Source organism: Eleutherodactylus coqui, chromosome 9 (assembly GCF_035609145.1).
Source record: "Eleutherodactylus coqui strain aEleCoq1 chromosome 9, aEleCoq1.hap1, whole genome shotgun sequence".
Taxonomy (NCBI): domain Eukaryota; kingdom Metazoa; phylum Chordata; class Amphibia; order Anura; family Eleutherodactylidae; genus Eleutherodactylus; species Eleutherodactylus coqui.
In genome coordinates, this window is record NC_089845.1 from 128,539,579 (window position 1) to 128,611,667 (window position 72,089).

The 72,089-nt window shown below is 43.9% G+C and overlaps 1 pseudogene; it reads right to left on the reverse strand.

The window, feature by feature from the left end:
• Nucleotides 1–18,450: 18,450 nt before the first annotated feature.
• On the reverse strand, nucleotides 18,451–53,195 carry LOC136578695 (craniofacial development protein 2-like; annotated as a pseudogene).
• Between the last annotated feature and the right edge of the window lie 18,894 nt (nucleotides 53,196–72,089).

Below are 72,089 nucleotides of genomic sequence, written 5' to 3' on the forward strand. Positions count from 1 at the left end.
GGAATATGTTGGCGCTATACAAATAAAGTTTATTATTATTATTAGTACGATGGTACAAAACTCCACAATGGCGCTTTGCATACAAACTCGCTCCGCATGACAGATGCTGGAGATGTAACGTCGGAGTAGGTCTTTTAAACATATTTGGTGGGAGTGTCCAGGAATTACCACATTCTGGAAAGAGATTGAGAAAGTGATACAACAATTAAAACCTGGTTTCTCTATAACAGCAGAGATGATGTTTCAATGGAAACTGTCATCCAATAAAAAATTGGGTGTCAGCACCTTATATTATTCATGGGTTCAAACATCAGTGAATATTATGCAAAACTCACCTGGTGCTCAGCGGAACTCCCGGCCTGAGAGCCCACTGGCGCCCGATATCCACGATCGCCTGTAAACCAACCTGGGTTCCAAATCCAAATGCCGGAGAGCTGACCACGGGATACAGCCCACACTGGGCTGTGGTACAAAATCGCAAGCAAAAAATGTCAAAAAAGTTCCCTGCACTCGGGGACCCCAGGAATACACTATAGGACTCAACAGTCCATATAACACTACTTTTTATTACATACAACGCGTTTCGGCAAGTTAGCAGGCTTGCCCTCTTCAGGTATAACATCGAATAAAACAATGCTTACATTTATACTGTTAGGTAAATTACAAATTGTTACTCACATTTCGTGACGGACGCCGTTACCGGGGCCATCTTGGCATCACATGTGCCGAATGTCACTTCCTACCTACGTCATTCTAGACATCACTCATTTACTCAATGAAATTCTTCCATTCATAAAAAGCCTTTGTTTACTCTATTCACTATCAAGGGAGTTTCGTCTCATTAACTCTTTGCTTGTCGGTCTGCAGTCTTTTAGTATTACTTACATTCTCCCATACATTTATAACTACTATAAAAACCTACATAGATATTGTTCATATACCCATCAAATTCTTTTTGTCAAAATAAATAATTTATTAAAAAGTTTATATCTTAATTTATTGAAGAAAGTTTTTTTTAAAAAGGTTTTTTTGTATAAAAACCATCTTTACTAAAATTCCTTATATTAAATTGATATGTTGATAAAATGAATTTTAAAAAGAATTATTATATGTATAACAACCAACTCGTAATAGTCATATACATTTGCATAAATTAAATTTTCGTATAAAATCCATTATCAAATTGTCATTAATTTTTAAACGAAAATTTAATTTATGCAAATTTATATGACTATTACGAGTTGGTTATTATAAATATAATAATTATTTTTAAAATTCATTTTATCAACATATTAATTAAGAAAGAAAAGGTGTGCCTGCCCGGTACAACTACCAGTTCATGTGTTGTGATGAAAGCAGCACTCAAGGACTTGTCTTGAATAAATAAAAAGATCCTTTATTCCTCCATATGCAAGCTGCAACGTTTCGACGTTTGGAAGGTCGCAGCTTGCAAATGGAGGAATAAAGGATCTTTTTATTTATTCAAGAAAAATCATTGAGTGCTGATTTCACCACAACACATGAACTGGTAACTATACTAATTTGGGTCAGTAAGTCTGGACCTGGTACTGAAGTCTTGTACTATTCTGTATAAAGCTCCCCCACTTTGTGGCTTATTTGGGTTGTGCTGCTGCCTATCTATGTGTACCCGGTACAACTGACAGTACATAAGTTTGAGAGTTTGAGAGTTTTAGTGGTTTTGGTTGGGTAAGGAGAGAATCTTAATGCCCAACTTGCTACGGGGCACCTACATAGTTCTTCTCTCCAACGGCAAGCAGAATATGCATAACATTTTAATGCAATTGTAAAATGAAAGAAATTTACTGTATGACAGGCAACCTGTGAAGAAGGGAATTTTTGGTTAGGCAACAATCACAATACATTACTTTAGACTCCTGTGTAAAGGTTGAATGTGCATCCTGGAAGGAAACATGCAGCAGAAGCAACAGCTTGATTCTTGGCAAACCTGCTGTCGGTGGCAGAATGACCACGAAGAGGTGCAAGAGTCCATGACACACGTAAAGTCCACAATGCAATAGTGCAGTGCACTAATACAAACATCTCTGAAAAGAGGGTAGAGGAAAATGTGAGCAAAAAACAACAAACAAAAACGGGTAGCAAACTTCAAGTAGTCTCTTGAGGCACATGACTTAAACGTTGCAATAACTCATTAACTGGAACTTTAGAACTGTAGAAAACACTGAGTTCAGGTGGGCAACAGGATTATTATCTGTGTACGCAGTGAAAGTGGCAGCGGCCAAGTAGTCTTAAAATTTTTCGGTAAGAGCCCTGACTAAAGCAAGAAGTTCCAGTTTGAAGGAGCTGTAGTTGGGATCATTCCTCTCAGCACCTTTTAGGAAACAGTTTTCAGGGAGAGTGCCTTGCACATCGTTGAGAATGGGAGATGAATATAATGTAGATTCTACTCACCCGGTGCTAAGGAGGCCACCCAATAGTAGCCTGCTTGTACCATGAATCCAAGAATGCCTAAAGTAATCTCTTTTTAGAGGTCCTCCAATATCCGGATCACTGGAGAGCTGCAGTATAGGAATCCCCCGGATTCCAGTGGAAAAACGTGTCAAAATCAAAATAGAGTAAAGAAAAAAAATCATCTTCTGCACTTCTGATGAGGTCACCTCACTCCTCCAAAAGAATGGCTAGATAATCAACCAAGTCAAAATTGAAGATTTATTTCATAAAAAACCAATAGGTTACCCTGCTACCTTGTGTTCTGTGTTCTTCGTTCATGTATTCTGTAGTTTGTTGTTCCCATTGTCTGCTTCTCTGTTTATCCTTGTCCTCTTCTTCCTCTTTTGTTTCTTTACTTCCTGGTGTTGTTCTATCTTTGTCTTATAGGCCTTCTGGCCCGCCAGGGTAAATCAGCACCTAGGGGAAGACTATGGGATCATAATTATCGGGATAAGTGCTCCACTTGTAGGCAGGGGTCTCCCTTTCCTGGTCATCAGTTCAGGGCAAGATACCTTCCCTAGTTTCCATCTATATATGCAGCTGTTCATCTGGTATCTTACCTCCCATGCTGGGGTTGGCTGTCAGCCATGCTGGATCAGATATTCACCTACCTGGTAGGTTGACATAGTGGTTCCACATCCACAATCCTTCCAGTAAACTGCAGCCATGGATCCCGCTGACTCCAACCACGGAGGTCTTTCTGAATTATTCCGTGAGAGGCAAGTCCAAATCTTGGCTTATCTTTAAAATGTGAGTACCTATCTTTCAGATATTTCCCCTGCCATAGCAGTACCACAGTACCCCGCTGTTATGGGAACTGCTGCATCGCCTCCACTGGTAGCTGCCATTTCTGGTTCTGGACCTCGCCTGGCGGCACTGCCTTGCTATAATGGAAATCTCAGACAATGTTGTGGTTTTGTTAATCAATGTACCTTGCACTTTGAGCTTTTGTCACATTTTTTCACTTCAGATCGCACCAAAATCACATTTACAGTGTCCTACTCTATAGGTCAGGCTTTGGCGTGGGGCAATCTCCTCTGGGGATGCAATTATTCACTGTTTAATAACCTCGGTCTGTTCATTGAGTCCTTTCAGAAGGTGTTTGACGAGCCCACTTATTCATCCTCCGCTGCATCAGCCCTGTTCCGTCTCTGTCAAAATAACCACACTGTAGGCCAATATGCTATTCAGTTTTGAACTTTGCCCTCAGAGCGGGGTTGGAACAATGAAGCCCTGGAAGCTGCATTTTGGGAGGGACTAGCAGGTCACATTAAAATTGAGTTGGCAGGTCGCGAGTTTCCTACCTCGTTGGATGCCCTGATTTCACTGGCTGCGAGGATTGACCTGCAGTTCCAGGAGAGATCCAGGGAGGTTATGTAAGAGAGGAGATCAAGCAATCTGGCTTCCTACTTTCAGAGACCACTCTGCTCGCTGCCGACCACGATCCAGTCTAGCCTTCCTGAGTCAATGCAGGTGGATCGGCTTAGACTATCCGAGGAGGATCGTTCACACAGATGTTCTAGGAACCTTTGCATGTATTGTGGATCTCCAGGTCACCTAGTTTGCGCTTGTCCCCTCAAACCAGGAAACTCCTCTGCCTAGGGTCAGTTGGAGAGGCTACCCTAGGTGAGGATTGGTCCTCTCCCATGCTGAACTTGTCTGTAACCATGCTTCTTTCCAGTGCGCAGGTTTCAGTGGCAGCTTTTCAACTTCCTCCAACAGGTTTTGGTGAACCGCTAGCAAATTCCCATCCAGCATCTCGAGAAATCACTCGTGGTTACTACTGTTAATGGCAGTACCCTCTTTGAGATGATCCAGTTTGTCACAGAGCCGCTGGAGTTGAGGATTGGCGCTCTCAATTCTGAGAGGATTCCCCTGCTGGTGATGCCTGGGGCAATGAGCTTTCTACTTCTAGGTTTGCCGTGGCTCTGATTAGACAACCCCACCTTGGACTGGAGTACCGATGAGGTATTAAGTTGGAGTACTACCTGCTATATGAAGTGCTTGCGTCCTGTGCATCCTGTCCACTGGGTTATTTTACCATCTAACCTCCAGGGTCTACCGGAACCTTATCAGGGTTATGCAGACATGTTTGACAAGAAAGAGGCTGAATGTCTGCCAACGCATCATCCCGATTGCCCAATTGACCTTGTGCCTGGTTCCGTGCCCCCTCAAGGTAGAGTATACCCTCTTTCCCTGCCAGAAACACAGGCCACAGCCGAATATGTTACGGAGAAACTGGCCAGAGGGTTTATCTGTAAGTCCTCATATCCTGCTGGAGCAGATTTTTTCTTTGTCAAAAAGGATGGATCACTATGGCCCTGTATTGACTATCGTGGTCTGAATGTGATCACGATTAAAAATAAATACCCTTTAACCTTGATCCCTGAGTTATTTGATCACCTGTGGGGCACTCGGATTTTCACCAAGCTTGATCTGCATGGTGCTTATAACTTGATCCACATCCGCGAGGGAGATGAGTGGAAGACAGCTTTCAATACTCGAGATGGACACTACGAATACTTGGTGATGCCCTTTAGTCTGGTTAATGCTCCAGGCATCTTTCAGGAATTTGTTAATGACATTTTCATAGAACTCCTTCAGCAATGTGTTGTTGTGTATTTGGACGATATCTTGATTTTTTTCCCCAGCTATACCCTCGGACCAGAAGCAGGTTTGCACAGTGCTTCAGAGATTAAATGAGAATCGTTTGATTGCTAAATTGGAGTAGTGCGTTCAAACAGGGTTTGAAGATGGATCCTGGAAAAGACTCTGCAGTACTGAATTGGCCTCGTCCTTTCTGCCTTCGGGCGATCCAGCGATTCCTGGGCTTTGCAAACTACTATTAACAGTTTATCCCACACTTCTCCTCCCTGACTTCTCCCATCTCTGCTCTTACACATAGGGGGGTAATACCAAGCAGTGGTCCTTGGAGGCAGAATCTGCTTTTCAAGCTCTAATGGTAGCCTTCTAGTCTTTGCCAACCAGATGGTACAAAGCAGTTCTTTCTGGAGGTCGATGCTTCTTCCTCGGCTGCAGGGGCAGTCCTACTGCAAAAAGGGGCATCTGGCAAGAAGGTGACATGCATTTTTTTCTCAAAGTCATTTTCCAAGGCAGAGCGGAACCACAGAAGCTAAGACCTGCAGGGCTCTTGTGTCCATTACCCATACCTGAGGCTCCATGGCAGCATATTGTCATAGACTTTATTACAGATTTACCTCCATCTAGTGGCTGTACTGTTATATGGGTAGTAGTGGACCAATTCTCTAAAATGGCCCATTTTGTGCCTCTGCCTGGTTTACCATCCACCAGTCAACTTGGCAAGAGATTCATTGATCACATTTTCCACCTCCATGGCTTTCCTAATCATATTGTGTCAGATGGAGGTGTGCAATTTACATCTAAATTTTGGAGATCTCTTTGTAAATTGATAGATATATCATTAGACTTCTCTTCGGCTTATTACCCACAGTCCAACAGGCAGGTGGAGCGTACCAACCAGATTCTGACCAGATACCCCCGCCATTTTGCCAGTGCTTACCAGGATGATTGGGTCAGTCTTCTGTCCTGGGTGGAGTTTTCTCATAACCAGCACATCAGCAAGTCCACGAAGACTTCTTCCTTCTTCATAGTATATGGGCATCAACTCAGAGTCCCCCTGCCAGTCTCCATGACTTCCGAGGTTCCAGCAGCAGTTTCTTCAGCAGAGAATTTTTCAAAGATTTGGCAAGAGACTAAGGTTAATCTGGAGAAGTCAATTGCTTCCATGAAGAGGTTTGCTGATTGCAGGTGTCAGTTCTCCCCACAGTTTGTCCCAGGGAATAAACTGTGGCTTTTCTCCAAGCATATAAGGCTGAGAGTTCCATCTTATAAGATCGCCCCATGATCTCTGGGTCCGTTTGAAGTGTTGGAGAGAATTAATTCTGTTTGTTACAGGCTGCGACTCCCACCCTCCTTGCATATCCCCAACTCCTTCCCTGTCTCTCTCCTCAAACCACTTGTGCTCAATAGATTTTCTAAAAAACCCAGACTAGTTGCCACTCGGCATAGTTTGGGGAACATCTTCGAGGTGAAAAATATTCTTGATCTTAAAAAAAAGTCAGGAACAAAACCTTTTACCTAGTGGAGTGGAAGGGTTATGGACCAGAGGAGAGGTCATGAGAGCCATCTGAGAACATCAACGCTCCACATTGGATTCTTGGAATTTCTGCAGAAAACCAGCAGAAGAAAGAAGGAGGAAGGTTCTGTTAGGTGCGATGTTCAGACCCAATCTTCTGCTTCTGTGTCTGGCAAATATGGGCGTTGGACAATTCTATCTGTTCCCTAAGCTTATATTCACTCTCTTCTAGCACTCCTAAGGTTAATAGCTTCAGGCCTTCTGCTCAGCTAATGCACCTTTTCCAATTACTGCTCTATATAGCTGCCGTGGGCGTTTCAGACCTTCCTGCAGTGTTTATGAGAGTTTGTTCCCTTCACTTCATGTCCAGCCTCTGCTTCGGCAGTTACCTTGCTACCTTGTGTTCTGCTTGTGTTCTGTGTTCTTCATTCGTGTACTCTGTAGTCTGTTGTTCCCATTGTCTGCTTCTCTGTTTATCCTTGTCCCCTTCTTCCTCTTTTGTTTCTTTACTCCCCAGTGTTGTTCTATCTTTGTCTTATAGGTGTTCTGGCCTGCCAGTGTAAGTCAGCAACTAGAGGAAAACCTTGGGGTCATCATTATCTGGATGAGTGCTCCGCTTGTAGGCAGGGGTCTCCCTCTCCTGGTTATCAGTTCAGGGCAAGATACCTTCCCTAGTTTCAATATATATACAGGACTGTTCATCTGGTATCTTCTCCCTGATGAAGTGATTGTCCTTTATCTCCTGAATCATGTTTTTTTTTGTTAATAGGAGGAAGGTGGGATAGGGTGATACCTCTCCTCAATCGGTGCGTGACCATTGGTAGGGATGGAGTGGCAGATATCTTTCACCTATCCGAAGTTGAGGCTATGCTGACTGAAAGCATTTTTCATCTCCCTGGCTACGTCTCTTACTCCATGGGATTGTTCAGGAGACATCTGGGCATCTCCAATATTTAACTCAGAGAGCCATGAGGGAGTCTTGATTGGACCTGTCAGTATGGACTAAGTCTCTTGGTCTAAGGCCCGGTCAGTCACACCCTCTAGGATGTCGTCAGACGCAAGCAGAGACACCTGTGCCACTGCAGTATATTTCTTCAATTCGATCGGGACATTCCCAATGTTAATAAGACGTATCAGCACCCTTCCATCTGTGACAGTAGTCAGGCTCTGGGCAGCTATCAGGAATGGGTGGCCGTCTATGGGTATGGGCTCTACTATAGCCTCATATACACAACCATGTAGTCCTGGACGTGTCTGGCACCAAAAGACAAACTCTGATTCCGGGGGGACTAGAACCAGTCTGATGTCTTTCACGCGGGCTCTTTTCACATGACCCTGCGGATTAGCAAACCGCTGCTGAGCTGTTGGCCTGGCATGCTGCAGGCATGTTACTTTGCAGCGCCTCCAACATTTCTGCATAGCAGTTTTTGAGAATGTTTGATAATCGGTGCATTTTTGTCAAGTACATCCACTACCAGAATCCTTTGTTGGTGTAATTTTTCTCTCCCAGCTATAACAGATGGCTCCCAGTACCCCACTATAGGTACAGATAACCTGCTGCTTGCTATCACATTTATTTATTGTTTAGTGGGCAACTGAGGACTTCTGAGGAGCAGTATTTTTCATAATCACATTTTCTGATCATAGTGACTTGTGACCCAGTATCAATTAGCACTGGTAGGGGCATACCATGCACAAACAACATAATTTCCGGAAGGGGGCTTACATACCTAGAAATCCCTCTTTAGGTGTGTGGAACTATTGTCTGTCCTCCTGGGGTACGGTCCTTCTTCCCAAGGGTTGCCCGTTTAAATGGAAGTATGTGTTAATTTCATGTCCGTATTGCTGGCAATGTTCACAAAATGGTCACGAGGGGCGTGGATATCCTTTGAGCAGCCGAGGTGGCCCTGGTGGTAACTGGCACTTGGGTAGTAGCGGCTGAGCTACAGAATGTTGGCTTTCCAGCTCACTAACTTTCTGGAACAGCACGGCAACATTGCGCGTCAGTTCGGTCATTTGTTTCTGCATTTCCAGCTGTGGTGCTGACATATCATTGCTGGATTGCTTAGCCTGTCTGTAAACATCACACTTATGAGGGTAGGGTAAACTTTCATCACTTAAAACATCCCCTTTTTAAGCTCTTCCCCCTCAGCGGTTTGGGGCTCCGTACCAGAATAGTGATTGCCAGTTCTTTAAATTTCAAGAATGTACTATCAGGATGCTGTACTGACAACATCTTCAACTGGCTTCTGAGAGTTTCTGTTAATGCACCCGCAATAAATTGTTCCCTAAGAGCCTGGTCAACACCAGCGGCTTATTTAGGGTCGGCCCTTATTATGGCCTTCATGCCCTCCTGTAGGGACAGAGCGTATTCTCTCAATGTTTCCCCATTTTTCTGTTTCTTGTTAAAGAAACATTTTTTTTAAATTTCCGACGTAGTGTGAACCTCAGAAATAGTCTGTAATCTGTCTTTAATGTTCTCTATGGTCTTTCTGTGCTCACGCAACCATGTTTTGACTTCTCTAGCAGCGCGACCTTCTAGCTGACCCATGAGAATTTCCATCTTCCCCCTAAACTCTCTGAGGGTATGGCGCTCGCCACTATACTTAGACAGCCATGGCACTCCTAAGCAGTAAGGCATGGTTAGCGGTGCAAAGCTAGTGGTGCTAGTAGTTGTAGGGGACTACTGCAGGGTCTTCAATGACTGGTGAGTCACCAGCGGAGTTATCTCCAGTAACCGATATTTTGACTCTTGTAAATAGAGAACACAGAGGGAACTATACTGTTCGTAGGATGCCAAGATTTAAGATCCTGCAACAGCCCGCAGAACGTACCATATTCGGCGGGCAGGAAGACCTATTCCTGTCACGGTGACGCCAGCACTCCAATTGGACTCCAGTAGATGAAACAGTGATGAAATAATTAAGTTGAATCCTGTATGACTTTAGAAATCTGGGAGTGCGCAGATTTACTGATTTTGCATATGAAAAAATAACAGTATTTACAATCAACCACAAAGTTCTTGGAAATAGTACACGGAGATGCAGCACTATGCAGACAATTGAACACGATGAGAAACACAGCAGTATTTGACTTGATTAAGGCCTGATTTTAATGCTCTTTCCTTACTTTACTCTGGACTGAACTTGACAGACAATTCTCCCTTAAATATTCTAACCAAAGAGTTAATTTGAGTTTAGTAAAGTGTAGTTGAAGTAGAGTAGCAAGTGACTGAGAGACTAATCTTGACTTTGAATTCACTGGATAGCTATGGCGATGACTCACTGTTTGTAGAAGGGCAATTTTGGAAAGGCTCTGACTTCCTCTGCAGCAGAATGATAAGGGAGCAGGTTTTCACCATGCTCAACCTTGACAGGAAATGTGTTGAATTTCTGACTTGTTTCTGCATGTGAACCTCCTCCCTTCCGACACGGCTGACTGCAGCTTCTCCTCTCATTTCGACCTCAAGTTTTTCTCAAGTCTTTTATCAAGGCTTTAAAAAGACCTTTCAGTTGAAACATTGCCTGTTTTATCCTGTATATCATGGAGCAATAAAGATTTTTTTTAATTTTTGTAATAGACCATTGATGCTGCTACTTTCTTGCAATATAATGGATTATTCTTGGGACTGAAGGTTCGTGGTTCCTGTGGAGTGGCTGTGCCACCTCATCCATGGACATCAACTAGTGTGTGCTGCTGGATCAATTGCATTACTTTTGCTGATATCTGTATGTCATGCCAATGCCTACACATGAGAAAAACCTTACTTGTGGTAGTGAAATAACAAAACCAGTCCAATTGGATGCCAGTAAACTGAAGGCATGCAGTTTACTATGTAATGTTAGGTCATAGAGACAGTTCACTCTTGTGCATTTGGGAGCAATGATAACAGCAACAACAGTTACATTGACAGTGTCAGATTTCTTATAGTTCTTCTCTCAGGATGAAGGTTATTTGGATGCAATAAAGATTTTCCGTTTACTTTGTCCAGAGCTGTTCGCAACAGGCTGGAAGGGCTTGTGCAGGGTAGATTATATTCCACTGTTAGTTAACTGTGCAGTGGGATGTAACACTCACTATTATGTTGACCTCTCTTTCTGACTAGCTCTGATTTCCTTACTCAGAATGGAGGAAAAACTCCAGTACTCTTCCTTTTTCCTCCCTCTATCTCTTCTGATAACACACTTGCTGTCTCACCGCATTATATCCCTGTCTTGTTCTTGTCTTTGCATCTGCCCTCTTCTGCTCCCAATCTCAAACTCCCAACTGACAGTGTATGCACACTGAAAATTACCTTTTACATGCAGGCTCTGGGTTTGCTAAGTAACCAAAGCACCAATCAGTAGGCTGCAACTAAAGCACCTATCAGTAAGCTGTTGCTGGCATAGCTAATTCAGGAATAAAAGCCTCTATCTCCGATGAGGCACCTCCTATGTCCCCTTGAGGCTTGTTGCTGTGTTACACTGTCTCTCTAACATCCACAGAAGTCAAGAGAAGTTTGATATATAACACAGTACAGCGAGTTAAACTATTTTTGTAACTTCTGAGTTAACCAAATGGCTTAAATGTCCATTCATAGTTGTTTCTATAATCCCGATCACCCCTAGCCGTACAACTGGTTTGGGGGCGGGGGAGCCAGAATAAAAAAATACGTGCAGCTTCCAAAGGTGACTTTTATGGCAAATCCTGTGAATGTAGTAGTGGGATGGGAATACCCCTTTATGTATACATTTATGTTTGTTGCAATAAACACTCAGTTGCACATATACTATACAGCAAGCTATATTCCTACAATTATGTACAGTATTTAGTGCATGATACCTATCAATCACATACAATACAACTATGCTAAATATAACAGCAATAAATATCCTGGGCAATCATACAACTGACTGAAAAAGTTAAATTATAATAGAGGAAGTCCACTAAGTCAAAAGCTAACACAGAATACATGAAAATCTTACAAGACAACTCCCAATTCCACAATAATAATAAGTAAAAACTGTAATATGTGAGTGATATAGCAGAAGAAAAAAGACTTAAATGAGAAAAACTAGACAGCTAAAAGAAAAACCTATTAAAGAAATACCCAAATATCATGAAGTACTGCGCCAAAATAATTTTTTGACTTTTATTTATTTTTTTAGTGTGATCTTCATAGTATGTTCACCTCTAATACATGTTTATCTTCTCCATACAGAACATTAGAGATAAATGGAAAATCAAGATGATTCAGACATTGCAGACTGGTAATCTGTGCAGATGGATCATGTCTTAAAGAGTTATTGCCATTTTGGTGAGTCGCAGCCTCCGTACAGCGTATGTGGGAGTACATAAACATCTGAACGGGCTGTGGTATGCTATTGCAGCGAACGAGGAGTGGGCCTACAGCCGAGAAGACAGCGGGGAAGAGAAAGGCCTTGTCACAGGGCTCTACCATCTCCTCCCACTAAGGGTAGATTGGGACCCGACCATGTTAATGCTGGGGGAGAGATCACAAGGATAGTAACAGGGGGTTACCTGTCGTCCAATTGTCACTCGTGATGCTACCATTCCTTCTCCAGGGCTGGATCTTGTAGATTAATAAAGTAGTCCAACGCCAGAAGAGTATATTTTGGAACAAAACCGGGAACGGTTGTCCATTTACTTAAAAGTTTGCATAAAGTCAATAACAATTGCAGAACAGTTGCTGAACAGTGTTAGAAATCACAGTTTACAAGTATGATATCTCAGTGGAGCTCACGGGGTATTTGTACAATCCATAGTCCAAGTTATCTGTAGGTTTCATTACTCCCGGTACTCACTTTCTCTCTTTTCTCCGCAAACACTCACTCTTTCTCCTCTTCTCGCCATAAAACGGCTTTTCTCTCTCAGCACTCAGTAGAAGTACTGAGGATTCCTGGGTTGAATTGGCCCAGGCTGAGCATATGGAATTTGCTCAGTCTTCTCCGTGCTCCACACACAGACCGATCTGTCCGATGTCCATGTGGCTCACTCAATAATTCCAACTACCACCACAACCAACAACCACCACATCAACCGCTGTCTCTAACCCAATTTCCTCACATTACATTAGGCAAACACATATATACAACACCATAACGTGACCACAAATGAGACACACAAAAAGTTACATTTTCTAGAAAGCACAGAACATACCAGACATTAACTCTTTTAGTCGTGCAAACATCCAATCCAAATAAATCTAATGCACTCCAAAATAAGACACTGACAAGACAATGGCACAAAACAGATATAGAACATGCTGGAGGGGCCCCACTAACTCTTGGCCACTAAACTATGTGCATAGAAAAACAGAGATGGGCTGGCTGGACAATCAACCTCACAGCCCACCAAGTCAACTGGCACCTGCAGAGTTGTGCTGCTGTAAGTGCCAGCACCAATATGACAGCAGCACGTGCTACCATAACATTACACTACAGTTAATATCCCCCTCCATCCCTGGAAAAGAATTTTATCCTAAAACTAGAGGGTCGCTTTAATCAATATATCACAACATTACTGGTTGTCACCCGTGAAATATGAGCAATGGTTCAGTATCTCTTCCAGACTCTTTTCCAGTTTTTTTGTTCCCTTTATAAAAAAATAGGAAGAAAATATATGACTTACAGAAATTAGAAAGCCAAATAGGTTTGTCAAAATCTTTTCACCAAAAGCTAAAATGAATATAGAAGTGAATATAAGAATATTTGCAGCCAGTAAAGAGGTGATTGTTTTAATCGCACGAATATGAGCCTCCATGTTAGGAGATCCGGATCCCTCAGTATTCTCTTGGATTCTTTTCATGTGTTTGAGCAGAGAGATGAAGATGGTCAATGCTGATGCCGAACAGAGGAAGGTTCCCAAGATATATATTGCCAGAATGATCAATATTGCCCAAGAACATTTTGGATTAATCACCTGTATAACATTGGATGTTGTGTTTGATAGACAATCCTGATTTGTTTCCAGTGCAGAATGAAGATTCGGGAAGAAGCATCCTAGGAGAAAAGTGATAATAATCCAAGGAAACCATTTAGGAAAGCTTCTCTGAAGACAAATGTAGAATCTGTGGTTAATATTGACAATCTTCAGACAGAAATGTATACTAAGGAGGGTAGAAAACAAAAAGGTGCTCATGTCCAAGTATATTAAAACATGTACACCGATCTTATAATGCTCACGACTAATCCACTGAGATTGATAGTTTAGAAAGGCTTTCAGAAAATCAAATAGAAGGTTTGCAAAAGTAATGCCAGTTATGAGAAGATCACTTAATAGAAGTCTTCTGTTTTTGAAGAAATCTAGAATATTCACAGCAATAATAAAGAAGTTTGCTGGAAGTGAGATGAACAAAGTCAGAAAACTGAGAGAATTGAAAGTATCTTTCAGAATAGTCATCTCTCCCATAATCAGGTACAGGAACAGGTTTAGAAATGTTCCCCATACAGAACTCCATGCCTTTTATTAGCTATAGGAATACATGATGCTATTAATAGCTCAACTATATTAAATGCAAATTCAACGTGCACACAACAGGTGATACTTTTGTGTGTTTTGCAAATATATTCATATGCAAGTGATGACAGTGAGGGAAATTGTATAGCACGGTTTGAAGAAACATGCAAATTATTCGATGCAGAAAAGGGAGCAATTGTAATGTTGTAAAAATGATAAGCCACACTTAAAAATGATAGGCCAAAGCATGAAGAAAAGATGTAAGGAGGCCCAACTGATGTCACTTTTTTTTCGCTACTTACTGTCAAAATACATAAAATGCAGTGTGTGACGCAGCTCTGAGGGCAGCCACACATGAAGATAACAGCAAAAATGCTTGCTTTTGCACAAAGTATTTGCGCACCACTGGAGTTTTTTTGCGCTCATGTCTGTGAAAATACTGAGTGTATTTGTGTCGGCAAATCTCGGTATGACACATGCTGGGGAATTTCCTCTGCCTTGATTTAAAAGGGTAAATAGCCTTTCGAGGTGCCATTTTTGACAGGGATGCACAGTGTTCTGCGCATACAATTGCACACACTCATAGACTCCTACATGCAAATGTGCACTAAAATAGTACATTTTGCTTTTTTCAAGCTCAAGCGAATTGTGTGTGCATAAAAGAACAGTGAGAATGAAGCTATTGTAATCAATAGGTTCTATTTGCTGCGTATTGCATGTGCAAAAAGTGCCCACACAAATATACCTGTGTGCGGAGCCCTGAGGGTAGAAAAGTAACAAAACTAAAATAATGTGGCGGCATAAGTGTGAATGCCCTTCTATATTTGGGGATGTGGTTGTGTTCAGAATTAGCCAATCACATTTAATTTCCTGACAGTTTCTTAGTTGCATTTTTCAGATAAAGCCATGGTCAGTAAAGAGTTTACAGCATATCAGAGGGCTGTTGAAAGGTATTAGTCCAGAGAAGGGTACCAAAAAATATACAAGGTATTACATATACCATGGAGCATAGGGAGGACAGTCATCAAGAAGTGGATGGAATTGGGCTCAGCAGTGACATTACCAAGAATGGTATGGCCCTCAAAAAGTGATGAAAGATCAGAAGAAAATTAATCAGGAAGGCTGCCCAGAGGCCTACAGCAACATTGAAGGAGCTGCAGCAATGTCAGCACATGGCTGTGCTGTGGAGTAGTGTGGCAAGATGCAAGACTTTTCTAACCAGAAAAAACATACAAGCCCAGCTATGCTTTGACAAAACCTACATCAAGTCTGTCAAAAGTATTGGGAGAATGTTTTATGTTCTGATAAGACCATGGTTGAACTTTTTTGCCATAATACCAAAAGGTTTGTTTGGCACGAAGCTAACACTGTGCATCACTAAAAGAACACTATACTCACAGTCAAGCATGGTGGAGGCAGCATTATACTTTAGAGCTGTATCCCTGCTGCTGCAACTAAGACTTTAATAAAGGTGGACATAATTATGAACAGTTCCAAATATCAGTACATTTTGACACAAAACTTTCAGGTCTTCTACTAAAAAGCAGAAGATGAAGAAGAATTTCACCTTTCAGCAAGACGGAAACCCAAAGCAGACCTCCAAATCAACAAAAGAAAGGCTTCATCAGAAGAAGATCAAGGTTTTGGAATGGCCCAGACAAAGCCCAGACCTGAATCCCATTAATAATTTGTGAGATAATCTGAAGAGAGCAATGCAAGCTAGATGCCCTCACAATCTGACAGATTTGGAGCTCTTCTGCAAGGAAGATTGGGCAAAGATCGCCAAGTCTACATGTTATGGCAGCAAATATTTATCCATTTTGTAAATTGTATCCATCTTATACGAGCAGTTTGACATTTCATTAACTTGTAGTTCTCCATAAATAGAGCATTCCAGACATAATACATTAACTTTGCAGAAGTGATGGAATACATTCTTGATTACTAAGCAACTTATGACAAGAAATTCAGCCTGGTGACCCTGACGTTATCACAATATGAATGTGTTTGTTTTAACACTGTAATTTGAGATTTATCCATAATAAAGAGGGGAATTATCTTGATTACACCAAGATGAGTGTAATGTGTCTAAATTCATTGAATTACTTAATCTCATTCTGTTATAATTTGAAATACATAAACACACTGGAAGCGTAGGTATTGTGCTAGCAAATTTGGCAACCAACATGAGGCATGCTGGAGTCTCACTCCAGATCCCAACAAAGAAGTGAGTGATTTTCTCTTCTCCAGGAATGACAGACAGGGCACTCTAAAAACAAAAGGCAATAACCCATTTTTCTTACAAATACCTGTGCCTTTCTGAGGTTCTGATTGCCCATCTTCACTGGCCAAGCAGGGCACTACTGTTGTGCTTTCAGATCCATGTCAAAGAATCAGACAGAAATATATTTTGGGTGTGGTTGCATGATTGCTATGCACAAGGAGAATTAGTTACTGTTGGAATAGGATTCTGTTGGTTAATATATATAGATATAAGAAATTATTTTTCATCTCCAAATGCTCAACTAATGTAATTATTAAAGATGAGCGAACACCAAAATGTTCGGGTTCGCGTTATTCGAAACGAACTTCCCGCGATGTTCGGGTGTTCGTTTCGAATAACGAACCCCATTGAAGTCAATGGGCGACCGGAACATTTTTGTATTTCGCCGATGCTCGCTAAGGTTTTCATGTGTGAAAATCTTGGCAATTCAAGAAAATGATGGGAACAACACAGCAAGTTCTCCTCTGCCACAGTTGTAACAGCTGTGGCAGAGAAGAACGATGTTAGCCCATTGAATTCAATGGAGCCGTCAATACAGCCGACTCCACTGAATGCAATGGGCTGCCGGCGATCGCGGGATGAATTGTCGGAAAGGGGTTAAATATATAAGCCCTTTCCTGCAATTCATCCAGAAATGTGTAAAAATAAAAAATATATATATACTCACCTGGTGCCGACAGACGGAGTTCAGCGCGGCAGGCTGCAGTTCTCCTGAACTGCTCTGAACAGCTGTTAGTAGTATTCAGCAGCCGGGGATTTAAAATCCCCGCCTGCTGAATAAGATGCCTCTGAATGGTCACAGCCTGACCAATCAGAGGCCAGCCCTCACTCACACCCATTCATGAATTCATGAATGGGTGAGTGAGGGCTGCCTCTGATTGGCTCAGGGGCAGGAGAGCTGCCCCTGAGCCAATCAGAGGCAGCCCTCACTCACCCATTCATGAATTCATGAATGGGTGTGAGTGAGGGCTGGCCTCTGATTGGTCAGGCTGTGACCATTCAGAGGCATCTTATTCAGCAGGCGGGGATTTTAAATCCCCGGCTGCTGAATACTACTCACAGCTGTTCAGAGCAGTTCAGGAGAACTGCAGCCTGCCGCGCTGAACTCCGTCTGTCGGCACCAGGTGAGTATATATATATTTTTTATTTTTACACATTTCTGGATGAATTGCAGGAAAGGGCTTATATATTTAACCCCTTTCCGACAATTCATCCCGCGATCGCCGGCAGCCCATTGCATTCAGTGGAGTCGGCTGTATTGCCGGTTCCATTGAATTCAATGGGCAAACATCGTTCTTCTCTGTCACAGCTGTTACAGCTGTGGCAGAGAAGAAGGATTTGTCTTCTATATGTTCTCAATGGGGTTGGCGCTGCTGCCGCCGGCCCCATTGAGCGCATATAGAAATGATTTCTCAGGGAAGAAAGTTAAAGTAACCCGAACATCCGAACATCGTGTGGTGTTCGTTACGAATAACGAACATCCCGAACACCCTAATATTCGCCCGAGCATCAAGCTCGGACGAGTACGTTCGCTCATCTCTAGTAATTATGCGTAGGTTCTGTGATAGAGAGGAGCACAAACCATTGATATTTGAGAGATATTATTCCCTACGCTGCTGACCAGCCTATTTGGAGGGATTTACATTGGTGAGCAGACTATACAGTTCTTTAATAGTTGTTTATTGCCCGGGAAAAACAGTAACCCCCATAGATGATGGATATTGTTCTGACTGTTAAGAAATGAGATTGGAACTGAAGATGGCACTAATGATAACAATAGTATTGCTTTTTTGATTTTTGTAATCTGGGTAACTTTGAAAGTTATTGTCAGTCTTAGAAAAGGGCACCCAACTGCTAATTTCCTTGAATAAGTACGCCAGAATATACATGATTTTCTAAATGAGACCAGACAGAACTTTGGACCTTTGTCAAATATTGGGAGATAAGCCTAAGGTAAGTTACTGTGGGGAACTCACAAGGAAATGGCTGCAAGGGTGGTTCACTGATAAGTAGTAGGTTGAGGGAAGAAAATGTAAATATGCAGTGCAAGAATGTAAAGCAATGTTAAAAATAGACGTAACATGTGGTTATCTCTGAATGGAAGAATAAATCTTTGATAATGCTAGACTGAGATCAAAGGAAGGCAAGGATGCTGTGAAAGGGTGTCAGCGTGTTGAAAAAAGCTGGAATGACTTCCAAAGGATTTGGAAGTTGTGCAAGTGGCAATTGGGAATGTGTTGTGTTGAGTAAGACCTTTCTTATCTGTGTCTTGTTCACTATCGTCCACTTGGTCGATTCCAGTTTCTGAATATGAATACTTGCTATTTGTGTAATGTGGCTTTGCTGTTTGTAAGGGGAAAAATCTTGATTAAAGAGGATTAACGGTTTCTTGATTCTCTGAAAAGATAAGGTGAATTCTGAAGAGGTGGGCTGTTAGCTTCAGATAATTGCATGAAAATGTATGTTACTGCTGCCTAGAATTATGCACAATGAATCAGATGGACTATAGCACATTGTATAGGTGGATTGAGAAAATGGTGTCATTTTGGGTACATATAAGGAATTGTATAACTTTTTTTTGTTTTAGGGGAATTGAGGGAAAAATTATAGCATTTGTTTTTTTTTCGATTTCATGTTAACGTCGTTCAGTTTGCAAAATAAATAATGTGATATCATTATTCTCTGTCAGCACGATTCAAACTACCGATACCAAGTTTATACAGTTTTTCTATGTTTTGCTATTTTTGTACACAAAAACACTTTTTTTTTAAAGATTTGCTTTTGCGGTGCTGTATTCCAAAAGCCATAGCAAGCCAAGCCATTTATTTTTCCAACGACGGAGCTCTATGGGGACTTCTATTTGTGCAGCCTGAACTCTAGTCTCTATTTCTCCAATTTTTGGGAACACATAACATTTTTATTGGTTTTAATTACATTTTATTCTAGAGAGAAGTATAGAAAAATCTGCAATTCTGGCATGGTTTTTATTTTTAATGGCATTCATCATGCAGTATAAATCATATGCTAAATGAATTCTGATATTAGCCAACCCAAGTATAAGCCGAGTCAATAAGTTTTACCACAAAAAACTGGTAAAACTTATTGACTCAAGTTTAAGCCGAGCTATACTCGAGTATGTACTGGGAGAAAAAACCCTCCATACTCACCTCCCAGCCAGCGTCTGTGTTCCCGTCGGTGGTGCGGCAAGCTGCTGAAATCCTCTCTGCTGTCATCCCCGCGGTCTTCTCTGCTCATCTCTGTCATCCTCCGCTGTCAGGCTGTGATTGGCTGTGATTGGATCGAGCGCCGGCTGTGATTGGCCGGTGCTCGATCCAATCACAGTGCTTAGCGCTGACGGTGAGGGATTTAAAAGCTGAGCAGGGGGATGACAGCGGGAAGAATTCTAAAACATTCTACTGCTTGAGAATTCTCCCCGCTGTCATCTCCCTGCTCGACTTTCAAATCCCCCACTGTCAGCGCTGTGGAAGTAAGCACTGTAATTTGATCGAGCATCGGCCAATCACAGCCGGTGCTCAATCTAATCACAGCGCTGATGGCGGGGGATTTGAAAGCCAAGCAGGGAGAGGACAGTGGGGAAAATTCTAAAACAGCTTGTGTGTGGCAAGCCGCTTTAGAATTCTCCCCTCTGTTATCTCCCTGCTTAGCTTTAAAATCCCCCGCTGTCAGGGCTGTGGAAGTAGCACTATGATTAGATTGAGCGCCAGCCAATAACAGCCGGCACTTGATCCAATCACAGCCTGATGGTGGGGGATGACAGAGCCGAGCAGAGAGGACGGTGGGGGATAACAGCAGGGAGGATTCCAGCAGCTTGCCGCACCACCCCCGGGGACACAAAATCCAAAAATTAAATGAACAGTTCACTGATTGGTCCATCAAACTAATAATTCATAAAATATAACTTTTATTAAATTATTTAAAATATATCTATGAACAAACAAAGATATATAACTACAATATCCACCTATTATAAACTCGTGCTACTTAGTCCCATGGTATATATAACACCTTAGTAATGTTATATATATAATGAAATGTCTATTTCACTGCTGAGCCAGTAGAATGGGATGTGGCGGCACATCCTGTACTGCTAACCGTTATCAGAATATGCAGTTAGATAGAAACACACGCTCATATCCTCAGGGCACATTTTTTACCTGCACATAACCATCAGGCGTCATTTGACGACACATTGCTCGTTCTTGCCCCTGCCCCCTCCATCGAACTCGGAAAGATGGCGCTGAAGGTGCACCTGAAATCACGTGATGTCAGACGTCCATGACGACAGCAACTCATCGAGGACCGGATACAAAAAGACCATATTTGGACCACCCAATCCCATGCTTTGATTTCCAACCACGTATTGCTTCCTGCTGCCCATAAAGGGCAATTAACTTATCATGCTATATAAGATGCTATACGTCTACTAATAAACAGAGTCAAGGAAGACCTTTTACACTGACAGTCCATCTTGGTGTCAAGTTCTTCTGTGCATGCACAATCTCTGAACATAAATCCGGAAGGGTGCAAACATTCCTACTGATTACGCCGTGGACCCCAAAAATAAATCCACGTCACTCTCTTCCCTAATGTTAGCTATCCCTCCTAGCTTTGTGTCATCGGCAAATTTGATAAGTTTCCCATTAATTTTCTCCTACAGATCATTTATAAAAGACATCTTTTGAGCAATAATCGTTGTGTGAATCTACAGGGCAAGGTGATCGCTCAAACAGCAGTTTGATTGACAGTTTTGAGCGATCGCTTTGTGCTCCGAGCGGGGTATGCAGAAGACAAGCATGGCCGCTTGTCTTCTGCATCCAGTTGTTCTTTTCTTGGAACGCTTAGCTGTTATACAGCTGTACGATTCCGAGCGGTGTATGCAGAAGCCAAGCAGGGCCGCTTTTCTTCTGCATCCAGATGTTCTCTTCTCAGAGCACTCAGCTGTTATACAGCTGTGCACTCTGTGCAGAGTAAGGAGAACACAGCTGGATCGCTGTGTTCTTCATACCCAGGCTGTGTTCACGGAGTGGGATACCAGCTGAAACAATAGCATCAGAGGTATCCTGCTGTGAACGCCTAATAAGGCTAATTGTTCTTTTTCAGCATGCTGAAAGAGAATGATCAGCAACTTGTTAACAAAAACTGCACAATGTCAGTGCAGTTAGACCCAATGATTCTCACTCAAAAGACAGCTTTGAGCGATTTTTGAGTGAGAATCGTTGTGTCTAAACCAGCCTTAAGTGTTCCCTGGTGCATGTATCTACATTACACTCAAGTTCGGCACTATGGAGCTATTCCAGCAACCTCGTTGGTTCTGATTCACAATTCCAATGGTAGTTTTGCTTGTCTGATTCAACCTCATTGGTTGTTTGGGTTCCCTGATTGGTTGTTAGTGCCGAACTTGAGTGTAATATAGATATATGCTTCCCTAATAGATATCTACTAGCAGCATTCCACCAGCAGTACCAATTACCTCTCCTAATTCCATCTTTCTCCATAACTCGTAAATTTTTTTTTCTATATAAGTAAATGTCATTTTATGCAGTTTAACCCCTTAGTGACGGCCCCATTGCCTTTTTACATCCTCACTAAGTGGGCTTTAATCTTAGAGGAAGTAAATACATATATGCTCTTTGATTAATGCCCTCTTACCTGAAGACATGACAGCTCCATGCTGTCAGTGCCTGCAGGTAGCCGACAGCATGGAGCTGTCATCCTGGGCAGCGGGCAGTCCCGCCCCGGCAATGCGACCAGCGCTATCCAATGGATAGCGCCGATTGCAATAAAGTAAAAAAAAGGGAAAAAAGTTGAAGATTCAGCTGCCCTGATGGAACAGTTAATGGGTCCTCTGGGACCCGGCGCCGCTGTTCTGCGCATGTGCACCAGACGTATGACGTCACGCGCATGCGCAGAAGGCCGGGAGCCCAGGCAAATTCAAAATCTCCTGGCTCCTGAAGGTAGTTGGGAACCAGGAGATGTCACCGGGGAAATACTCACTTTGGGTCCTCCACGATGTCCCGGTCTTCCGGGACCCGATGTCCCCCTCTGTCAATCATCGGGCGCGTGCACAGAGGGGCTCGAGCCCCGGGAAATTCAAAATCCCTCTGCTCCTGGCTACCATGTGTAGCCAGGAGCAGAGGAATGTTACTGGGGACATGATCACTATTATCCAATGGATAACAGTGATCATTTAAAGTAAAAAAAAAGAGTGTAAAAAGTAAAAAAAAAAATTTTAAAAAGTTAAAAAAAAAGTTTAAAAACCTTACATTTCATCTCCTCCCATGGATCATATCCGTGAGGGAGGATGACATGACGTACCCAAGGCCCCCGGATTTATCCACAGACCTTACCCCAGCTTCTACGCACGCACCCGTCGCCAAGTTGGCAGACGCATGCGCAAAAGCCGTGGATTGCCAGGGTACTTTAAAATCTCCCTGCTCCTGGCTACAAAACTTAGCCGAGAGCCTGGAGATTTCATGGGTGAGGGGGGGCGCGGTGAGCGGTTCCTGATCACGTGTTTGCCGTTATTCAATGGGCGATCACGTAAAAGTTAAAAAAAAGGTAAAGCTTCATCTCCCCTCACCGATGCGATCGGTGAGAGGAGATGAAACTTTTTACCGGAGGCCTCCGTATTTGCACCCCAACGCGATCTTCCTCCGAGAACTTTCCCGGATTCTGCACATGTGACCACCGGCAAAACACCAGACACATGCACAGGAGGTGGCGAGCTCAGGAAATGTAAAATCTCCTTGCTCCCAATGGTCGCCGAGAGCCTGGAGCAGTGACCTTGTTGAGCGGTCGCCTGTCACGTGATAAAAAGGTAGCGATATACCTTAGGCCAGTCTCACACGACCGGATAGGAATTACAGATTCCGCATGCGTCTGATCCGTGGTAATACACAGATCAATCGCATTGGATTACACACACTTGTGGGTCAGAATTGCGTAATCCACTTGAAGAAAAGAGAACACAGCAGGTTCTATTTTACTGCGGATATTCGCAACATAGAGTCCATTGTGCTCCATGGTCGTGGATATACCCGCAGCCCATATGCAACTCCATTCCTCTGCTATGTCTGCTGAGAAGTTCGCTGCAAAGTATAAAGACTGACGCTTTGCGGTCGGAACAGGAGACGGGGAAGACAGCATGTCGCTTGATAGTCAGAGCACCCTCATGTCTATATCTCAGCACGTTTTGGAGGAGGAGGAGGAGGGGGAGGAGCAGGAGGAGGAGGGGGAAGAGACAGCTGGGCCCACTGCAGAGGGTACCTATGCTGCTTGCCTCCCATCTGTTCAGCGTGTATGGCCTGTGGAGGAGGAGGAGGATCCTGAAAGTGATCTTCCTATTGAGGACAGCCATGTGTTGCATACAGGTACCCTGGCACACATGGCTGACTTCATGTTAGGATGCCTTTCTCGTGACCCTCGCGTTAGACGTATTCTGGCCACTACGGATTACTGGGTGTACACACTGCTCGACCCACGGTATAAGGAGAACCTTTCCACTCTCATACCCGAAGAGGAAAGGGGTTCGAGAGTGATGCAATACCACAGGACCCTGGCGGACAAACTGATGGTAAAATTCCCATCCGACAGCGCTAGTGGCAGAAGGCGCAGTTCCGAGGGCCAGGTAGCAGGGGAGGCGCGGAGATCAGGCAGCATGTACAGCCAGGCAGGGGAACACTCTCTAAGGCCTTTGACAGCTTTCTGGCTCCGGCAACGCTGTGTCACCGCTCCCCAGTCAAGGCTGAGTCGGCGGGAGCACTGTAAAAGGATGGTGAGGGAGTATGTAGCCGATCGCACCACCGTCCTCCGTGACGCCTCTGCTCCGTACAACTACTGGGTGTCGAAGCTGGACACGTGGCCTGAACTCGCGCTGTATGCCCTGGAGGTGCTTGCTTGCCAGGCAGCTAGCATCTTGTCAGAGAGGGTGTTTAGTGCGGCTGGGGGAATCATCACGGATAAGCGTACCCGTCTGTCAACCGACAGTGCCGACAGGCTTACACTCATAAAGATGAACAAAGCCTGAATTTCCCCAGACTTCTCTTCTCCACCAGCGGACAGCAGCGGTACCTAAACAACACGTAGGCTGCACCCGCGGATGGAAGCATCTTTCTCTATCACCATAAAAAACGGGGACCTTTTAGCTTCATTAATCTGTGTATTATATTCATCCTCCTCCTCCTGAAACCTCACGTAATCACGCTGAACGGGCAATTGTTCTTAGGCCCACAAGGCTCAGTCATATTACTTTTGTAAACAATGTTTATGAGTTTCAATTCTCATTAAAGCGTTGAAACCTTCACCTGAACCAATTTTTATTTTAACTGGGCTGCCTCCAGGCCTAGTTACAAATTAAGCCACAGTAAGCTAAGCGATTAATGGGTTTCACCTACCCTCTTGATTGGGCATGGGCCATTTTTCTCAGGTACATTAGTACTGTTGGTACACCAATTTTTTGGGGCCCTCGCCTACAGTGTAATCCTAGTAATTTTTATGGGCTTCGCCTGCACTCATAGTACAGCAAGGTGTGTGGGGTTGGCCTACACTTTTGCTACATAAATGTAACTTGGGCCTTGTCTATACTGCAACTACTAAAATGTGAAAGAGATTGTTATCTCCCTAAACTGCTGCAACGGGAATGTTACTGTGGCCTGTCTTGACTGCTACTACTACTGAAATGGAACTAATACTGTGCTCCCCCTATACTGCTGCTTCGGAATTGTTACTGGGGCCTGTCTAGACTGCTACTATTACTGAAATGGAACTAAGACTGTGCTCCCCCTATACTGCTGCTTCGGAATTGTTACTGGGGCCTGTCTTGAGTGCTACTATTACTGAAATGGAACTAAGACTGTGCTCCCCCTATACTGCTGCTTCGGAATTGTTACTGGGGCCTGTCTTGAGTGCTACTATTACTGAAATGGAACTAAGACTGTGCTCCCCCTATACTACTGCTTCGGAATTGTTACTGGGGCCTGTCTGGACTGCTACTACTACTGAAATGGAACTAATACTGTGCTCCCCGTATAATGCTGCTAGTGATATGTTACTGGGGCCTGTCCCTAATGCTACCGCTGAAATGTTACTAATTCTGGGCTCTGCTTATACCGCTGCTAATGCTATGTCACTGGGGTGTGGAAACGGAGGCTTCCCAAAGACATGATGATGGCGAGGCCATTTCCCACCAACGCGGTTACTGTTAAGGTGCATATAACCACGGACACGTGGAGAGGACACGTAGTGCCTCAAAAACATCCCCCTCCTCCTCCAACAATGAAAACATTCTTGGCAAATACCTTTGCATTGGTCCATCTGGTGGCAGTCCAAGAATTTCACCTTTATCGACACAACAAGAGAGCCCCCCCACCATCCCCCCGCCACGGCCCACTTAATCCTGGCCACATTCCAAAAACTAACTAAATAAAACCGCGCTACTAGGTCCGCAGTCGCCACCACATTCCCACCAACGCGGTTACTGTTAAGGTACATATTACCAGTCTGACTGGGGCATGCGCTGTGGGCCGAAGCCCACCTGTATTGTATCTGACGTTAGCTCTGCTGTCCAGGGCACTGCAATGGGATTTGTTTATGTAGCGCCGGTGGGTTCCAGGGAGCCACCCATGCTTTGGGTCCACACGGACTTCACATTAGGGATTTGTACCTGCCTGTGTCTATGTATTAAAAACCCCGGTCAGACTGGGGCATGCAGTGTGGGCCGAAGCCCACCTGCATTTAATCTGACGTTACCTCAACTGTGCTGGGCAAGGCAATGGGATTTATTTATGTAACGCCGGTGGCTTCCTGGGACCCACCCATGCTGTCAGTCCACACGGAGTTGTACCTGCCTGTGTCTACTTATAAAGAACCCCAGTCTGACTGGGGCATGCAGTGTGGGCCAAAGCCCAGCTGTATTTAATCTGACATCAGCTTTACTATCCGGGGCACTGCATTGGGACAAACTACAGGATCAATACAGCGCTAGCATTGGAGTCCGCTGTAGGCATGCGATTGCTGAGGGTTTGTGCAGAGGCCTATGTCCTGGGCGCAGTGAAAGTCCGCTTCCAGCCTAGGATTGCTGAATCTGTGGGCCGAGGCCTATGCCGTGGGCGCGGTGCAAGTCTGCCATGTTTGGCCGCTCAGATCAATTTTTTGTTCATGTCTTGGGTTTCCTAGGACCCACCTATGCTGTTGGTGCAAACTTAGTTCCTATTGCGATGTTTGACGTGTCTGGCACAAAGGCACTGACTGACTTGGGTAGGGGGCAGAGCGCTGACGGCTTTCCCCTTGCAGTGTGGATTGAGCTATGCGACACCTTGATAGAATGAATACTGTGTGGCACATGGATTCCTCATTGCTATGCCCACGTTTGCAGCTCCTGACGGAGGTGGCACAGGATTGGAGTTCTCATTGCTTCTGTACAGCATTGTGGGCTATCGCCCTGCCCCTTTTAAAGAGGGTCGCTGCCTGGCCCTGCCAACCCTCTGCAGTGTGTGCCTCCGGTTCCTCCTCATGGCAGACGCACTTATAAATAGACATGAGGGTGGTGTGGCTATGAGGCCAGCGTGTGGCATGAGGGCAGCTGAAGGCTGCGAAGGGACACTTTGGTGTGCGCTGTGCACACTGGGTCGTGCAGGGGGGTTGGGCAGCAGGTAACCCAGGAGAAGTGGCAGCGGAGTGTCATGCAGGCAGTGATTGTGCTTGTTGGAGGTAGTGTGGTGCTTAGCTAAGGTATGCCTTGCTAATGAGGGTTTTTGTTGGGGGGGGCACTCTTACCGCTATTGTGGCTTAATAGTGGGACCTGGGAACTTGAGATGCAGCCCAACATGTAGCCCCTCGCCTGCCCTATCCGTTTCTGTGTCGTTCCCATCACTTTCTTGAATTTCCCAGATTTTCACAAATGAAAACCTTAGCAAACATCGGCGATATACAAAAATGCTCGAGTCGCCCACTGACTTCAATGGGGTTCGTTACTCGAAACAAACCCTCGAGCATCGCGGAAAGTTCGACTCGAGTAACGAGCACCCGAGCATTTTGGTGCTCGCTCATCTCTATACAGGTCATATGGCTCAGATGTGCCCACGTCGTAATGCTCAGTCGGAACTAGATGGCCTGGAGGTTAGAGGGAAGGTCCCTCTAGGCCATCAGATTGCTTGGGTATCCTCTTCCAGGCTGGTACTTCCCGCTGAAATTCGTTGTGGCAGTGTTGACAGTCCCATACGAGTCTTTTTGGATTGTGGAGCTAGTATTAATTTAATACATCAGGAGACTGTCAAACGTTTAGGCTTAGAGATGAGTGCTTTGGACTCTGCCATCCCTGTGTCCGCCATTGATGCTGCTCCTCTATCTCAGAGAAATCTGAGTTTTTGTGTTCCTAATGTCCATTTAAGGATTGGGCTGTTCCACACGGAATGTATAACACTATATGTCATGGAATCCCTTCCGACGCAAGTAGTCTTGGGATTACCCTGGCTGCGCTTACACAACCCAGTAGTGGACTGGGAAAAGGGGGACATTGTTAAATGGAGCCCTGGTTGTCTGTCCGGTTGCATTTCGGCTGATATAGCCTCCATTCAGGCAGAAGAGTTGCCTGAATTTATCGCTGACTTCTCTGATGTGTTTTCCCAAGAGGGGGCAGACAAATTACCAACACACAGAAAGGGGGATTGTGCCATTGAACTTCTCCCGGACTGCAAATTCCCCAAGAGTCGCATGTTCAAAATATCGTCCCCTGAGAGACTGGCGCTCAAAGATTATATCCAGGACAGCTTGAAAAGGAATCATATACGTCCATCTAATTCCCCACTAGCAGCGGGTTTCTTTTTTGTAAAGAAAAAAGATGACGGGTTACGTCCCTGTGTTGACTTTAGGGAATTAAACAAAATCACGAAGCGCAATCCATACCCTCTCCCCCTTATTCCGGATCTGTTTTCTCAGTTGAATGGCTCCAACTGGTTTTCCAAATTAGATTTACGCGAGGCATATAATTTAATCCAGATTAAGGAGGGGGACGAGTGGAAGACTGCGTTTAATACCCCAGAGGGGAATTTTGAGAGTCTGGTGATGCCTTTTGGTCTCACTAATGCCCCTGCGGTATTCCAGTCCTTGATCAATGAGGTTCTCTCTCAGTTTGTGGGCAGATTTGTACTAGTATACTTGGATGATATTTTGATCTTCTTTCCCGATTTTGAGTCCCATGTTTCTCATGTTCGCCAGGTCCTCCAAGCTTTGCGTGAGAATTGTTTGTTCGCCAAAAGAGAAAAGTGTGTGTTTGCTGTACAAGAGATCACATAATTACCCACGAAGGGTTCATGATGTATCCTGAGAAGGTCCGAGCAGTGCAGGATTGGGTCCTACCAGAAAATGTGAAAGCTTTACAAAAGTTCTTGGGGTTCGCCAGCTATTACCGCAGATTCATTAGGAATTTTTCGGTGATAGTTAAACCTTTTACTGATATGACAAAAAAAAGGGTGCTTTCCTACTAAATGGTCGACGGAAGCTATGCAGTCATTTCAGAGATTGAAGAGGTGTTTTGCGACTGCTCCAGTGCTGGTGCAGCCAGATTCTTCCAGGCCCTTTATTGTTGAGGTCGATGCTTCAGAGGTGGGGGTTGGAGCAGTTCTATCTCAGGGAACGGAGACATTACAAGATCTCCACCCGTGTGCATTCTTCTCCCGTAAATTTTCATCTTCGGAGCGAAATTATGACATTGGGGACAGGGAATTGCTGGCGATTAAATGGGCGTTCGAGGAGTGGCGTCATTTTCTAGAGGGGGCGCGACACAAAGTAACGTTTTTTACGGATCACAAAAACCTCATATATCTGGAATCTGCCAAGAGACTTAATTCCAGACAGGCACGCTGGTCGCTTTTCTTTTCCCGTTTCAATTTTTTAGTTACTTATCGTCCAGGCTGCAAGAATGTGAAGGCCGATGCTCTTTCCAGAAGTTTTCTTCCAGTAGTTTCTGAGGAACCTCCTGCCCCTATCCTGTCTGAAGGGGTAGTGGTGTCGGCAGTGTCATTAGAGTTAGAGGAGCAAGTCCGTAAAGCACAAAATGTGGCCCCGTCAAAGCTCCCGGCTGGGAAGCTTTTTGTTCCTGTTCATCTACGGTTACAGGTGCTGGCCGAGATTCACAGTTCGGTGTTGGCCGGGCATCCGGGGATTAATAATACCTGTAAGTTACTCTCTAGAACATATTGGTGGCCGTCATTACGACGGGATACGTTCAGTTTTGTTTCGTCATGTGAGGTGTGTGCCAGAACCAAGTCATCCCGCAGTCGGCCAGCCGGTATGTTATTGCCGCTGCCTATTCCTAAGAGACCATGGACGCTTTTGTCCATGGACTTCATTACGGATTTACCACCTTCCGATGGCAACACCGTTGTGTGGGTGGCAGTGGACCGGTTTAGTAAAATGTGCCATTTTGTGGCACTCCCGGTTTACCTAATGCCAAGACGTTGGCGAGTTTGTTCATTTGCCACATCGTTAGACTACATGGTTTGCCAGAGAATATAGTCTCCGATCGTGGCGTACAATTTGTTTCTAGCTTTTGGCGAGTAGTCTGCTCTCGTTTGGGTGTCCAGCTTTCGTTTTCTTCGGCATACCATCCTGAGACCAATGGGCAAACTGAGAGGTGTAATCAGAACCTGGAGCAGTATTTACGTTATTATGCCTCGGAAAATTAGGAGGACTGGTCGAAGTTCTTACCACTAGCAGAGTTTGCTCTAAACAATAGACCACTGGAGGCTACGGGGACTTCACCGTTCTTCTGTAACTACGGATTTCACCCTTGTTTTGGCCCCCTTTCCAAGAAGGTTTCGGAGGTACCAGGAGCTAATGAGTTTTGTTCCGATATGGAGGCCGGGTGGGCGGAGGTCCAGAAAAATTTACAGCGATCCGTTCGGCGCAGCAAGCGAGTTGCAGACAGTCACCGCTCTGAGGGGGCGGGATTCGGTGTTGGAGACTTGGTGTGGTTGTCTACCAGAAATATAAAGCTCAAACAACCATCCGCTAAACTGGGCCCGCGATTTATCGGTCCATTTAAAATAATTGAGAAGATTAACGCGGTGGCCTCCCGGTTAGAAATTCCCAGCACGATGAAGATTAACAATGTGTTCCATAAATGTCTGCTCAAAAGATTCATTGATTCGGGGAATGACTCACCACCCCCGGCTCCGGTGCTAGTGGATGGGGAGGAGCAGTTTGTTATAAGTCGCATTCTGGACTCCCGTCGAGTCAGGAATTCCCTGCAGTACCTAGTGCATTGGCGTAGTTATGGCCCAGAAGAGAGGTCATGGGTTCCTGCAGTGGATGTTCATGCAGATCGTCTGGTAAAAAATTTTAAAAGGTCAAACCCTGGTAGTCCTGGTCCTAAGGGTACTGTTGCAGCCGCTCTGAGGCCTGCACCCGGCTTCCAAGCGAGACCGGGTTTTGGGTGTGCCCTTGCTTCTCCTGGAGCTGAGGGGTGTGGTAGTGGCAGGAGTGATGTCATCCAGCACCTGGTACTAACTAGCTCAGCTCCTATTTAAGCTGTGCTAGCTTTGACCTCTGTGCTTGTCAATCACTTCAGTCCCATGTTGGACAGTGGAGGAGCAACACAGCGTGGTGGAAGCTCTCCAGTATCAGCTAAGTTCTTGCTGTTTGGTTTTGTTTTGTTTATCCTTTTGTTTTGTGCTAGGGTTCCCAGACAGGGACTGGTCAGTGGCCCAGGCATGAGTGCAGGCTCGCACTTATCAGCACGGACAGTCTGCAGAGCAGGCAGGGCTCCCTCCCGGGCTAGGGGAGTATAGGGAGAGTATTTCCCCATTTATTTTGTGTTTTCTTTGCACGGTTGTGGCTGAGGTTGCGCGTTCATAAGACGCAACAGGAACACTCTCCAAGGCGTTTGCCAGCTTTATGGCTCCCCAGCAAGACTGCGTTACCACTCCCCAGTCAAGGCTGAGTCGGAGGAAGCACTGTAAAAAGATGGTGAGGGCGTACGTAGCCAATCGTACCACCATCCTCTGTGATGCCTCTGCTCCATACAACTATTGGGTGTCAAAGCTGGACACGTGGCACGAACTTGCGCTGTACGCCCTGGAGGTGCTGGCTTGCCCTGCCGCTAGCATCTTGTCAGAGAGGGTGTTTAGTGCAGCTGGGGGAATCATCACAGACAAGCGTACCCACCTGTCAACTGCCAGTGCCGACATGCTTACACTCATAAAGGATTTCCCCAGACTTCTCTTCTCCACCAGCGGAGAGCAGCGGAACCTAAAGAATCTTTTCGCTGCAACTGCAGGTAAAAGCACTCTTCTGTATCACTGGAAAACGGGGCATTTCTCTTTTTTAATCTGTCTGTGACATTAGTCCTCCTCCTGCTACTCCTCCTCCAGAAACATGTCATTGCGCTGAACGGCCAATTTTTCTGCGGCCCAAAAGGCTCATCTACATCTATCAAAGTTTTTACAATTTTTCTAAGTTTCAAAAGTATTGAGACTGTTACGTGAACCAATTTTTTCAACAGGGTTGCCTCCAGGCTCTGTTACAAATTAAGCAACAGTGAGCTGCATTTTTTAAAAAAATGTTTATGGGCTTCACCTGCCCTCTCGGTTGATACATTTTTCAGAGGTACACTAATTTTTGGGGTCCACGCCTACACTCTTATCCAACTAATTTTTCCTGTCTTTGCCGACGCTCATGGTATCCCAATGTTTCTGAGGTTGGCCTATACTATTACTACAGAAATTTTACTGGGGACTGCCTGCCTATACTTTTGCTACGAGAAAGTTACAGGGGTCTGCCTATGCTGCTGCCACTTGAATGTTACAGGGGTCTGCCTATACTGCTGCCACTTGAATGTTACATGGGTCTGCCTATACTTCTGCTACAGAAATGTTACTGGGTCTGCCTATGCTGCTGCTACATAACTGTTACTGGAGTCTGCCTATACTTCTGCTACAATTATGTTACTGGGGTCTGCCTATACTTTTGCCACAATTATGTTACTAGGGTCTGCCTATACTTCTGCCACGTAAATGTTACAAGGGGTCTGCGTATACTTCTGCTACAAAAAAGGTACTGGGGTCTGTCTATACTTCTACTACAGACATGTTTCAGGGGTCTGCCTATGCTTCTGCTACATAAATGTTACTGGGGTCTGCTTACACTGCTGCTACAGAAATGCTACAGGGGTCTGCCTATACTGCTGCTACATAACTGTTACTGGGGTCTGCCTATACTTCTGCCACATAAATGTTACAGGGGGCTGCCTATGCTGCTGCCACTTAAATGGTACAGGAGTCTGCCTATAGTTCTGCTACAATTATGTTACTGGGGTCTGCCTATACTTCTGCCATGTAAATGTTACAGGGGGTCTGCGTATACTTCTGCTACAAAAATGGTACAGGGGCTTGCCTATGCTTCTGCTACAGAAATGTTACAGGGGTCTGCCTATACTGCGGCGACAGACATGTTACTGGGGTCTGCCTTTACTTTTACAGAAATGGTACTGGGGACTGCCTATACTGCTGCTACATAAATGTTTCAGGGGTCTGCTTATACTGCTGCTACAGAAACGTTACTGGGGTCTGTCTATACTGTTAAAACTGAAATGTTACAAATACTGGGCTCTGCCTGTACTACTGCTACTGAAATGTTACAGGGGTCTGCATATACTGCTGCTACTGAAATGTTACTGGGGTCTGCCAATACTGCTGCTACATAAATGTTACTGGGGTCTGCCTATACTGCTGCTACAGAAACGTTACTGGGGTCTGCCTATACTGCTGCTACAGAAACGTTACTGGGGTCTGCCTATACTGTTGCTACAGAAATGTTACTGGGGTCTGTCTATACTGTTACAACAGAAATGTTACTGGGGTCTGTCTGTACTGTTACTACTGAAATGCTACAAATACTGGGCTCTGCCTGTACTGCTGCTACTGAAATGTTACAGGGGTCTGCATATACTGCTGCTACATTAATGTTTCAGGGGTCTGCTTATACTGCTGCTACAGAAATGTTACGGGGGTCTGCCTATACTGCTGCTAGAGAAACGTTACTGGGGTCTGCCTATACTGTTACTACAGAATTGTTACTCGGCTCTATCTATACTGTTACAACAGAAATGTTACAGGGGTCTGCCTATACTTCTGCTAATGAAATGTTACTGGGGTCTGTCTATACTGTTACTACAGAAATGTTACTGGGGTCTCCCTAGACTTCTGCAACATAACTGTTACAGGGGTCAGCTTATACCTTTGCTACAGGAATGTTACAGGGGTCTGTGTATACTATGGGTGCACTAAGTCTTCCCGGCGTGGTGTTCTACCAATCTGGCCCGAAAAAAACCCAGACTGACTAGGGCATGGCTTGTGGGCTGCAGCTAACATGTATTTCCTGTCACGTAACCTCAGTTATCCAGGGCACTGCAGTGGGATTTGTTTCTTTACCGTCTCTGTGTTCCTGCTAGCCACCAATGCTGCAGGTGTACACAGACTTGCCATAGCGGAGTTGTACCTGTCTGTCCCCAAAACACTGACAGACTTTTGTAGGGTGCAGAGTGCAGATGGTTTACCCCTTGCATTGCCGATGAGGTATCCGACACCAAAACAGAATAAGTAGTGTGTGGACACATGGAGTCCCCATTGCTATGTCACTCGCAGCACCTTGGGCCACACAATGTGTTTGCTGGGACAGAGGCTGACCCAAGGCCCGCTCACATACTTCCCACACCGAGTATTGCTGCATTGTGGAGATGTGTAGAAGTACTGGGCTGGCAGCGGACTTCCCTTTATGCCCATGTTTGCAGCTCCTGACGGAGGTGGCAAAGGATTGGAATGAAGATGGAACGTCAATCTATTATCAATTCTCAACAGCATTGTGGGCTATCACCCCCCCCCCCCCTTTCAAAGAAGGCAGCTGAAGGCTGCGCAGAGGCACTTTTGTGTGCGCTGCGGATGCAGGGTCGTGCGGTGGGGGGGGGGGGGTTGGGCAGCATGTAACCCAGGAGAAGAGGCAGCGGTGTGCGGGGCAGTGATTGTGTTTGGTTGAAGGTAGTGTGGTGCTTAGCTAAGGTGTGCCTTGCTAATGAGGGTTTGTCCGAAGTAAAAATTGTTAGGGGGGGGCACTCTTGACGCTATTGTGGCTTAATAGTGAGACCTGGGAACCTGAGATGCAGCCCTGCAAGTTGCCCCTCGCCTGCCCTATCTGTTTCTGTGACGTTTCCATCACTTTCGCAGGTTTTGCAGATTTGCACAAATAAAAACCTTAGCGAGCATCAGTGATACACAAAAATGCTCGAGTCGCCCATTGACTTTAATGGGGTTCGTTACTCGAAACGAACTCTCGAGCATCGCGGAAAGCTCGACTCGAGCAACTAGCACCCGAGCATTTTGGTGCTCGCTCATTTCTAGTGTCAATCCTCATTTTCATGTGCACTATAGGAAAAAAATATGTCTTTAAAATGACATATTTGCAAAAATATGAAATTTTATTTTTTTCTCCTCTAAATTGAATTAATTTCTGAAAAAAAACTGTGGGGTCAAAATACTCATAGCACCCCTCAGTGGATACATTAAGGGGTGTAGTTTTTAAAATGGGGTCATCTGGGGGGTATCTATAATTCTGACACTCATGAGCCTTTGCAAACTTGGCTTGCTCTAAGAAAACAAAGTGTTCCTCAAAATGCTGAAAAGTAATGTTAAATTTGTACGTCATCTAAATGGTTAAAAAAAACAAAAAAGTTTTTCAAATGTGCATTTAGAATAAAGTAAACAGATGGAAATATATACCCTATCAAAAATTTGTACAGTATGTTTGCACATATTTGAGATATTACAGCTTAAAATGTGAACAAATGACAATTTTTTCAAAATGTTTCTAATATTGGTACTTTTAATAAATATACACAAATTATATCAGTCTATTTTTACCACCTCAATGAAGTGCAACATGTGGCGAAAAAACAATGTCAGAATCACTTGGATATGCAAAACCTTTACGGAGTTATGCTACGTTGAACGACACATGTCAGATTTCCAAAATTTGGCTTCGTTACTAAGGCGCAAACAGGCTTTGTCACCAAGGGGTTAAAGCTGATTTGCACAGTTATATTCAGTGAAGATTCAAGTAAAGCGTTTCTTTTCTCTACAACTACTCTCAGTCTCCTACTGATTGCTTCTCTCTCCAAAAAGTGTTCTGCTATTAAGTACCAGTGTCGAGTGACAAACAGCCCTTTTTCTCCTGTTGTCTTAGCCCTATGGAAAGTGGTGGTGAGTAGCACAGAAGCCACCGTGACAGGAGCCGCAACTACTACTCCCATCATCTCACCCCCCATAGCTCGAGCATGCTGCATGCACAGTACATTACAGGCAAATTTGTATCAGAATAGTTACTGGATTTGCAAAGGAAATTGAAGCAGATTTGTTTGCATATGTACTAGATGGGACTTCTATTTATGCTGCCAACAATTACAGTATCGAAATGGTCTGATCCATGTAAGCTGAGAAATATGATTTGACTGTCTTCAAAATAATTGAATAGCGCCAGGTGTAGGTTAGAAACCAATGCAGCAATTTCTGCAAAATAGAGATGAAGTCATTTAACTCTTTGAGATTGCATTATTTATATATTCACACAGTTATTGGTGTTTTTTAAATCCAGAAAAAAGTTTGGGAATGTGCATTAATGGTCCGGGGTCCATGGAACGGAACCCTCCTGAAGTTTAGGTCAGAGGGCTTTAACACTGTTTGCTTTTGACAGTTCAATGACTCTCATTTCTGTACCTGTAGCTGTCTCAGTGACTCTGTCGCGATCTCTCATAGTCGCTATGGCATAGATAGTTCCTACTTGAGACTAAATCTTTGCTTCCAGGGAATAGGCCTGGAACTGAATTAGGCCGCAGAGGCTGCATTGCAGGGTGAGGGTGAAGGAAGCAATCATGTTGAGAAACTGGAACTTGTTTTTCCAAAAGAACACACAATTGGAACAAGTCTCTATAAATGTGTTTGAGATGCAGGTTGTCTCAAAGGAGTCCCAGTTCCATTGTAACTTGGATATTTCCATGGCACTGCAACACAGTCCTCTACAGAACCTGATGCTTGGAAGATAGTATCCCACAGGGATGGACCAGTTGCAGTTGTGCACTTCTATGTAGGTTAAAAAGTTCAAATATGAATAGGCCTAATAACATAAGAGACCAGCGCCCAACTGTGCCACACCAAGATGACACTTTGCCAACTTTCTATTTTGGCCTCTTTCTTTGAGCCGCTAAGGAAACTCCATACACATTTTTCGTGAAGAAAAACCTGCCTATTAATAATAAGAAGTTGGAAGCTACAGGGTCATCTACATTGTATAGAAATGTGTAGTACATCTCGAGTTCTGTTGCTGTATCTGCTTTGGAGGTGGCGATATTGCCTTTAGCAGATATTATTTTGTAGATGTAAGCTTTTTCTTTTTTAATTAAATTTGACATGGCTTTGTCTCCATGTGAGTATATTTTATATTTAGAAGCGAAGACAGATTTTGCTGCTTTTATATTCAGTAAATTCTTTAGTTTGTTCCTAGCATTTCTCAAGTCATTTAGTTCTTTGGGATTTTGTGAATATTTATGTGCTGATCTAGGCTAGGTATTTGGGCCAATGAGGAGTTGATCTCTTTTTCTCTCTGCCTCTTAACTCTTGTGCCCCAGACAATAAATTCACCTCTAATAAACGCTTTATGTGTTTCCTAGAGTATTGGATGTGAAGTTGCTGGGATATCACTGAATTTGAAGAATTCTTCAAGTGTGCTAGATAAAGAGTTGAGGTGTTCTTCATGTTCAATTAGTGTGGGGTTCAATCGCCATGTCCACTCTCTGACTGGGAGATTGCCTAAGGTAAGTTTTATAGAGATCAGGGCATGGTCTGATATTAAAATAGGGCCCATATCAACTGTTTTAATAGCTTGAATGTGTTTCCCTGAGACAAAAAAAAGTAGTCTAATCTGTGATATGTAGAATGAACTTGGGAAAAATAAATGCAATCTCTTGTCTCTGGGTTTATGAATCTCCAGGAATCTTGTAGATTTTGATTAGAGAGGGTGCTTTTACATTTACAGTTTTAGAGGATAATTTGTGTTAGAGTCTGTTTTATTTTCCTGGACAAGAAGTGGCGGATGAGGGATGTAGTAGTAATTGAGTGAGCTGGAATGCTGTGCTGTGAATATTGTGTGTGTAGTGTGGTGATCAGTAGAGGATTGTATGGTTACTTTTACTTAAAGGAAGTTAATGAGCAAGTAGTTACTAATAAGACAGGCAGACAGAGAATTGGCACTAAAAATCTATCACTGGGAAGTTTTTTCTGTCCAGCACACACTCGTCTATTTATAAATTCAACATTTCCGTATGTAGGATCAGTGTACAAAGCAGATTTTGGAATTTATTCGAAAATAAGGTTTTATGCTAAAACAATAGAAGATAAGCCAACCTGGCACAACTGGGAAAATAGCATGGATATAAAATTCTTCCCTATTAATACAACATGTATGGCAACAATAAATGTTCTTGCAAGTGAAGAAAGGTCTCAGCAGCACATCAAGTTACCACAGCAGTGGGGGAGAAAAGCAACCAGGCAATAAGGGTGCACGCTCACCGTAGGGTCCGGACTTTAAAGATCCCAAGAGCCAGTACAAAGTAACCAGTGTACGCAGCACCACACAGTAATCATCAGATAAGAATTAGTAAAAATCCAAACTTCGCCTTTTATTCGTTAAAACTCCATTCATAAAGAACTTAAAACGTTTCGTCTGACACAGAATTTGAGAAAGACTTTGTGTCGAAACGTCATGTATTTGTGACTTGAGGAGGAATAAAGACCTTCATTGAACATTTTGCACCTGGTATGCTGCCACATCTTCTTTTGTATACTTGGATCGTCTGACACAGCAGACTTTGTCAAGCATGACAAAGCATGAATGGAGTTTTATGAATAAAAGACGAAGTTTGGATTTTTACTAATGCTTATCTAAAGATTCCTGTGTGGTGCTGTTTACACTGGTAATTTTGAACAATAAATCTTCTGAGATAAATGGAAGGCAACTGGGAGAAGGCTGAGGCATGTTGTACGCATGATATATTTAGTTCTACTATATCTCTTAAAAATGTATATACTCTTATATGTGTAAACAATACCCCTGTCTCCCTGTGGCATCTCATGTTTTTTATCACTATGATATCTGGAGAGCCCACAGTCAACACAATTTGGTAAGGATTCCTGCTACCTGTCCCAATGTATCCATCAAATCATAAACAATGGTGATACACTTTACTATTTCCTTCCCAGTAATAAACAAATGTACAAAAATTTAACAAGTGGTGTGACACTCTGCAGGGAGGTTAAAGTACAGAAATGAGTATATTAAATGCAATTGACATGGAAGTAATAAAGAACAAGGTAGAAAGTGCAGGTGTGGATGTCTTACAGCTAATTAAGCTCGAGACACAATGGATGCCATCCCTTTTTTGACCCAACACCTGATGTTGGAATATGATAGAATGTGGTTACGCTATGTAACCCAAGCTTTTCTGTACAATATGGTATATTTTGAAATGTTAGTGATTCTACCAATGTTATGCAATGTAGCTTACAATATATACAAAAATAAAAGTGTATATATATATATATATATATATATATATATATATATATATATATATATATATATATATATATATATACACTACCGTTCAAAAGTTTGGGGTCACCCAAACAATTTTGTGTTTTCCATGAAAAGTCACACTTATTCACCACCATGCGTTGTGAAATGAATAGAAAATAGTCAAGACATTGACAAGGTTAGAAATAATGATTTGTATTTGAAATAACATTGTTTTTACATCAAACTTTGCTTTCGTCAAAGAATCCTCCTTTTGCAGCAATTACAGCATTGCACACCTTTGACATTCTAGCTGTTAATTTGTTGAGGTAAGCTTGTGAAATTGCACCCCACGCTTCTAGAAGCATCTCCCACAAGTTGGATTGGTTGGATGGGCACTTCTGGCGTACCATACGGTCAAGCTGCTCCCACAACAGCTCAATGGGGTTCAGATCTAGTGACTGCGCTGGCCACTCCATTACCGATAGAATACCAGCTGCCTGCTTCTGCTGTAAATAGTTCTTGCACAATTTGGAAGTGTGTTTAGGGTCATTGTCCTGTTGTAGGATGAAATTGGTCCCAATCAAGCGCTGTCCACTGGGTATGGCATGGCGTTGCAAAATGGAGTGATAGCCTTCCTTATTCAGAATCCCTTTTACCCTGTACAAATCTCCCACCTTACCAGCACCAAAGCAACCCCAGACCATCACATTACCTCCACCATGCTTAACAGATGGCGTCAGGCATTCTTCCAGCATCTTCATTTGTTCTGCGTCTCACAAACGTTCTTCTTTGTGATCCAAACACCTCAAACTTGGATTCATCCGTCCACAACACTTTTTTCCAGTCTTCCTCTGTCCAATGTCTGTGTTCTTTTGCCCATCTTAATCTTTTTCTTTTATTGGCCAGTCTCAGATATGGCTTTTTCTTTGCCACTCTGCCCTGAAGCCCAAAATCCCGCAGCCGCCTCTTCACTGTAGATGTTGACACTGGTGTTTTGCGGGTACTATTTAATGAAGATGCCAGTTGGGTACCTGTGAGGCGTCTGTTTCTCAAACTAGAGACTCTAACGTGCTTATCTTCTTGCTTAGTTGTGCAACGCGGCCTCCCACTTCTTTTTCTACTCTGGTTAGAGCCTGTTTGTGCTGTCCTCTGAAGGGAGTAGTACACACCGTTGTAGGAAATTTTCAATTTCTTAGCAATTTCTCGCATGGAATAGCCTTCATTTCTAAGAACAAGAATAGACTGTCGAGTTTCAGATGAAAGTTCTCTTTTTCTGGCCATTTTGAGCGTTTAATTGACCCCACAAATGTGATGCTCCAGAAACTCAATCTGCTCACAGGAAGGTCAGTTTTGTAGCTTCTGTAACGAGCTAGACTGTTTTCAGATGTGTGAACATGATTGCACAAGGGTTTTCTAATCATCAATTAGCCTTCTGAGCCAATGAGCAAACACATTGTACCATTAGAACACTGGAGTGATAGTTGCTGGAAATGGGCCTCTATTCACCTTTGTAGATTTTGCACAAAAAACCAGGCATTTGCAGCTAGAATAGTCATTTACCACATTAGCAATGTATAGAGTGCATTTGTTTAAAGTTAGGACTAGTTTAAAGTTATCTTCATTGAAAAGTACAGTGCTTTTCCTTCAAAAATAAGGACATTTCAATGTGACCCCAAACTTTTGAACGGTAGTGTATATATATATATTGTGAGACGGTGACCGGCAAGGTGCTGGAGGGCAGGTATATTTCGCCTAGGATGCTCTCCTATGCTGCTTTGGGGAGCGCTTGGGCAGATACGTGCCACCGAGCAGCCTGGGCTCGGTGGAGGAAGCCGGCAGTATAGTGTTAGTAGCATTAAGCTACTAACACGTTGTAGTAAGTAAGTGGCTCCAAGCCGCATAATCCGGGCCGGATTTTCCTGGAGTGACCAAAGTGAAGGGTGGGATGGTCACTCCCACGTACCAGGTGGGGCTGGTACCAGGCCTTATAAAGCCTGGTCCTACAGGGCCTAGGAAGAGAGCTGAGACCTTTGCAGGTCTGAGAGTCCTGGCTGGCTGTGTGCAGGAGCCATTTGTTTACCAGTACGTAGACAGGGACGCTACATGTATAGTAAGTGCTCAGACGAGCAGGATTTACGTTATGTTTGCCTGATGTTAAGGCCTGTATTTTGCTTTTGTTTGCTTGGAAATAAACCCAGGCAAAGCCTGGACTAAAGACTTTATCCTATGTGTCACTGTCTCTGACTGCTTATGCCCAGGTTGCTACCGATCCTAAACGCTAATCCCTCACATATGGTGTTTGGATGCGGGCAGCGGTCTTAAAGAGACATACACCAATTAATGGACATTTTGCTGCAGCAGCTGGAGAACCGTTGCTAAGGGCAACCGCCCAAGAGAGATTGACTGGAGAGTGCTGTAACCCCCATGTCCTGGGTGAAAGCTGCAACGGCACAGCCATCAGATACTGCCAAGATGGAGGAACTGATAAAGCAGCTGGTACAAATGAACGTGCAGCAACAGCAAGCGTTGGCCCAGCAGCAACAAGTGGCGGCGACCCAGCAAAAGATCCATGAGGAGGCCATGAGAGCTCAGGCCGAGACTAATGCTCTCCTGGCGCAAAGTGTGCAGAGGTCGTCTGGTTCGCTCCCCACCACCCGTACCGCGGTACAGGCGGCCCTACAAAAGATGACGGCCACCGATGACATCGAGGCCTATCTCGCGGTCTTTGAGAGAGTGGCCGAGAGGGAGAAATTACCAGCGCCTCAGTGGGCGGAGGTAGTAGCGCCTTTCCTGACAGGAGAACCCCAAAAGGCCTATTTTGACCTCGGTGAGCAGGATGCCAAGGACTATATCAAGCTCAAAGGTGAGATCCTGGCACGCTTGGGCGTGGACACCCATGTGCGGGCCTGACGAGTACACGCCTGGACTTTCGCAGACGACCTACCAGCTCGCCCCCAGATGTACGACCTGTTCCACCTGGTGAGAAAGTGGCTGCAGCCGGAGGAGTCGTCCCCGGCAGAGATCGTACAAAGAGTGGTTCTGGACAAGTTCATCCGCTCGTTGCCCCCCGCGATCCAGCGCTGGGTGGGACAAGGGGGTCCCCAGGATGTGGGCCAACTCGTGAGCCTCGTCGAGAGGTATAAAGCCACGGAGGACTTACTGCAAGCCGTGCCTCCTCGACGTTCCAACCCCGGGAACAGCAAGTCGGCCGGAGCACCTGGTAAGACTGTTCCATATGTAAGGGGTGTCAAAAGTGTCCCCAGGGGAGGCGGCTCAGAGGGGGATCGTTTGGGGCAGAGGAGGAGCCCCAAATGGACATTTGGGTCCCGGGTAGAACCCCAAGGAGACCGGGCCTCCATACGATGTTGGCGCTGTCATGAGCCCGGGCATCTTGCTGCCAACTGTCCCCTCACTGTGGAAACCATGGACGGTGACTCTGCCCGGCGGAGGTCGATGTTCGCACGGCCAGTATGTTCTGCAGAGACTGTGTCAGAGACTGATCGACCATTATGTCACCTAAAGGTGAACGACTTTGCGGTGACAGCTCTACTGGACTCAGGGATCTTGGTTACGCTGGTGCACTCCAGCCTGGTCGATCCCACAACCTTCACCGGCCGTCGCATGGGGGTTGTGTGTGTGCATGGGGACACCAAGGAATATCCTATTGCCCTTGTAAGACTTGAGACTCCGTGTGGACTTGCCACCCATGAGGTGGGCGTCGTAAAATCCTTAATGCGCACCGTGATCCTCGGGAGAGACTTTCCCCTATTTTGTGACTTGTGGCGACACCGAGGGTCGTCTGCAAATAAGGTTCATGATAATGCAAATGTGTATGATGTGTGTCCAGAACCGTTTGACCCTGAGGGTACGGTTCCAGCAGTAGGGGTGACCCAAGAGAATGGGGATAACTTTCCCTTAACAGTATTAGCGGGTGAGACGGAGGTACAGGACGAAGTGGTTGCTATGCCTGACTTAGAGGTCTCACGTGCCAATTTCGGAACTGAGCAGCTCCGAGACCCCACCTTAGTAAAGGCCAGGGAAAATGTTAAAGTACTAAATGGGGAGCCTCAATTCCCAGGGGCTGATACTGTGTTTCCACACCTGGCAGTCAATCAAGAATTGTTGTATCAGGTTGACAAGGTCCGTGGGGAGGTTGTGGAACAGCTGGTGGTACCTCAGTCTTATCGTAGGATGGTCTTAGACCTGGCGCACAAGCATGTGCTGGGAGGTCATCTCGGGAGCGAAAAGACTAGGGAACGCATCCTTCAGCGTTTTTTCTGGCCGGGGGTATATGGTGATGTAAAACGTTACTGTGAGTCGTGCCCGGAGTGTCAAATAACAGCTCCTATGCCCCATTACCGGAGCCCCTTAGTGCCCTTGCCCATCATAGAGGTGCCGTTTGAGCGGATTGCTATGGACCTAGTTGGGCCCTTGGTAAAGTCTGCCCGGGGTCACCAACATATATTAGTGGTTGTAGACTATGCCACCCGTTACCCCGAAGCCGTTCCTTTACGCAATACGTCATCCAAGGGTATTGCAAAGGAACTACTTCACATGTTCTCCCGCACGGGCATACCCAAAGAGATCCTGACGGACCAAGGAACCCCCTTTATGTCAAAGGTCATGAAGGAATTGTGTAAGCTGCTGAATATTAAGCACTTACGGACGTCTGTGTACCACCCACAGACGGATGGTCTGGTTGAGAGATTTAATAAGACCCTAAAAAGCATGCTAAAAAAGGTATTCAATAAGGATGGGAAGGACTGGGACTGTCTGCTGCCATATTTAATGTTCTCTATCCGTGAAGTCCCACAATCCTCCACTGGGTTCTCTCCCTTTGAATTAGTTTATGGTAGACATCCCCGAGGGCTCCTTGATGTAGCTAAGGAGACCTGGGAGCACGAGTCCACCCCCTACAGGAGTGTTATTGAACACATTTCCCTCATGCAAGATCGCATTGCGGCGGTCATGCCCATTGTTAGAGAACACTTACAGCAGGCTCAAGAAGCCCAAAGCCGGGTATATAACAGGTCCGCCAAGGTGAGAACCTTCAACCCTGGGGATCGGGTACTAGTGTTGGTGTCCACCCTAGAAAGTAAATTCCTAGCAAAATGGCAAGGGCCCTATGAAATAATTGAGAAAGTCGGAGAGGTAAACTATAAGGTGTACCAGCCAGGTAGGCGGAAGCCAGAACAGTTGTACCATGTAAACCTAATTAAGCCATGGAAGGACAGAGAAGCCCTGACTGCAGTGAGCACCTACAATGGTGGGGTCCCAGAGGTGTGTATCAGGGTCCCTGTCCAAATCCCAACAACAAGAGTCGAGGGAATTTATACAACGTAACTCAGATGTGTTCTCGGATATACCAGGGCGTACTGGTGTCATAAAACACGACATTATAACTGAACCAGGGGTAAAGGTTCAGTTGAAACCGTACAGGGTTCCAGAAGCCCGCAGACGAGCCATCTCAGAGGAGGTCAAGAAAATGCTAGACCTCGGAGTAATTGAGGAGTCGAAAAGCGAATGGTCCAGCCCTATCATGCTGATACCAAAATCTGATGGCTCTCTGCGCTTCTGTAACGACTTCCGGAAGCTAAATGACGTGTCAAAATTTGACGCATACCCAATGCCGAGAGTGGACGAGTTAATTGAGAGACTGGGTCATGCCAGGTACTTTTCCACTCTCGACCTTACTAAAGGCTACTGGCAGGTTCCCCTTACAGAGAGCGCGAAAGAAAAGACTGCGTTTGCCACACCTGAAGGGTTGTTTCAGTACATCTGCCTACCCTTCGGTTTGCATGGAGCCCCAGCAACCTTCCAAAGATTGATGGATATCATACTCAAACCCCATCGTCAATATGCGTCAGCATATTTAGATGATATCATCATCTTTAGCGAAGACTGGGACAGCCATCTACCCAAGGTACAGGCAGTACTGAACTCCCTTAGAAAAGCAGGGCTCACAGCAAACCCAAAGAAGTGCGCCCTGGGTCTTGAAGAAGCACGATACCTGGGGTATATAATAGGTAGGGATATTATAAAACCCCAGGTCAATAAAGTTGAAGCCGTTCAGAACTGGCCACAACCCACAACTAAAAAGCAGGTGAGAGCCTTTTTAGGCATTGTAGGGTACTATAGGCGGTTCGTGCAAAACTTTGCTAGCATAGCAGCGCCCCTAACAGACTTGACCAAGAACAGTAAGTCAGTCATGGTCAAGTGGAACCCTGACGCAGAAAAGGCGTTCCAAGAGTTAAAACGGGCCCTCTGTAGACGTCCAGTGTTAGTCACACCCAATTTTAAAAGAGAATTTATTGTCCAAACAGACGCGTCCAATGTGGGACTGGGAGCAGTTCTGTCCCAGGAAGTAGAGGGAGAGGAACATCCCGCGATATATCTGAGCAGGAAGCTCACGCCACCGGAAAAAAATTATAGTATCGTTGAGCGGGAGTGCCTAGCCATCAAGTGGGCCCTGGAATCCCTAAAATACTACCTGCTAGGTCAGCACTTCAGGCTGATCACAGACCACTCCCCCTTAACCTGGATGTTACAGGCAAAAGAAAGAAATGCCAGAGTCACTAGATGGTTCCTGACCCTTCAAAATTTTAGTTTTTCGGTTGAGCACAGGGCCGGAAAGCTACAGGGCAATGCCGATGCCTTATCAAGGACGCATTGCATGATGGCGAAAGGTGTCCGACCCCACAGGCTCGAACAGAGGGGGAGGGTATGTGAGACGGTGACCGGCAAGGTGCTGGAGGGCAGGTATATTTCGCCTAGGATGCTCTCCTATGCTGCTTTGGGGAGCGCTTGGGCAGATACGTGCCACCGAGCAGCCTGGGCTCGGTGGAGGAAGCCGGCAGTATAGTGTTAGTAGCTTTAAGCTACTAACACGTTGTAGTAAGTAAGTGGCTCCAAGCCGCATAATCCGGGCCGGCTTTTCCTGGAGTGACCAAAGTGAAGGGTGGGATGGTCACTCCCACGTACCAGGTGGGGCTGGTACCAGGCCTTATAAAGCCTGGTCCTACAGGGCCTAGGAAGAGAGCTGAGACCTTTGCAGGTCTGAGAGTCCTGGCTGGCTGTGTGCAGGAGCCATTTGTTTACCAGTACGTAGACAGGGATGCTACATGTATAGTAAGTGCTCAGACGAGCAGGATTTACGTTATGTTTGCCTGATGTTAAGGCCTGTATTTTGCTTTTGTTTGCTTGGAAATAAACCCAGGCAAAGCCTGGACTAAAGACTTTATCCTATGTGTCACTGTCTCTGACTGCTTATGCCCAGGTTGCTACCGATCCTAAACGCTAATCCCTCACAATATATATATATATATCATTCTACACTGGACAGTTCCCCTACTTTACAGTGAAGATATTTGATCTTACGTTTAAGCTTGTGGAACTACCTGTTATTTTTGGCCGACCTTTCCATCACTATCAGTATTGGTTGTGTTAGGGAAATTCACTCATCTATCAATATGCTGTGAGGCTCCAAATCAGAGGTGGTTATGGCGGCCGCCGTGAGAAAGCAATGAACACAGACATCATGGGCGTGTCTTAAAACAATATACCTTTATTACAAAACATCTTTCTTTATATAGTATTTTTAAAGGAGAGTGGTCTATTGTCAATAAGTGTACATTTCAGCCAGTCGTGTGTTTTTAAATAGAGAACAGTTAAACATTAAAGCATTGTCTTTACTGGACACTATTGCACACTGACCTTTAAACAGTGGTAACAGAAGATAAGATATATACTTTTGCTAAGTACTATTCTCTATTTCTAATTCCTGTAACAATGCAATCTTGCCGTGCAAACAACCCATAAATGTAGAAGCGTATATCAAAGATGTTCATAGGAGACAGGATAATATATATATATATATATATAAGGTTTCAGGCTCATAGCCTTCACAGTTGCCAAGATTTGAATGGATTGACAGCAAGAGCAACACTCACAATCATGATATTTGTGAAATGACTTTGGAATGTTTAGTGTGTGGGCAGAATATGGCAATATATGAACCTTGCCTATTACAACACTCAGTGAGCATACGTGGTTCTACTGTATTGCCATCCATTTTCATTATGTTCAATGAGATCGTTCCACAGCGCATTTAAATGGTTAATAACCAAAAAAGAACTACAAGATATATAATTAAACCCTTCCATTTTCAGGTTGTCTATGGAATGTATCCTTATTGCATTGGTTTAATGAAACATATACCTTTATGCCAGATGTTGATCTATCCGCACTGCAATATTGGCACACATACTACCCATGACAGAAATCCTGATGTCTCTTGAGCATATTGTCCGTTTAATAAAATAACAAAACACGTACAAGAGCATCTGGAAGTCACAATCCATTCCTTAACTGAAGTAGAAAAGCAAACTGTAATAACATCGGATAGGCTATTAGAGATATCCACTAAAATAAAGGCAGATACAGGTTACCCTTGGTATGAAATAGTCACTGGTTGGTCACTTACAGCTACCCGCACTTTAAATTGGTTCATTCATCCTATGTTCGTTGTGCTTACATTTTGCATTTTGCTAACTGTATGCAACTGTTGCCTTACATATCTGTCCTGCAAACCCATTGAAGAAGTAACTGCAAGTTATAATTAAGCCTTTGTGTCATACTTCTGACCATTTGTGATTACAACTAGGTGGCAAGTAGTGATAAGTTAGGAGGTAGGGAAAGGTAATTGAGACATAACTCTTTTACTCTTCTTGAGGGTAATCCAATGGTAGAGAGCTAGGCAGCATTGAATCCTTCCCAGATGTATGGATAAGGACCTTTTTCCTTTTAATACAAATGGTCGTAAATTAGTCACAAAAGGAGGGATTTGTGAGAGAAGACCTAATGTCCACTTATACGCCATCTTGTCTTTTTCTTGTTATGAGTTTTGTTTCTTGTATTTTTTTCTGTATCTCCTAAAGCATCCAGATGTGCTGGCTTCAGGGGGGAGGGGTGAAGGACAAAGGAGCAGAAACTGGACTGTATTTAAGAAAATATTGTTTAATAAAATATTGTAATTAGTTCTCTCTCTTTAATATGTAACTCTATTTCTCTTTCTGTGTGTGTGTACGTGTGACTCTATATATATAGAGTAGTCATCTTTATACTGCTGGAGCGCTGAGAGTTTTTTTCTTGTTTGTATTTTTTTCCTTTCTCTTCCATATATGACCAGAGCTTGCTCCAGACGCCCTCCCAGCCTATTCGATTTTGTCCCATATATACAAGTAATTCATTGTCTAAGCATCATTTCAATTTCTTTGTCTAAAGACTGTATAAATTCTTCTACTTGTTTTTAACCCCTTAGTGACTACTCATCCTTTTTTTTCACGTCCTGGGTGTCTGGGCTTTAAGCTACAGGGCCGTAAAACACGCCGGCCCTGTAGACTAAAGCCCTGGGGTCTGTTTGTGCGAAAGCTCCCTGCTATCGGCTGCCAATGACAGCCAATTGACTGGAGCTGTCATGCAATTGCCATTATCAACATGATAACAGCGATCGCATAAATGTTAAAAAAAAGTTTTGAAAAACTCAAAGTTTCAACTGACAGGAACTGAATCTACTCACTTCTGGCCTCTGTAATGTCCCACAGTGGTATGGTCTTGAGAGAACCTGCTACCGTTTTCTGCACATGCGCGCCAAAGGTAAGATGTCGGTTGCATGAACAGAAGGACTTCAGCCAATCACAATCAGAGCTACCAGCAGGCGGGGATTTTAAATCCCGGCTGCTGATAGCTCAGTACTACAGAGCCGGGGACAGTGGCAGAAGGCGCAGCTGTGCCCCGGCAGCCGAAGGGAGGTGAGTATTTTTATTTTTTTATTTTCTACACTATTTTAAAAGGCTTTTCAGGGAGGGGCTTATGAAGCCCTTCCCTGAAAAGCCAGTGACGGCTGCCGGGGCTCAGCAGCGACTTCTGCCGCTGTCCCCGACTCAGCACTGCTGAAGTGCTCAGCCAATCACAATTAGAGCTACAAGCAGGCGGGAATTTTAAATCCCCAGCTGCTAATAGCTGAGAACTACAGAGTCGGGGACAATACCAAAAGTCGTGGCTGAGCCCCGGCAGCTGAAGGGAGGTGAGTATGTTTTTTTTTTTTTTTACACTACTTTTCTTGGATTTTTAGGGAAGGGCAGCAGGATTCTCAACCACAGCTGTCATATGTGACAGCTGTGGTTGAGAATTGAAGAATTCCTCTGCTGCATCTGCCACAGGTGTGGCAGATGTAGCAGCAGGAAATTCTTTAACTAGCGGGGGTGAAGGGTCACGGCAGTGGCGGAGAGGTAAGGTTTTTTATTGTTTTTTTACACTAAAATGTTTCTTTTTCAGTGAAGGGCTTATATGTAAAGCCCTTCCCTGAAAAAGAATGCAGGTGTGCCGGCAGAGCATTGTTTTCAATAGAGCCGCCGGCAGCAGCCGCGGCTCCATTGACAACAAGCACGTAGCTGTGTTCACGCGTGTTTTTGCTCGTACCTAGGTGCGCATGTATGTACGCACCTAAGTACGCACAAAAATACGCTCGTGTGAACCCACCCTTAGATGAGTAGGCTACAGGGTCTAAATTTAAAAATTGATTCATTTGTGGGGGGTGATGTATTGTTTTGCCACCTTGACAGCTATACAAGTGAGCAATGGGGCCTGGAATATATTCAGGTGTGCCCTGAAAGCCAAAGGGTGCTCCCTCCATTGCAGGCCCAGCCATATGTCCAGTAAGCAGATTGGGGCTTCAACGGGTATGTCGCTGAACACGGCCCAAACAGGGGTATCCATTTTTTGGGTGTAAATCTTCATTCATATATGTGCTGTACAAAAAAACTGTTTTTAAAATACAATTGCCAAAAAAATGGACATCATAATTTTTTCCTTCTGCTTTGCTTCTTGTTGTTAGCCGTTTAGTCTTTCATGACCCTTAGCGACCCTAAAGGCGAGCTCCCTCCATGTTTTTCAGTTTTTCACTACTTCTTTCAGTTGGGTGATATCCATGCCAGTATCAGCTTTGCCAGTATCAAGCCATCATGTCCTTTGTCGGCCATGTCTTCTTTTGCCACTGATCTGTTATAGATTTTTCTAGCAACTCTGCTCGCGTTACAATGCCAAAATATGTGAGTCTGAGCCCAGTCATCTTGCCCTCCAGTGATATATCAGGTCTTATACGATTCAGGACTTCTCTGTTTGTTACTCTTGCTGTCCAGGGTATTCACAGCAGCTTTTGCCAGCACCACTGGTCAAACGCATCAATCCTCCTATCAGCTTTTTTTGCAGTCCAGCTTTCACATCCATACACGGCTATGGGGAAAACAATGGTTTGCACTATCCTGCATTTAGTTGCCATATCGATATCCCTACTTTTCCAGATTTTGTCCATGTTTAGCATTGAGCTTCACCCTAGTGTTATCCTACGTTTTATCTCTGGCATAGATTCTCCAGCTTGGTTAATTTTTGAGCCGAGGCAGATGAAGTCTTGCATGCATTCTAGGACCTCATTGTCGATTTTGATTTGAATTTGGCCATCTTTTGTAGTTGTCCTAATTTTAGTCTTTAAATTCAGGTAGAGGCCCATTTCTTCACTTTCAGTTTTAATCTTACATAGCAGCTACTTCTGTGTCTGCAAGCAGAGTTGTGCTATCCGCATAACGGAGATTGTTGATTATTTCTTCCACTTATTTTCACCCCGATTTCCAATTCGTCTAGGTCCATTTTACGGATGATCACTTCTACGTATAGGTTAAACAAAAAGGGTGAGAGTATGCAGCCCTGTCGGATGCCTTTGTCATTCCCAAACCAATCTGTGTCCCTATACTGTGTACTCATAGTGGCTTTTTGATTGTTATAAGATGATTTTATTAGTTTGGCTAGATGTGTCGATACTCCCAGCTCTTGTAGGACCTGCCATAGCTTGTCATGGTCAATGCAGTCAAAGGCCTTGATTTAGTTGATGAAGTACATGTAGATATTATTTTGGTATTCTCAAGCTTTTTCCATGGTCCATTGCAGGTGCCGCATCCTCACTGGAATCCTGCCTGCACATCAGGGAGTGCTACTGCAGCCACTGATCTCAGTCTTTCTTGTATAATTTTTGGAAGGATCTTACTTGCATGTGGAATGAGGGCTATTGGAGCAATTCTGTGAGTCGCCTTTCTTTGGTAGAAGGATGAAGATAGATCTTAAATAGTCCTGTGGCCATTGTGTGGATGCCCATATTGCCTGGCGCAGCGCTGTGATGGTTTTCACTGGTACTGGCAGAAATTGCTTTGCCAGTATGTTTTCTATGCCTGGTGCTTTATTTTTGGCTAGTTGTTTCATTGCCATAACCCCTTCTGACTCTAAAATGGAGGGATCCAAGTCCACAGGCTCCATCTCATGCAATGGTCCAGGTATGTGGTTGCAGGCATATAAATCCTCTGAGTATTCCCTCCACCTATCCTTAATTCTCAGTTGGTCATTCAATTCCTTCCCATTTTTGCCTTTGATTGTGCTGTTGTGTGGCAAAAAAGGTTTTCAGGCCATCTTGGCCTGTGAGAATAGGCCTCGCATATGGCCTTTCATGGCTTCTGCTTCGAGTTGTTTGCAACGCTCATTCCAGTCCATTTCCTTATCTTTCCTTGCTACTCACTGAAAATTGGTATTTAGTTGCTGAACATTGTCTTTGTTGCCTGGTGCCTTTGCTGCTCTTCTTTTATCAGTTATTCTGAAGATTTGATCGGACAACATATAGCGTTGTTTTTCCTGCTTTTTATAGGTGAGATGCTTACTGTTTCCATAACTGTGGACTGTATATCTTGGCATAGTTCCTCTGGATTTTTTTCTGATGTGTCAAGCAGTTCAAATCAGTTTGCTACCTCAATAGTGTATGATTGGGAGATTTCAGAGGTGTCAAATTTTCTCAATGGAGCACCTTTCCTAATGTTACGGACTTTGATCTTGATCTTAGCCGCAAGGAGTTCATGATCAGCACAGCGGTCGGCACCAGGAAAGGTTTTTATTGCAACTACTGAACTTCTCCAAAGATTACACAGGATGTAATCAATCTGATTTCGATGGATGCCCTTAGGAGATTTCCACGAGTACAGTCTATGTTTGGGTTGCATAAACCATGCGTTTGCTATTCTGAGATGATTTTTTGGCAGAACTGTACCAGGCAATCAGCGACTTCATTTCTTTCACCAAGCCCAAATCTTCCTGTGATGGCTGCTTCTGGCTGTTTGATAACTTTGGAATTGAAGTCGCCCATAATGTAAATGATGTCCTCTTTTGGCACTTCATTTAGAGATTTATGGACGTCGGCATATAAATCTTCAATGGTTTCCTCATCGGCATCAGTCGTTGGGGCATAGACCTGTAAGATTGAGATGTTCAGTGGCTTACCACGTATCTGGATAGCAATGATACAGTCACAGATTGTTCTTAAACTTTTTACCTTTGAGGTCTGCCTGTTTGTAATTAAGGCTACTCCATTTCTCTTGATTTCCTTATGTCCGACATAGTCCAATGAGAAGTCAATGGGAAGTCAAGTTGAAATGCGTTGCATTCCTATCTTGTGTCCATGTCTGTCATAAATTGGACATGTTTGGTGGTGACTTTGGATGCCAACTTTTAAGGAGTGTAGGGGAATTGGCATTGTGCTACTTGTTTGAAAGTTGGCATATACTCCCCAAGCCAGCTCTCCTGGATCCACAGGATAAAGACAGTGGGCAGAGATCCACCACATATTGAAGAGCAAATCGGGACATGCAGGTGCTAGTGGAGTGATCCTCCTTGGAGCCTCCACTAGGCACCAGGTAAGTCCCCCCTTTTTTCATCTATATGCGGTTAGCCTCTAGCAAGGCAAATTCTTTATCTCATACTGCGGAGCGCTGTCCACATGCCTGGTTGTCTTTATTTCCTCCTGTCTGACATAGTTCAATGTGAAGTCATCGGACTAAAAATATCCATTACCTGTTCAGGGCAATTTGTTAATTCCAGAAATATCAATGCTAAGTCTTGTCATTTCACAATGTCCAATTTCCCTAGACTCATGCCACACACATTCCATGTTTCTAGTATGTGAACTATAGTACAGCACAGTCCTTTACTTTCATCAAGAGGTGCATCAGCAGCTGGGCTTCCCGAGGGCTTTACCCTAGTTTCGTCATGAGGAAACCCTTTACTACTTGTACTCAGACCTTGCTCTTCCCCAGTAGCAGTAAGAGAATCCTTTGGCCTGGGGGACCTACCACCGGATACCATATCTGAGTAATTTTTTTTTTTTTTTCAAATCCAATTTTTATTGAAATTTTTTGATAATAAACAAGGAATACAAGGCATTGACTGACATTTAGCTTACAGCTTCTGAGAAGGAATACAAATGCACACACAGGTGATGAGTCATGTACAGTTGCCATCGGATGATGGTAATAGTGAGGTCAACCAGTACTTCTTATGCATGACTTTAGGAATATCTCAGAGCTCTTTCCTTGCGCCTATGTACTATCTGGGAACATCAGTCATTACCTGAAGGAAAGGGTAATAACAAATATACACTAACAAAAACAGACACGTGGGGGGTAGAGAGGAGGGGGCTAGGAAAAAGGGGGGTGGGTGGGACAGAGACTAGTATGCATGGGGGGAGGCCCTTTTGGGAGGGGATCAGCCTCCGTCTCACTCGTCCCAACACGTCGTCCGCCTCAGTTTGCTCCAGGGCGTCCAGATTTTGTTGAAGTTATCGTGTGTATTCGTGGACCAGCTGTGTAGTTCTTCAAGGTTGAAGAGGTTGTCCACTCTGTCTTTCCACTGTCTGAGCGTAGGAGATGTGTTTTGCAGCCAAAGGTGAGGTATTAATGATTTAGCCGAATTGAATAGGAAAGCTAATAATTTGTTTCTCCGGGGTTGGAAATGGGTTGACGGTCTCCATAGGAGAACCATGTCTGGTGATAAGCAAAGGTTTGGAGAAAGATTCTGGATAATTATCTCTACTCTCTTCGAGAAAGGGGAAATTTTTGGGCACGTCCACCATAGATGAAGGTATGAACCAACCGCGCTCCCGCATCTCCAGCAGGTTCCCTGGGGTGCGAGGCCATGGTCATGTAGCCATTGGGGGGTCCGATACCATCTGGCTAATAATTTGTAGTGTGCTTCCTGAGAAAGTATACATGGCGATATCCCAAAGGAAGTTCTAAGTATCGCCTCTACCTCGCTAGTTGTTAGCGATATGTTCAGCTCCTTTTCCCACTAGGTGAGGAATGCTGGTTTGTAGGGCAGGGGGTGGTTATAAATTTTTTTCGTAGGAAAGAGATTTTCCTGAGCAAGGTTTTATTTTCCACCAGGGCCTTCTCAAAAGGGGTCCGAGGTCTGGTAGATCTATGTGTTAATAAGAAATCTCTGAAGATCCCTAGTATATGGGCGCGGTGCAGGAAGGAGAAATTCTCGGTTGGTAGTAACCTGTTCAGGATAGTTGTTGGTTGAAGGTGGGCGAGTGATTGAAGATCGGCAACCGTGAATGATTTGAATTTCTTCCAAACCGAGGCAATGCTCGGGTCCAGAGGAAGATCAAGTGTTTTGGTAATAATGTGTAGTGGGAGAATGGGGGAGGGGGATGGAGCGAGCACCGCTCTAAGCTCGCCCCATACGCCGCAGGGTCCTCTGAGTAACGGGTTAAAAATTTTCGCTTTATAGCGGTTCCCCGAGGGAAGCCACAGGTCCTCCGATAATGTGACACCACTGTAACCCTCAACTATTGCAGACAAAAGAGCATCTTTGCGGCCCTGGGATAGATCAATCCAATAGCGGAGTTGAGACGCTCGGTAGAAATCACAGGCATCCGGGAGATCAATACTCTCCTCGGAACTCCTCTTGGTCAATAGTTTGTGCGCCAGCCTTGGCCTCCTCCGCCTCCACACAAAGCCCGAGAAGGCCACTCGTATTGATTTGAAAAAGTTGGTTGGGAGATGAATGGGGATCATTCTGATCCTGTCTAAAATGATCGGTAAGATATATGATTTAATGATATTTTTCCTGCCAAACCATGATGTGGATGGCACATCATAGGATTTGAGGAGATGTTTAATTTGGTTCAGCAGAGGGATAAAGTTTTCGTTGTATAGGTCCTCAGCCTTCTTGGATAGCTTTATGCCGAGGTAGTCCAACGCGGAGGACGACCATGTGAATGGGGAGTTAGTTCTTAAAGATTTACATTGGCTCTCGGGGATTGAGACATTCAGTACCGTCGACTTAGCAAAGTCAATCTTAAAGTTGGATACGGAGCTAAACTCCTCCAATACTTCTGTGAGTCGCGGTAAGCTCTTCTGTGAGTCCGTTATTAAGAAGACGATGTCGTCTGCGGATGCCGCTGTATAAAGCGACTGGCTCCCGACCGACAGTCCTTGGACCTTCTGGTCCTGTCTGACCTTTAAAAGCATTGGCTCCAGCGCCAAAATGAAAAGGGAGGGGGAAAGGGGGCAGCCCTGCCAAGTACCGTTTCTTATATCAAAGGGTGGAGAGAGAATATCATTAATTTTAAGTCTAGCATAGGGACATGTATAGAGAGAAAACACCGGACGGATAAACTCCGGCGGGAAATTAAAATGGTGTAGGGCTCTTTCCATATACTTCCAATCTACTCGATCGAAAGCTTTTTCCGCGTCAGTGCCTACCAGGGCTAGCGGTATCTTATGGTATTGCGCGTAGCGAGCCGCGTGGAGTAATCTGACGTAATTGTCTCTCCCCTCCCTACCCTTGACGAAGCCCGCCTGTTCCTCATCGATCATGTAAGGCATGAAAGGCTCCAGTCTTTTAGCTAGTAACTTGGCCCATAGCTTCATGTCCAAGTTGATCAGAGATATCGGGCGATAATTTGCACATAATTCAGGGTTCTTGTTATCCTTGTGAATTAGGGTTATGTGGGCCTCTTGGGACTGTCTTCGCAGGGCTGCTCCCTCCATTAGCTTGTTAAATAGGTCTGTTATTTTGGTTTTAGAATAGGTAGAAAAGTCTTGTAGTATTGGATAGAGAGGCCATCTGGGCCGGGGCTTTTATTTGGGGGGCATGATGCTACCAGTTTCTCAACTTCAGGTTGGGTAACCTGAGCGGTCAAAGTGGCTGCATCAGATGGATTTAGTTTAGGAATATTGAGGTGACGAAAAAATTTGTCTATTGATGCGACGGGGTCCTCGGATACTCCAAGCGGCGGACGGCCCTTCAAGTTGTACAGAGCAAAATAATAATTCTGAAATTCTATTGCTATGTCCTTGAAGGAGGTCATTATTTTTCCTGAAGGGGACTTTATGGAGTTAATCTGGTTCCTTGCCTTGGACTTTTTGATCAGAGCGGTCATCAGTCTGCTTCCTCTGTTGCCCTGTGCATACAGTTTGTGTTTAAACTGCATTTGTTTTTTATTAAATCTTGCTGTTAGGACAAGTCTCAGTTCCGCCCTCAGAGCCGACAGGCTGTTGAAGTTCTGTTTTGTTTGGGAGAGCTTCGCTGTCAGTTCCATTTTTGCTATCTGCTTTAATTTTTCATCAATTTCTTTTTGTATTATCACGTGCGCCCAAGGCAATCAGGAGGCCCCGCATGTAAGCCTTGTGGGCTTCCCACACGATTGGAGTCTCTAGATCAACCGAGGAATTAAGAAGAAAGTATTCCTCAAGTGATTTAGATAGTTGCTCCCTCTCCTCTGCTGAATCCAGGAGGGAAGCATTGAGTGACCATCTCCACTCCCGGGGAAGCGGATGTGGCATTCTGAGGGTCGCATGTATTGGAGCATGATCCGAAATTGTCATCGTGTCAATGTCGGCCTTGATCAGAGATGTGAGGAGGTCAGAGGAGACCAAAAGGTAGTTCAATCTCTGGAACGTAGAGTGCACCGAGGAGAAAAATGATTAATCTCTCGTTGAGGGGTGGAGCGTACGCCAGGCGTCAACTAACCCCAGTTCTTGCAGAGTTCTACCAAGCTTTCTCAGTCTAGGTTGTGAAATTTGCGGCCGGAAGATGCATCCAGTGAAGGGTTAAGGGTTAAATTAAAGTCACCCGCCATAATTAATTGGCCTGTATTAAAATGCTTTAGGACCTCTAATTGCTTGAGCAGCCAAGGAACCTGCTCTACATTGGGGGCATATATGTTCGCTGGTGTCACTTTTACGTTGTTCAGAGAACCTCTTATGAAAAGGACTCTGCCCTCGTCGTCTCTGAATTTAGCCTCCTCTACGAAATTAATCGTTTTGTGAAGAAAAATGGAAACTCCCTTCGAGGCCGATGAGGGATGAGTGCTATGGAAGGCCCTGGGGAATTGTTTCCCTGGCAGATCAAAGTGTTTGTGGCCCTTAAAGTGTGTTTCCTGTGTAAAGAGAATTTTGGTATCATACCTTTTCAGGAGGAGCGCCAGGTTATGCCTTTTGGATGGTGAATTTAGCCCCCTGACATTGAAGGACGTGAGACGGAGGCCGTCCATATCGACGTTTCTGCGCTGCAGTAGAGGAAAATAAGATAACAGGTAGAGTTACAGTAAACTGTAAGCAGATGACTACACAGACAATCGTTTACCACCTCTAGGGGCGCACCGGGATATCAAGAGGAGACGAGACAGGAGGGGTGAAGGGGGAGGATGTAGGGAAAGGTTAAGACAAAAGGGAAGGGGGAAAAAAAGTCTAACCAAACGGTAAAGAAAAAGCACAGAATCAGCAACAAAGTGTCGCTAGTCTATTATAAACAATAAATTGGGTCAGGGGGGGTCAAGAGACCTGGAGTCCCTGACTCCTTGGGGGGCAGATTACTGAGGTCCCACAGAGCTGTAAGCCCTAATGAGACGACATAATATTTTTTTTCCCACTGCCTGGACAGTCAGGCATCGCCCTTGACCCATAAGAAAAATACAGACAACATGACTGGGTGGGTAACCCCGTCATGTGCAGTTATGGCCGGCAAACCATAAATGGGGCAAAACAAGTCAAACCTTGAATCAGAACAAAGCTTACATAGCATTGAATAAAACGAATCATGGACATAGTATAGCAACGTGCAAACAGGTATAAATGACAGTGTGAAGCCCTGGAGAACGAAGGGAAACTTGTTATGTTCAGTTCACTTCCGAAGGTCCCGTGTGAGATCTCCGTACGCACCGGGATCATACGGGAGCTCTCAATGTTAAGAGTCTGGTCAGAGGAGCACTTCGCTCGAACCTTGCAGGGTCCGGATGAAATGGGGACCCTCTGGTATGAGACGAACATAGTCAGTCCCAACGGGCCGCAGCTCCAATGTTTCAGGAACTCACGAGTCCTCCTTTGATTTTTTCTTCTTCCCCTTTGGGGATTTAGAGTTACCTGCAACGAGCCACTTCCCTGGGTTCTCTAGTTGGGGCAGCTGAGGAGGATCCGGGAGCGGTTGCCAATTTGGAAGTTCCAAGGGCTCAATGTCCAGTAGTTTCCATAAGCTCTGTAAGTCCTCGTTTCCAAACGGAAAGAGCCATGCGTACTTTATTTTCATGGACCTGAGGACTTCCAGCAGTGGGCGCATGACCCGTCATTTTGCTAGTGTGGAGGGCGCCAAGTCCTGAAAAATCTGAATCGGTGTCTCCTCAAATTTTAAATCTTTATGGGATCTAGTAGCTCTCAGTACAGCTGCTGCATCCGGGAAGTTGAACAACTTACAGATAACGTCTCTAGGTGATTCTGACGCATTAGGTGGGGGACTAAGGACTCTGTGGATTCTTTCGATACTAATCGAAGAAGCTCTGTCCGCGCCCAGCAAGGAGTCAAAAATCTCTTTAGCGATCTTAGGGAGGCACTCACCTGTCACAGCTTCAGGAAGACCCTTGATGCGGACGTTATTGCGCCGATTCCTGTTTTCAAGGTCTTCCTACATTAGTTTCACCCTGTTCATTTGTGAATGTTGATCTTTCACTGCTTGCTCAAGCTGTAAAGCATGGGTGGAGATAGCTGCAGCAGTAGATTCCAGATCTTCCACTCTGTGCCCCAGCTGCCTAAACTCCTCTTTAATTTCGGCCAGATCAGAGCTGATAGGGCGAAGGGCTTGTGATATCAGCTCTTTCATGAAGCCTCTAGAGACTCCTTCATTATCCTCTTCCTCTGATAAGGTCTCCTCTTCTTCCCTTCTGCTAGGAGCAGGAACCAGCTCCCGTGCCGGCGCCATCTTAGAGGGGGGGCGCGGGGACCGGGCGCTCCGGTCTCTGAAGAAGCGCTGCATGTCAGCTTGTCCTTTTGACTGCCGGGGGGTTCCTTGCTGTTCTGCACCCTTATCTTTTGTAATTTTGCCCATGGTTAGCCTTTATCGCTGCTGCTGTGGGTCTCGGGAGGTGCCTGCTAGTGGGAGCGCTGGCTGTGATTGGCTGACGCTCTGCGTCCAGGCTCCGCCCCCCATATCTGAGTAATTTAAGAGCTTTTTTATAGGGTTTCCAAGGTGAAGTTTTTACAGCCTAGGTCTTTCCCTAACCCTCCCCATTTATCCAGGCTTTTGACCAGCGTATATGGATGACTCTACACGACTGCTTTGCTTAGATTCATTCAAAAACTGTGGGGTCAAAATATGCAGTACACCCCTAGATTAATTTGTGACATAGGGGCTGAAACACCTTCAAGTACAATTTCTGTTTTCAAAACCACCAGCTGCTTCTTTTATTTTGGACCCCGTTGTGCATAGAGACATAAGATTAGGGCCACAATGGGTATGCTTCATGAATGGGTCAGTGCTGCCTCTGATTGGCTGAGCACTGTGACCAATCAGAGGCAGCTCTCAGCTATTGAATGACAGCTGAGAGTTGCCTTAGATTGGTCTCTGCGCTCAGCTAATCAGAGGCAGCTCTAACCCATTCATGAAGGGTGAGTGCTGCCTCTGATTGCCTAAGCACTGTGACCAATCAGAGGCAGATCTCAGCTATTGAATGACAGCTGAGAACTGCCTCTGATTGGTCCCTGCACTCAAAAGTGGGGTGGGGGCAAGGCAGGGACTGGATAGCTACCCCCCATTTTTGATCATTAGGTGGGTATGTTGACTCTTGGGCTTTGACAGGGTGGAGTCCCTGCAAAGATGGTTGGAGTGGCTAGCCTGGGTATGGCTAGAGGGCCTCAGTGTCGGAAGGTAGGCAACTGGAGGCTAGTTGGGGCCCCCTGAGTCACTTGGCTTGCAGCGGGAGGTGTGGTTTGGGAAATTGGGTCTCCTAAGTCAGTTGATGTGCGTAGGAGCCGCTACAAATACTTCCTTGGTTGGTGAGTCAACAAAATTAGTTGGGGCTCCCAGGATCTCCCTTTCTCTGGGGATTGGGTAATGTTATGATATGTTATGAGATTTAATGCTGTTGTTTTGTAATAAATGGCTGCTGTGATCAATTTAACCCAAAGAAGGTGTCTGTGGTCTTTTAGGTCATTAAGGATAGTGGAAAGACTACAGAAGAATGACTTTTATACCCGTGTCATGTGAATATGCTATAAAAGTCTGGGATGTGAATACCCCTTTAAGTATAAATTTCTGTTTGTTGAAAAAAAAAGAACAAGTCGCACATATACTATATACCTAGCTTTATTCTTACAATTATGTACAGTATATGGTACATGACACACCTATCAACCACATACAATACTACTATGCTACTATGCTAACAGTAACAAATGCGCTTGAAAAATCAGACAACTGATTGAATGATGAACTAGAAAAACTAGGTGCCTTGGGTATAAGCCTAGCTAGACTAGGTTAAAAAAAACAAAACGCAATACTCACCTCGCAGCTGGACTCTGTGTCCCTGGCGTGATTGTGTCCCCGGCATGATAGTCTCTGTTTTGTAATTCTCCACGTTGTCATCTCTCTGCTCGGCTTTGAATTCCCCCGCCGTTAGCTAGTAAGTGCAGTGATTGCATAGAGCGTCAGCCAATCACAGCCAGTGCTCGATAAACTAATCAAAGCCATTCAGTGATGTCATTTCTTGAATGGCTGTGAATGATCAAGCGCCGGCTGTGATTGGATGGCGCTCAATCCAATCACAGCGCTTACTAGCTGATGGCGGGGGCATTCAAAGTCGAGCAGAGAGATGACAGCTGTGAGAATTACAAAGCAGCCTGCCGCACCCCTTGGGAGACCATCGCATCGGGGACACAGACGCCGGCTGGGAGGTGAGTATTGCGGGTTTTTTTTTGCGTAGTCCCTCACTCGAGTATAAGCCGAAGGGGTTTTTTTCAGCATAAAAAAATGTGCTGAAAAAGTTGGCTTATACTCGAGTATATATATGGTATACATTGTAATAGGTAAGTAATATTTCAGAGGGAAAGAGACTGAAATGATGGAAACTACACAGATAATAGAAAAATGTACTAAAGATATACCCAAATATCATGACATATAAAAAATTGAGGACAAGCAACATCTAAAAATATTTTTAACTTTCATTCATTTTTTCTCCTTCTTTTTTTTAATAACGTGCTCTTCAAAGTATATTCATCTCCATTAAAAGTTTATCTTCTCTATACAGTACATTTGAGATAATTGAAAACTGAAAATAATTCAGACATGGACCACTTCATAAAGGGTTATTGCCATCTTGGTGAGTCACGGCCAACATTCACCATATGCAGGAGTTCATAAACAGCTGAACAGGCTGTGGTATGCTATGTGCACAGAAGAACAGTGATTTGTCGGCTAGACAATCCCCCTCACATCCCGCCAAATCAACCGACATCTGGAGAGTTATGCTGCTTTCAGTGCACCAATATGATGGGAGAACGTAACACAACGTCAGACTGCAGGTCGCATATCCCCCTCCTTACCCAGAAAAATAATTTTGTTCCGAAAGCAGAGGGTCGCTTTAATCAATACATCACTACATTACTGATTCTCCTCCTTGAAACACAAGCAATGCTTCAAAATCTCTCTCAGCGTTTTCTCCAGTTTTTTTGTTCCCTTTATAAAAAAATAGGAAGAAAATATATGACTTACAGAAACTAGAAAGCTAAATATGTTTGATGAAATCTTTTCACCAAAAGCTAAAATGAATATAGAAGTGAATGAAAGAATATTTGCAGCCAGTAAAGAGGTGATAGTTTTAATCGCACGAATATGAGCCTCCATGTTAGGAGATCCGGATCCCCCAGTATTTTCTTGGATTCTTCTCATGTGTTTGAGCAGAGAGATGAGGATGGTCAATGCTGATACCGAGCAGAGGAAGGTTCCCAAGACATAAATTGCAAGAATGATTAATAATGCCCAAGAACATTTTGGATTCGTCACCAGTATAACTTTTGTTGTGTTTGATAGACAATCCTGATTTTTTTCTAGTGCAGAATGAAGATTCAGGAAGCAGCATCCTAGGAGAAAAGTGATAATAATCCAAGGAAACAGTTTTGGAAAGCTTCTCTGAAGACAAATGTAGAAGCTGTGGTTAATATTGACAATCTTCAGACAGAAATGTATACTGAGGAGGGCAGAAAACAATAAGGTGTTCATGTTCAAGTATAATGCAACATGTAAACCAATTTTATAATGCTCACCACTAATCCACTGATAATAATACTGTAGAAAGGCTTTCAGAAAACCAAACAGAAGGTTTGCAATAGTAATGCCAGATATGAGCAGATCACTTAATAGAAGTCTTCTGGTCTTGAAGAAATCTAGAATATTGACAGCAATAATAAAGAGGTTTGCTGGAAATAAGATGATCAAAGTCACAAAATTGAGAGAATTTAAAGTATCCCTTAGAATATCCATCTCTCCCATAATCAGGTCCAGGAGCAGGTTTAGAAATGTTCCTCATACAGAACTCCTTGCCTTTTATTGGCTACAAGAATACATGATACTATTATTAGCCCCACTATATCAAATGCAAATTGAACTTGAAAACCACATGAGATACTTTGTGTTTTGCAAATATATTTATATGCAAGTGATGACAGTGAGGGAAATTGTTATAGCATGGTTTGGAGAAACATGGAAACTATCCGATGCAGAAAAGGATACACATTTTATGTTGTAAAAATGATAGGCCACACCAAGAAGCAAAAAATGCAAGGAGATCCAACTGATGACACTTTTTTTCGCTACTTCCTGGCAACATATGTAAAACGCAACGCTCTTGTAACCTTTTGTATTTTTAAGTTACACTGATGTAGACTTCCATGGAGGATAGTGGTTTGTGAATATGTACAGTAATAGGACACAAATAAGACACAAATGCACAGAAAAGTGGAGCATGCAACAATGGTTTTTGTATGCGCGCCCAGAACGCATGCGCAAAATACGGCGATAGGAATGAACGCTATGAAATCAAGATTTGCCCGCAAATTCCCCTGTCTGAAGCAGCTCTGAGGGCAGCCACATATGAGGATAAGAGCAAAAATGCTTGCTTTTGTACAAAGTATTTGCGCAGTGAAGGAGTGTTTTTTCCACCCATGCCTGGGAAAATACTGAGCGTATTTGTGCAGGCAAATCTTGGTATGACACAGGCTTGGGAATCTCCTCCGCCTTGATTTAAAAGACTAAATAGCTTTTCGAGGTGCCGGTTGTCTCAAGGATGCACAGTGTTTTGCTCATGCCTGTGCGTACAATTGCACACACCCATAGACTCGTATATGCAAATGTGCACAAAAATAGTGCATTTCAGTTTTTTTCAAGCACAAGCAAAATGTGCGTGAAAAAAAGAACTGTGAGAATGAACCTATTGAAATCAATAGGTTGTATTTGCTTCGGATTGCATGTGCAAAAAGTGCCCACACGAATGTACCTGCGTGCGAAATCATGAGGGTAGAATAGTAACAAAACTAAAATAATGTGGCTGCATAAGTGTAAATGCCCTTCTTTATTTGGGGATGTGGTTGTGTTCAGAATTAACCAATCACAGTTAATCTCATGTTAAATAGAAGTCAGTACACGGCTGCCCTTATCTAAAGTGATTCTGATTTACCCCATATAAAGTTCAGCACTTCTAGTAGGATTTTCCTGATTTTTCTGAGTTTTTTAGTTGCATTTTTCTAAAAAAGCCATGGCCTGTAAAGAGTTTACAGCACATCACAAGGTATTTGATTGTTGAAAGGTATAAGGCCAGAGAAAGGTAACAAAAAATATACAAGGCATTACATATACCATGGAGCATATTGAAGACAGTCATCAAGAAGTGGATGGAATTCGTCACAACAGTGACATTACCAAGTATGGTACACCCCTCAAAAATTGATAAAAGATCAGAAGAAAATTTATCAGGGAGGCTCCCAAGAGGCCTACAGCAACATTAAAGGAGCTGCAGCAATATTATCACGTCTGTGCTGTGGAGTAGTGTGGCAAAATCTAAGACTTTTCTAACCAGAAAAAACATCTAAGCCTGTCTATGTTTTGACAAAACCTTCATCAAGTCTGTCAAAAGTATTGGGAGAATGTATTATGTTCTGATAAGACCAATACTCACCAATATTCACTTAATGGGGTACCACTAGGGAAAAGTGATATGGAAAAGGATCTGGGGGTACTAGTGGATAATAGACTAAACTGGAGTAACCAATGCAAGTCAGCCGCTGCAAAGGCAAATAAAGTCTTGGGGTGCATTAAAAGAGGTATAGGGGTGAAGGACGAGAACATTATCCTTCCATTATATAAGGCACTTGTCAGACCTCACATGGAATACTGCGTACAATTCTGGACACCGGTGCTCAGGAAAGATGTCACAGTGCTTGAGGGGGTTCAAAGAAGAGCGACTAAACTAATACATGGAATGACGGGACTGGAATACCCAGAGAGGCTGTCCAAATTGGGACTATTTACTCTAGAAAAAAGAAGGTTAAGAGGCGACCAAATAACCATGTATAAGTACATGAGGGGACAACACATGGATCTCTCCCGCGATCTGTTTACACCCAGGACCACGACGGTAACAAGAGGACATCCGCTACGATTAGAGGAAAGTAGGTTTCATCACCAACACAGAAAGGGGTTCTTTACTGTAAGAGCAGTTAGACTGTGGAACTCTCTACCGGAGGAAGTGGTGATGGCAAAATCCATAGAGGAGTTTAAAAGGGGACTTGATGTCTTTCTGGAGAAGGATATTACAGGATATAAATTTTAGTTTGTGTCAATCCTGGTATATAGGCAGGTAGGAACTATTAGGGGTTGATCCAGGGAACAGTCTGATTGCCATTAGGGAGTCGGGAAGGAATTTTTTCCCCAAAAGAGCCAATTGACTTCTGGCCTTGGGGTTTTTTGCCTTCCTCTGGATCAACACAGTAGGATAGACAGGCTGGACTAGATGGACAATGTCTTCATTCGGCCTTACATACTATGTTACTATGTTACTATGTTAAGACCATGTATTAACTTTTTTGCCATAATTCCAAAAGGTTTGTTTGGCACAAAGCCAACACTGCGAATCACCAAAAGAACACCATACCTGCAGGCAAGCATGGTGGAGGCAACGTTATACTTTGGAGCTGTTTTTCTGCTGCTGCAATCAAGGCTTTAATCAAGGTGAACATAAATATGAACAGTTCCAAATATCAGTACATTTTGGCATAAAACTTTTAGGTCTACTGCTAAAAAGTAGAAGATGAAGAGGAATTTCACCTTTCAGCACGACGACCCAAAGGGTACTGGTGCATGTTGTCTCCACCAGAAGTATGGGTGGAGACAAAGTGAATGAGTACATCTGCCCTGTTATTGCCCCCAAGCTCCTGATTGGCTAGGCTGGCGGTTTGCCGTGGCTGGAGGACTGAGGTTTGCCGTGGCTGGAGGGTTAGGGTTATTGTTAGGGTTAGGATTACAGAAGAAGCAGCAAGGGGATTGATGGAGCCAGCTTCAGGAGCTGGCCGAGGAGCAGCCTGAGCAGCCGGAGCAAGACAGAGGTAGGTGGATGCTGCGGTTTCCCCACTTGTAGACAAGACTCACAGCGCAATACCTGGGAGAGGACAAGGGAGAGCGGCGCAGAAGGGAGAGCAATGCAGGACGAAGACCGGAGGACACACATTCCAGCGCTGATGGGACAGCAGTGAGGAGACTGAGAGCACATTAGCTAGGAGAGGACAAGGGACAGCGATTGGGTGAGTGACAAAAGGCAGGAGGGGAACCCAGCTGGGAGCGCACACAGAGAGCAGGACATTGCAGCCTGCCATGGGGAAACTCACAGCAGTGGCCAGAAGCACACAACAGCTTTGGGAGTGGACATAGCAGGCTGCTGGGGGAAGACTCACAGTGATGGCCAGATGCACAGATCAAGGGAAATGCCAGGGCAGCGGTGAGCACAATTGCCAGAAGTCCGAGTATCAGCCAATCCGCTGCTATGGGCATCACCTGGCCCTCCCCTATAACTCAACCAGGGCACCCATGTCTCCACCCATTCTTTTGGTGGAGACAAGATGCACCAGGACTGACCCAAGGCAGACCTGCAAATAAAAAAAAAAGGCTTTGCCAGAAGAAGATCAAGGTTTTAGAATGGCCCAGCCAGAGCCCAGAACTGAACCCTATAAAAAATTTGTGAGATGATTTGAAGAGGGCAATGCAAATGAGATGCCCTCACAATCTGAGAAATTTGTAGTGATTTTGAAAGGAAGATTGGGCAAACATTGCCAGGTCTAAATGTTATGGCAGCAAATATTTTTCCATTTTCTAACTTGTATCCATTTTATATGCTTCAGGGTGGACACCCACTTGCGTTTTTCTTCCTTTTTTTTTCATGCGATATCGCTGCATTTTTTAACTCGATTGTCAATATGACTTTCTTATGTTAAAAATGCATCCCACAAAAATCGCAAAGCACAAACTTGCAATGCGTTTTTAAGATTAGAAAGTCCTATATACAATTGCATTAAAAAAAATACAGCAATATCGCGTGAAAAAAATGCGCAAGAAAAACACAAGTGGGGGTCCACCCTCAGTCTGACATTTCATTAACTTGTAGTTTTCAATAACTAAAGCATTCCAGACATAATATGTTAACTTTGTTGAAGTGATGGAAAACAACCTTGATTATTAAGCAACTTGTGACAAGAAATTCAGCCTGGCGACCCTGACGTTATCAAAATCTGAATATGTTTGTATGTTTCCTTAACACTATAAATTGAGATTTATCAATAATAAAGAGGGGAAGTATCTTGATTACACCAAGCTTAGTGTGTCTAAATTCATTGAATTACTTAATCTCATTCTGTAATAATTTGAAACACTTAAATATACTGGTAGCATAGGTATTGCTCTAGCAAATTTGGCACCCAACATGAGGCATGATGGGAGTCCGACCCCAGATCCCAGCAAAGAAGTGAGTGATTTTCTCTTCTCCAGAAATGACAGAGAGAGTGCTGTATAAATAAACTGCAAGCACCCTTATTTTTGTGCCTTTCTGAGGTTGGCCAAGGAGGGCACTACTGTTGTATTTTCAGATCCATGTAAAAAAATCTGACAGAAATATATTTTGGGTGTGGTTGCATGATTGCTATGTAAAAGGGGAACCAGTCACTGTTGGAACAGGATCTTGTTGGTTAATATACATAGATATTAGAAATTATCTTTCATCTCCAAATGGTCAACTAGTGTAATTATGTGTAGGTTCTGTGATGGAGAAGAACACAAACCATTGATATTTGAGAGATATTATTCTGTACGCTGCTGACCAGCATACTTGGAAGGATTTGTACTGGTGAGCAGACTACACAGTCCTGTAAGGGCTTCCGCACACTTTAAAGGACTTTAAAACACGCGTTTTTCTTGCACATTTTTTCCCCGCGATATCGCTGCTTTTTTTTCACGCAACTGTCAATGGGACTTTCTAATGTTAAAAACGCATCGCACAAAAATTGCAAAGCACCACATTGCGATGCGTTTTTAACATCAAAATGTCCCATTGATAATCGCCTGAAAAAAACGCAGCAATGTCGCGTAAAAAAAAACGCACAAAAAAAACACAAGTGTGCAGGAGCCCTAACAGTTGTTTATTGACCAGGAGAAACAGTAACCCCCTTGGATATTGTTCTGACTGTTGAGAAATGAGATTGGAACTAAAGATGGCATTGCTGATAACCATAGCGTTGCTGTTTTTGATTTTTGTGATCGGGGTAACTTTGAGAGTTATTGTCAGTCTGAGAAAAGGGCACCCAACTGCTCATTTCCTTGAATAAGTGTGCCAGAATATATAGGCATTTCTAATTGAGACCAGGCAGGACTTTGGACCTGTGTCAAATATTGTAAGATGAGCTCTGAGCGGGGAATATAGAAGACAAGCAGGGCCGCTTGTCTTCTGTATCCAACTGTTCTCTGCTCGGAGCGCCAGGCTGTTATGCAGCAGAGCGTTCTAAACGGGGTATGAAGAACACAGCTGGACAGGGAGTGGGATACAGTTGAAACAATAGTATCGGCTGTATCCCGCTGTGAATTTCTGATAAGGCTCATCGTTGTCTCAAAGACAACAATCAGCAACAGCTTAGCGAAAACTGCACGATGTCACTGCAGTTCGACACAATAATTATCGCTCAAAAGACAGCTTTTGAGTGAATTTTGAGCGATAATCCTTGTGTCTAAATGGGCCTTAAGTTACTATGGGGAATTCACAAGGAAATGGCAGGTAGGGCAGTTCTAGAAGACTGATAAGTAGCAGGTTGATGGAAGAAAAGGTAAATACGCAGTGCAAGAATGTCAAGCAATGTTAAAAAGAGATATAATGTGTGGTTTTCTCTGAATGGAACAATAAATCTTTGATAACGCAAGGATGCTGTGAAAGGGTTTCAGAGCATTGAAAAAAGCTGGAATGACTTCCAAAGGATGTTTGGAAGTTGTGCAAGTGGCAATTGGGAATGTGTCGTGTTGAGTAGGACCTTTCTTATCTGTGTCTTGTTCACTATCTTCTGCTTGGCCGATTCCAGTTTCTGAATATGAATACTTTGTTGTTTGAGTAATGTGGCTTTGCAGTTCGTAAGGGAAAAAAATCTTGATTAAAGAGGATTAACGGTTTCTTGATTATCTGCAAAGATAAAGAGAGTTCTGAAGGGATGGGCTGTCAGCTTCAGATAATTGCATGAAAATTTGTGTTACTGCTGCATAGAATTAGGCACAATGAATCAGACGGAGTATAGCACATTGTATAGGTGGATTGGGAAAATTATGTAATTTATGGGTACATTTAATGAATAGTGTACCTTTTTTGTTTTTGGGGAATTGGTGAAAATAAGAAATTGCAGCATTTGTTTTTTTTTTTCGATTTCATTATAACGATGTTCAGTTTGCAAAATAAAGGATGTGATTTCATTATTCTCTGTCAGAACGATTCAAACTACTGATACCAAGTAAGATGCCAGGTTTATACAGTTTTTTAATGCTTTGCTAATTTTGTACACAAAACACTTTTTTTTTAAAGATTTCCTTTGTGGTGCTGCATTTCAAAAGTCATAGCAAGCAAAGCCATTTGATAACTTGTGCAGTATTTGTATTGTAATCCAATTATTCCTTTAATTATGTCCTTTCTATTCTTCTTGACTGGCTGTGTTGTTCCTCTGCCTGCCAAAAATGAAAAAAAGGTATGAAAAAGTCACCTGCAAATCTCACAAGGACAATAAGTTCTTGAGGACAATTAAAGACAACTACCTTACCCAGTGATCAAGATCAAAATTGCTAAGGAGGAGGCAGAAAGACTGATTGCCAAAGAGAACAAATATATCCCTAAACTATTCTTCACTTATATAATCGGTAAAAGGATTTGCACTAAAAACACTGACCCTTTATGAAATAATGCAGGAGAAACCATAGAAGATGACTGGGGTAAGGCAAATCTATTAAATAGTTTTTTTTCTCAAGTGTATTCATGAATGAAAAAGAAATGTCATACGAGATGCAGGGGAATAAAATTAACCCCCCGCTAAGTATCACCTGCCTAAGCCAGGAGGAAGCGCAGATCTGGTTAAAGAGGATTAAAGTCGATAAATCGCTGGGCCCAGATAGAATACACCCAAGGGTTCTAAGGGAACTATGTGACATGATAGCTAGACTGCTATTTCTTATATTTATGGACACTACTGGGACTGGGGTTGTACCACTGGATTGGTGCATTGCCAATGTGGTTGCAATATACAAAAATGGGTCTAAAAGGAAGCCTGGTAAATACAGGCCAGTAAGTCTCACTTCAATAATTGGAAAAATATTCAAGGAGTTTCTGAGAGATGCCATCCTAGAATAACTTAGGGAGAATAACAGAATAACTCCTCATCAGCAAGGGTTCATAAGGGGTGGATCATGTCAGACCAACTTGATCACCTTCTACAATGAAGTAATTTCTTGGCTGGTCCGGGGAGAGTCTATTGATCTCGTATATCTGGATTTTTCTAAAGCATTTGACACCGTGATGCATAATAGGTTGATATATAAAATCCGACAGTTCGGTTTGGGTGAAAACGTGTGTATCTGGGTAAAGTACTGTCTCAAGGAAAGAAAGCAGAAGGTGGTAATATATGGTTCATACTCTAATTGGGCCACTGTTGCTAGTGGGGTGCCACAGGGTTCAGTATTAGACCTTATTCTGTTCAATATATTTATTAATGACCTGATAGAGGGACTGCACAGTAAAATTTAAATATTTGCAGATTATACAAAAATATACAAGATAATAAAAACAAAGGAGGACAATGTATAACTACCAAATGACCTAGATAAGCAGGGATCTTTGGTAGAAACATGGCAAATGAAGTTCAATATTGATAGATATAAAGTTATGCACATGGGCAGGAGAAACAGATGTCAACAATATACACTAAATGGGGTACTGCTAGAGAAAATTGATATGGAAAAATACCTGGGGGTACTAGTTGACTGTAGACTTAACAGGAGCAATCAATGCCAATCAGCTGCTGCAAAAGCAAATAAAGTCTTGGGGTGCATTAAAAGTGGTATAGGGGCGAGAGATGAAAAATTCTTCCACTATATATAGCACTTGTCAGGCCCCACATGGAATACTGTGTACAGTTCTGGACACCGGTGCTCAGGAAAGATGTTGCAGTGCTTGAGAGGGTTCAAAGAAGGTCAACTAAATTAATAAATGGAATGGGAGGGCTGGAATACCCAAAGAGACTATCAAAATTGGGATTTTTTACCCTGGAAAAAGACGGCTAAGGGGCGACCAAATGAGTATGTATAAATACATTAGGGCACAATACAAGGATCTCTCCCACAATCTGTTCATACCCAGGACTGTGACAGTAATAAGAGGGCATCCTCTGCGTCTGGAGGAATGAAGGTTTCATCACCAACATAGAAGGTTTTTTTTACTGTTAAAGCAGTGAGACTGTGAAACTCTTTGCCTGAGGATGTGGTGATGGCAAAATCGATAGAGGAGTTTAAGAGGGGACTAGATGTGTTTCTAGCGCCCAATGCTATTATAGGTTATAGACATTAAATAACCAGCAGGGCTATTGATCTGAGTCTTGGAGTCAGGTAGGAACTATCAAAACGTTGATCCAGGGATTATTCTGACTTCCATTATGGGGTCGGGAAGAAATTTTGTCCCTAAACGGGCTAATTGGCTTCTGCCTCATTGATTTTTTTGCCTTCCTCTGGACCAACAAGGCGGGGGTGGGGGTGGGGGTGGAAACAGGCAGAACTAGATGGACATTGTCTCCCTTTAGCCTAACATACTATGTTATTATAAATGGGATGCATTTAAAGAGATCAGGATGGATGAACATAGAACTTAAATACTTGCTAAAAAAGAAGAAAAATGTGTTTATCAAATGGAAAGAGTGGGATATCTAAGGAAGAATATAATGGGGTCTGCAGAAACTGTAGGGCAGGTGTTAGGGAAAAAAGCTGATAATAAATTGAGGCTTCAAACTATAGAGGCTAAAAGCAATAAAAAAGGATCAGGGAATATGTCAAAAGGAAAAGAAATGTCAAAATATGCTGGAGGATGAAAATAGTGAATTGGTAAAACATGATATTGTTTTAAATTCCTATTTTGTATCTGTTTTCACTTAGAAGTTACATCAACTGATCTTCCCTGTGCTATTGGGAGAATAAAAGAATGCAGGCTATCTATAAGCAAAGAGATGGTGAGGGAACACATAGCTAAGTTAAATGAATTCAATTCTTCAGGTCAGGTCTACATTAATTAAATCCTCGTATAGTAAAGGAAGCAGCAGAGGTAATTGCTGAACCACTAACCATAATCTTTGTAAATTCGTGAAAAACAGGAGAAGTCCC